This window comes from Eretmochelys imbricata, chromosome 4, assembly GCF_965152235.1.
Source record: "Eretmochelys imbricata isolate rEreImb1 chromosome 4, rEreImb1.hap1, whole genome shotgun sequence".
NCBI classification, from domain to species: Eukaryota; Metazoa; Chordata; order Testudines; family Cheloniidae; genus Eretmochelys; species Eretmochelys imbricata.
In genome coordinates, this window is record NC_135575.1 from 145,466,751 (window position 1) to 145,534,855 (window position 68,105).

A 68,105-nucleotide genomic window follows, 5' to 3' on the forward strand; every position below is an offset into this window, starting at 1 on the left:
ACCCTGTGCAGAAAGAGAGGGTTGAGCATTGGAAAGTTCACCAAAGCACAGTTCATCGTGCAGCTGGAGGAGGATGACCGCTCTAAGGAACAGATTCCTGACCCCAAATGGGGCTATAGCAGGATCTGGGAGCAGCTGGAGTGGTAGCCAGGCATCCCCAAGACTCCTGTCCCCGACCAGACGGGGGTCTTCACGATCGGGTTCCCCATCGGGGGATCGGAGACGGACGGGATTGGAGCTGAGTGCGAGAGAGCAAGAGGACTGTGAGAGACAGCGAGAGCCCGAGAAAGAGCTGCAGAAGCAGCAGCAGCATGAACTGGCGGTGGTGGGGCGGAGAGGCCTAGGGGACCTCCCCGGGGTGAGTGGGGATAGACCCCAGGGGGCCAGTTCCGCAGGGAACCTCGAGACTAAATTGCTGCCCCTGGTTAAGGAGGGGGGGGATGTGGACGCCACCTCACTGCCTTTGAGCAGGCTGGCGATTTGAACCAGGGGGACCCTGCGGAAAAGCCCCGGTGTCTAGCTCCCTTGCTGGGTCCCAAGGCCACAGACTCCGTCAGCCAGATGGGGGTGAGGTGGACAGGCTCCCACTCCTGACCCCAACCTATATGTCTGCGTGGAGTCTCCTGGGCTCAGACCCCACAGTGGGTGGAAGGTGATGGTCAATGGGGAGACATTCCTGGGATGGCGAGATCCTGGGACAGAGAGAACTGTTGTCAGGCCCTGGGTGGTGCAGCCTCAGATGCTGAGGGGCTGTGTGAGCTGGGTGAGGGTCCCAGGGACAAAGCCCCTTGCCCTGCCTATGGCCCAGATCCCTGTGCAGACCCAGGAGGGGTGGGGCTGGCTGGTTGTTGGGGTTCTCCAGGACACCAGCTGCGAGACCCTGTTGTGGGGTGACTGTGTCTCTTTGAGACAGGATCCAGGCCCTGGTCCGGTAACTGCCAGGGGTTTGAATTTGAATCCAGGGAAGCAATTGGTGGAGAGGGAAATGGTCAGTGAAAATGCAGATGACCTGGCTGGCAGCAGGGAGGAGCGGCTAGGCTCAGGATACCTGCCTGCCTGTAACCAGACCCCTGGGGCTGGGTGAGACAGAGAGATGCTCCCTACCCCCTTGGACACCGGAGAAGGGGCTCCCGCTGGCTCTGATGCAGTGAGGAAAGCAGGGAGCTCGTTGCCTACCCACACTGGGACAGCAAGGGCAGCGCTGAGCACAGTGGGAGCTGAGACCCCAGCTGAGTGGGGGGAGACACAGGCAAGGGAGGGGATCTGTTGGGAGTGGCAAGGTGCTGGGTAAGGAAAGTCTGGATGAGCCTAGGCAGCCTTGTGATCTGATGGCTGTGTCTAGTCAGCAGGGTGGGAAGGCGAGGAGAGTGGAAGATGAGTGTCCCTGGACCTCACCTGTTAGCTGGGTGGAGAATTGAGACAATGAAGGAAACGTGCCTGTGTCTGCCAGGGGTATTGACTTGCCTATGGAGGGAACTACCAACCCCGTCTCCAAGCAGTTGTCTGTGACCAGCCTTGTGTGCTGGGACAAGGGGAATGAGCTCCCAAGCTGTGTGTCTGGGAAAGGAGAAAGTGTGTCTGGCTCTTCTTTGTCTGTGGAGCAGACAGAAGGGGCCTTTCAGCCTGTGATGGTTGAGGGTCGTGCAGTTGTCTCAGAGCTGGTTCTGGATTCAGCTAAAGCCCAGGAAGGGAAGGGTCCTAAGTTTGTGTCTGCTCGGGAGAATGGCGCTGTAACTAGATCGCATCCAGTTAGTGTCTATGTAAAATCCCAGAGCCCAGACAGTTCTGGTGCTTGTATTTGCCTGTTGCTAGTGTGTTGTTGGGAAAGGGTGTAGCAACTCTGTCTAATCAGGGTGAGATCCTAGCCAGGGTACAAGAAGAGCATGAAGGAGATTTGATTGTGTTACCTGCTGAGGGTGTGGAAACCTGTCGCAAGAAGGAAAAGATTCCTGAACATGTGTGTGGCAAAGGGAAGGAGAATGCTTCTGACCTTTTATCTAGGAAGTCTGTCAGTTTGCCTGAAAGGGGATTGTGTAGGAATCCGCCGGATGGGCCAGAGGTAATTCTGGATGTAAGGGAGATGCAGAAAGAGTCTGTTGTTGCTCAGGAAAGTGTTCCTCTAGAGCAAGCCCTTGGTGAAGAGGGTAAGAGCAGAATTTCTGTGCGGGGTGAATTGTTGCATAGAAAAGTCCTAGGGAAAGGAGTCTTTGCAAGCAGTTTACTGCAACTGAAGGGTGTGAAAGTGATTTAATCAAGAAAGTTTCAGTTCCTAACAGCCAGAAATTTTCTGTTGTGAATGGATCCACTGACTTTCCTGTTGAAGGGTCCAGTGTGGATAGCTTTGAGAAGGTCTCAGATGAAGTGAAAGCTGTTAAGAAAGTTAAACAGACCTCTGACCAAGTGGCTGTGTTTGGTCAGCTTGTTGGGGAGACAAGGTTGTTGAGAAAGGGGTGTCTCCATGCTAGTTCTGTAAGTGAACAGTATGTGACCCAGGTCAAGATGGGGGCCCTTAACCAAGAGAGCCCGAATTGCAGGCCTCCAGACTGGAGCGCTGGGAGAAGACCCGATCCCAGTTTGACCCCGGGAGGTTTTGGGATGGCAAAAGGGCGTGGGCTGCATAAACCTTCCCACATTTGGCATGCGAGTGCTGTCGACCACCCCTGACCTAAGGGAGGGTGTGAAACTGGAAAGGCATAAAACTGGAAGGGCCTGGTGTAACTCCCACCAAGGAACGGGAGAGATGCTGGGGCATCCATGGGAACGTTGGTGGGTTCAAACTTCCCCAGGTCACTGGCTAAAGTGACCCCACTCAGTTCGGTCTCAAAGGGGGGAGAGATGTGACGAAGCGGGACTGTTCTTAATGTTTCCTCTGAATAGTGTGGGGGTGCCTCAGTTTCTCTTATGCAGATCTTAAGTCTCTAGGGGATGGGGTAAGGGTGTATGATCCTTGTAGAGCCCTAGAGGGCAGGTGTGTGCAGGGGTCTGGACACAGAGAATGGCCGACACCCTGTTTCCTGGCAACTGATGGCCTGGGCCCTTCCCCCCTGCAAGGTGAGAGCTAAAGGGTTGAAGAACAAAGGAATCCTGTGACTTCCTGGCCCAGGAAAGGGACAAAGTCCAGAGGAGGAGGGGCTGGAGGGGGAGTCAGTTTGGGGCTGGCTGGGGACATGGAATGAGGGGCAGACGGGGTTGTCTGGCTCACTGCCCCCGAAAATGGACCCAGCTGAGGGGTCCTGTTCTCTGCACCTGCAAGCTCTGTTTCAGACCATGTTCCTGTTGTCTAATAAACCTCTGTTTTACTGGCTTGCTGATAGTCCCGTCTGACTGCGGAGTTGTGGGGCAGGGCCCTCTGCCTTCCCCAGGACCCCGCCTGGGCGGACTCGCTGTGGGAAGCGCACGGAGGGACAGAGGATGCTGAATGGAAGGTGGAAGCTGTGTGAGCTGTGTGTCGTGAAGACAGGCTGCTCCCAGAGAGGAGACTTCCCCAGAGTCCTGCCTGGCTTCATAGGGAGCAGTTCCAGAGCATCGCCCGGGAACCCCGTGACACATACCACAGTTAGTCGTTCTGTAATTTCATCTATGAGTTCCTTGAGAACTCTTAATTGAATACCATCTGGTCCTGGTGACTTATTGCTGTTTAATTGATCAGTTTGTTGTATAACCTCCTCTACTGACAGTGCAGTCTGGGTCTCTGGAAGAGTTCCTCAGATTTGTCACCAAATAAGAATGGCCCAGGTGTGGGACTCTCCCTCCCATTCTCTGCAGTGAAGATCAATGCAAACAATTCATTGAGCTTCTCTTAGCTTCATTTAGCCTTGTCTTTCCTGAGTGCTCTTTTAGCACATTGTGTGGCAGGCTTCCTGCTTCTGATGTACTTAATTTGTTTTGTTTTGCTTTGTTTTTTGCTCTTAGTTTTTCTGTCTTTTGCTAGTTGTTCTTCCAGTTCTTTTTGGCCTGCCTAATTATATTTTTACACTTGACTTGCCACAGTTTGTTCTTTTCTATTTTCCTCAGAGGCTTTTCCTTCCAGTTTTTAAAGGGTGTCCATTTGCCTCCCACCGCCTCTTTACGCTGTTGTTTCACCATTGTGGCATTTTTTGGTCCACTTACCACTTTTTTTTTTAATTTGGGATATACAATTAGCTTGCGCCTCTCTTGTGGTGTGTTTATAAAGTTTCCATGCAGCTTGCAGGCGTTTCACTCTTGTGACTATTCCTTGCAGTTTTTGTTTAACTAGTTTCCTCATTTTGTGTAGTTCCCCTTTTTGAAATGAAATGCCAATGTGGTGGGTTTCTTTGGTGTGTTTCCCCCTACAAGGATGTTAAATTTAATTACATTATGGTCGTTATTACTGAGCAGGGCAGCTACATTCACCGCTTGGAGCGGATCCTGTGCGCTCCTTGGGACTGAATCAGGAATTGCCTCTCCCCTTGTGGGTGCCAAGACTAGCTGCTCCAAGAAACGAGCATTGATGGTGTCTAGAAATTGTTTCTCTGCTCCCTGCCCTGAGGTGAGCGTATCCAGTCGCGATGGGGAGAGCTGAAATCTGCCTTTATGACTGGGTTTTCTGCCTTTGTACCCACTCTAATCTCCCTGAGCATTTCTGGTCAGGTGATTGGTAGCCTCTTCCTACTGCTAGACTCTTATTATACAGCAGGGAATTTCTAGCCAGTGAGTTTCTTAGTGATGCAGTTTGAGTCATTGACACTTTTTGCTATATTTGACTTTCTGCTTTCTCTCCTGTACTGTTCCCCTCCCCACCCGCACAACCTACTCTGTCATTCCGGCATCGTTTGTGCCCTGGTTTTACTGTGTCCCTTTGATTATCAGTGTCCCAGCAAGTTTCTCTGATGCCTGTTGTATCAATATCCTCATTCAATACCAAACACCCAAGTTCACCCATCTCAGTATTTGGACTTCTAGCTTTTGTACACAAACACTTATAAAACTTGTCAATATTTAGTTGTCTGCCTCCATGTGATGTCATCAATGGGACTCGGTTTTGTTTGACTGTTTTTCTTCAGCTCCTACCTGCACTTAGCAACTTCTATCCTCTCCTCTTTACTAGGATACAACTCCACCCCTAAGGGGTGTCTCTGTCTGAGCTGTGTGCTCCTCCACCCATTGGCTTCCCCCGGGGGGCCGCAGCCTCCAGTCTGGCCTTTTACTGCGGCGTGCCAGCAGTCTGGTTCCACTGTACGTTAGGTGGAGCCCACCCTTCCTGTGTAGGCTCCTTATTTCCCAAAAGGTTTCCCAGTTCCTAATAAATCTAAACCCTCCTCCCTACCCCATCGTCTCAGCCATGCACTGAGACCCTGCAGCTCTGCCCGTCTCCCTGGCCCTGCGTCCGGAACTGGGAGCATCTCCGAGAATGCTGCTGTCACAGCGTGAGGGGGAGTCCGGGCCCTGCACCCCCACATCCTGCAATTCCCCGTGACTCTCAGCCAGCCAGTAGAGCAGAAGGTTTATTAGAGACGACAGGAGCACAGTCCAGACCAGAGCTTGCAGGCATAAACAGGACCCTTAGTCAGGCCCTTCTTGGGGGGCAGGGAGATTAGACCCCAGCCTTGGGGCTCCCTCCTCTTCCCCAGCCAACTCCCAAAACTGGAAACCCCTCCAGCCATCTCCCCCAGTCCCTGCCAGCTCCTCCCCCAGCCTTTGTCCAGTTTCCCCCGGCAGAAGGTGTCACCTGGCCCCAGCCCGCTCCTGGCTCAGGTGATAGGCTCAGGTATCCTCCCTCCAGGGAAGTCTCACCTCCCCAGTGAAACTCCCCTGCCACATCCCCAGGTCAATCCTCCTCCTCCCTGCTGCATCACAGCTGCCATGCAGGGCCCTCCGGAGGAGGGGGGGAAAATGGGGCAATTTCCCCCGGCCCCATAGGGGCCCCCACTAGAGTTTTCAGGGGCCCCCATGAGAGTTTTTGGTGGCACTTCAGCGGCAGGTCCTTCAGTGCCGCTGAACACACCTGGAGTGAAGGACCTTCCACTCCAGGTCTTCAGTGGCAATTCGGTGTTGGGGAGTCCTTCTGCTCCATGTCTTTGGCGAAGTGCTCCGAAGACCCGGAGTGGAAGGACCTCCGCTGCTGAAGACCCCAGGCCCCCTGAATCCTCTGGGCGGCCCTGCTGCCATGAAGGTCCTGGACTTCAATCTCTTACCTGCCTAAATGTGGCCTCCAGGACCTCTCTCCTATCCTTCCCAATGTCCCCAGGACCTACATGTACCACGGCCATTGGCTCCTCCCCAACACCACACATACATCTATCTAGATGTCTCCAGAGATCTGCAACCTTCACACCCCAGGCAGGCAAGTCACAGTGTGGTTCTCCCAATCATCACAAACCCAGCTGTCTACATTTCTAATGATCGAATCCCCCATCACTATTACCCGTCTCTTCCTAATAACTGGGGTTCCCTCCCTTGGAGGGGTCTCCTCCGTGCGAGGGGACACCATGACATCATCTGGAAGGAGGGTCCCAACTATGGGATCATTTCCCTCTGCTCCAGTTGGATGTTCTCCTTCCTGGAGATTTTCATCCTCCTCAACAGCACTGATGCTCTCAGACCGGGGGTGGGACTGCTCTGCTGTGCCCCGGAAAGTCTCCTCCGTGTACCCCTCTGTCTCCCTTCGCTCCTCCAGTTCAGCCACTCTGGGCTTCAGAGCTCGTACTCCGTCTCTGAGGACCAGGAGCTGCTTGCACCAAATGCACCCATAGGCCAGCTGCCCAAGGACCCGTAACTCTCCATGCTGCATTCAGGGCAGTACACTGGGCTGCTGCCAGAGCTAGTTTGACTCTGGCAGGGGGGTTGTTTGTTTGTTCTTTGGGGTCTTTTGGGGGGCTGTTTTTGGCCTAAGTATAAGGTAAGGCCTGGCTCTCATCCCCCCTCTCTAAACTCCCCCACACAACTCTCCCGTTTGCTAGCTCCTCCGTGGCTTGGGAGCGGGCTTTTAATCACTGTTCTCTCGGAGTCAGCACCCCGAGAGGGATTGGGGATCCAAGACTGGCCGGCTAGGGCTCCTCGGGAAGCAGCTCCGCATGCAGCCCCCACTGTTCACGTCAGTCACTCACCCCAGGGCTGGAGCTCACTCCCCTGCCAAGCAGTGAGTGCCGCTCCTGCAGAGCGGGACACTGGACACCTCTGGCAGTGACCCCAGGCAGCTTGCACCCCAGAGCGGCGGGACTGGTCCCCTGGCAGGCAGCGTGGGGAAGTTCTCAGGCTCACATGGAGATACCAGGCTTGGTTTTACACCCATCCTGCCCGGGGAGACGGCCAAGCAGCGGGGAATGGGGGAAGCGGGGCAGGGGCTGGCGGAGCCATGGCCCAGAGCGTGTTCTGGGGGCCTGGCTGCACGGGCTGAGTGTGAACTTGGGCATTCTGCAGCCGCATGCCACTGCACCACGGCCACCCCCAGTGTCGGGGGGAGGCCAGGCAGGGACTGGGGAGCAGCACTGGCCACAGCCCCCCTAGGAAAGGGCCTGCCTCCTGTAAGGACACAGACCCCTTCCCATCACCCTGAAACCCACCAGCTGCCCCACCGGAGAGCCAGAGACTCCTCAAACCCCAGGCATCTTCCCCATGACTGTCGACCTGAGCCCAGACACTGCGGTGATGGACGGGCTGAACTCCTGGCTGGGGGGCAAGATCCTGGCTGGGAACCAGGCACTCAGGGTGGGTCTCAGCCCGAAGCGCGCCCTGGGCTGTGTGCTGGTGAAGGAGAGTTCCTGGGGCCCTTGGCCATGGAAAGCAACAGCAGACCCGACTCCCGCAGCCTGGGGCACAGCCAGGGCCTCGAGCCAAGCCAGACGGGCGGCGCTGCCCTCTGCACGGAGCATTGGCTGAGTGGCTCTGGGGCAGTGCACATGGGGTGGGGGTGGAGGGATGGAGAGGCTGCTGTTGGGGGGGAAGGTGGGGTGAGGTGGGTGGGGATGAAGTTGGGTGGTGGGTGGTGGGAAGGTTGGTATGAGGTTGGGGATGAGGTTGGTCTGTGGGGGGGGGACGTGTGAAGTGGGATGAAGAGGTGGGGTCTGTGGGGGAGGTTTCATAGAATCTCAGGGTTGGAAGGGACCTCAGGAGGTATCTAGTCCAACCCCCTTCTCAAAGCAGGACCAGTCCCCAGTTTTTGCCCCAGATCCTTAAATGGCCCCCTCAAGGATTGAACTCCCAACCCTGGGTTTAGCAGGCCAATGCTCAAACCACTGAGCTAGGTTTGATGGGGATGGGGAGCAGGAGGTGTTGGGGGAGGGGGAGATGGGATGTGGGGGAGGTTTGATGGGGGATGGGGAGGTGGGGTCTGTGGGGGAGGTGGACTGTGGGGGAGGTTTGATGGGGGATGGGGTGGGGGAGGTGTTGGGAGAGGGGGAAATGGGATGTGGGGGAGGTTTGATGGGGGATGAGGAGGTGGGGTCTGTGGGGGAGGTGGACTGTGGGGGAGGTTTGATGGGGGATGAGGAGGTGGGGTCTGTGGGGGAGGTGGAGTGTGGGGGAGGTTTGAGGGAGGCTGAGGAGGGGGAGGTTTTGGGGGAGGGGGAGATGGGATGTGGAGGAGGTTTGATAGGGGATGGGGAGGTGGGGTCTGTGGGGGAGGTGGAGTGTGGGGGAGGTTTGATGGGGTATGGGGAGCGGGAGGTGTTGGGGGATGGGGAGATGGGATGTGGGGGAGGTTTGATAGGAGAGGGGGAGATGGGATGTGGGGGAGGTTTGATGTGGGATGAGGAGGTGGGGTCTGTGGGGGAGGTGGAGTGTGGGGGAGGTTTGAGGGGGGCTGAGGAGGGGGAGCTTTGATGGGGAGGGGGAGATGGGATGTGGGGGAGGTTTGATGGGGAGGGGGAGCGGGAGGTGTTGGGGGAGGGGGAGATGGGATGTGGAGAAGGTTTGATGGGGGATGAGGACGGGGAGGTGTCACGGAGTCCCCGGGCGATGCTCTGGAACTGCTCCCCACGAAGCCAGGCAGGACTCTGGGGAAGTCTCCTTTCTGTGAGCAGCCTGTCTGCAGGACACACAGCTCACCCGGCTTCCACCTTCCTGGGTCTGACCTCGGAGCCTTTGGCGTCCTCTGCCCCTCCGTGCGCTTCCCACAGCGAGTCCGCCAAGGCGGGCTCCTGGGGAAGCCAGAGGGTCCTGCCCCCCAACTCCGCAGTCAGACCTGACTCTCAGCCAGCCAGGAAAACAGAAGGTTTATTAGACAACAGGGACATGGTCTAAAACAGAGCTTGTAGGTGCAGAGAACCGGACCCCTCAACCGGGTCCCTTTTGGGGGGCAGTGAGCCAGACAACCACGTCTGCACTTCACTCCATGTCCCAGCCAGCCCCAAACTGAAACTCCCTCCAGCCCCTCCTCCTCTGGGCTCTGTCCCTTTCCCAGGCCAGGAGGTCACCGGATTCCTTTGTTCTCCAACCCTTTAGCTCTCACCTTGCAGGGGGGAAGGGCCCAGGCCATCAGTGGCCAGGAAACAGGGTGTCGGCCATTCTCTGTGTCCAGACTCCTGCACACACATGCCCTCTAAGGCTCTGCAAGGATCATACACCCTTACCCCACCATCTAGACACTTAAGAATTGCCTAGGGGAAATTGAGGCACCCCCACACTATTCAGAGGAAACATTAAGAACAGTCCCACTTCGTCACATCTCTCCGCCCTTCGAGATCGAACTGAGCGGGGTCACTTTAGCCAGTGACCGGGGGAAGTTCGAAGCCACCAACGTTCCCATGGATGCTCCAGCATCTCTCCCATTCCTTGGTAGGAGTTACACCAGGCCCTTCCAGTTTCACGCCCTCCCTTAGGTCGGGGGCGGTCGATAGCACTTGCAGGTGCTATCCGATGAAGTGAGCTGTAGCTCACAAAACCTTATGCTCAAATAAATTGGTTAGTCTCTAAGGTGCCACAAGTACTCCTTTTCTTTTTGATTAAATCACTTTCACACCCTTCCAGTTGCAGTAAACTGCTTGCAAAGACTCCATGAGGATTCCTTTCCCGAGGCCTTTTCTATGCAACAATTCACCCCACACAGAAATTCTGCTCTTCACCTAGGGCTTGCTCTAGAGGAACACTTTCCTGAGCAACAACAGACTCTTTCTGGGTCTCCCTTACATCCAGAATTACCTCTGGCCCATCCGGCGGATTCCTACACAATCCCCTTTCAGGCAAACTTACAGACTTCCTAGATAAAAGGTCAGAAGCATTCTCCTTCGCTTTGCCACACACAAGTTCAGGAATCTTTTCCTTCTTGCGACAGGTTTCCACACCCTCAGTAGGTAACACAATCAAATCACCTTCATTCTCTCCTTGTGCCCTGGCTAGGATCTCACCCTGATTAGACAGAGTTGCTCCACCCTTTCCAACAACACACTAGCAACAGGCAAAATACAAGCACCAGAATTGTCTGGGCTCTGGGATTTTACATAGACACTAACTGGATGCGACCTAGTAACAGGGCCATTCTCCGGAGCAGACACAAACTTAGGACCCTTCCCTTCCTGGGCTTTAGCTGAATCCAGAACCAGCTCTGAGACAACTGCACGACCCTCAACCATCACAGGCTGAAAGGCCCCTTCTGTCTGCTCCACAGACAAAGAAGAGCCGGACACACTTTCTCCTTTCCCAGACACACAGCTTGGGATCTCATTCCCTTTGTCCCAGCACACAAGGCTGGTCACAGACAACTGCTTGGAGATCAGGGTAGCTCCCTCCATGGGCAAGTCAATACCCCTGGCAGACACAGGCATGTTTCCTTCACTGTCCCAATTCTCCACCCAGCTAACAGGTAAGGTCCAGGGACTCTCATCTTCCACTCTCCTCGCCTTCCCACCCTGCTGACTAGACACAGCCATCAGCTCACAAGGCTGCCTAGGCTCATCCAAACTTTCCTTACCAAGCACCTTGCCACTCCCCACAGATCCCCTGCCCTGCCTGTGTCTCCCCCCCTCAGCTGGGGTCTCAGCTCCCCCTGTGCTCAGCGCTGCCCTTGCTGTCCCAGTGGGGGTAGGCAGCGAGCTCCCTGCTTTCCTCCCTGCATCAGAGCCAGCGTGAGCCCCCTCTCCACCGACTGGTTCCCTGGATTCAAATTCAAACCCTTGGCAGTTACCGGAGCAGGGCCTGGATCCTGTCCCAAAGAGACACAGTCACCCCACAACAGGGTCTCGCAGCTGGTATCCTGGAGCACCCCAACGACCAGCCGGCCCCACCCCTCCTGGGTCTGCACAGGGATCTGGGCCATAGGCAGGGCGAGGGGCTTTGTCCCTGGGACCCTCACCCGGCTCACACAGCCCCTCAGCATCTGAGGCTGCACCACCCAGGGCCTGACACCAGTTCTCTCTGTCCCAGGATCTCGCCACCCCAGGAATGTCTCCCCATTGACCATCACCTCCCGCTCCCACTGGGGGTCCGAGGGGCCTGACCCCAGGAGACTCCACACAGACATATAGGTTGCGGTCAGGAGTGGGAGCCTGTCCACCACCCCAGCCATCTGGCTGACGGAGTCTATGGCCTTGGGAACCAGCAAGGGAGCTAGACACCGGGGCTTTTCCGCAGGGTCCCCCTGGTTCAAATCTCCAGCCTGCTCAAAGGCAGTGAGGTGGCATCCACATCCCCCCCCTCCTTAACCAGGGGCAGCAATTTAGTCTCGAGGTTCCCTGCGGAACTGGCCCCGCAGGGTCTGTCCCCACTCACCTCTGGGGGGTCCCCTAGGCCTCTCCGCCCCACCACCGCCAGTTCATGCTGCTGCTGCTTCTGCAGCCCTTTCTCGGGCTCTCGCTGTCTCTCACAGTCCTCTCGCTCTCTCGGACTCAGCTCCAATCCCGTCCGTCTCCGATCCCCCGATGGGGAACCCGATCGTGAAGGTCGGGGACAGGAATCTTGGGAATGCCTGGCTACCACTCCAGCTGCTCCCAGATCCTGCTATAGCCCCATTTGGGGTCAGGAATCTGTTCCTTAGAGCGGTCATCCTCCTCCAGCTGCACGATTAACTGTGCCTTGATGAACTTTCCAGCGCTCAACCCTCTCTTTCTGCACAGGGTTACAATGTCCTTCTTCAGGAGACGGTGACAGGCCATCACTCCGCTCCTCCCCAGTTGTTGTGGACTCACAGGCCTGTGTGCTCTCAGCTCCCCACGGTTTCCAGGGAGAACCCCTCGTGTGCCAGCCCTTCTCGAGGTCACCCCCTCTTTGCCAGGGTCGAGCTGCAGACTCCTCCACCCCTGGGACCGCTCGCTGCAATCCCCCGAGGAACCCTGTTACTGCAAAAGTCCTTCTCTCTGGTCACACACTCCCAGGGGTTAACCGCCCCCTGAAACGGTCTCTCTCTGAGCCTTCAGCACGCCTGGTCCCCGTCAATCCCCCTTCATTTTACTGCTCCCCAGTCACTTACTGCAGGAAGCGCCGTCCACAGGGTGCAGTATATCCCACCACTACCACCAGCTGCCACGGAGTCCCTGGGTGATGCTCTGGAACTGCTCCCCATGAAGCCAGTCAGGACTCTGGGGCAGTCGCTTTTCTGTGAGCAGCCTGTTTTCAGGACACACAGCTCACACAGCTTCCACCTTCCTGGGCCTGACCTTGGAGCATTCAGCCTCCTCTGCCCCTCCGTGCGCTTCCCACAGCGAGTCCGCTCAGGCAGGGATCCTGGGGAAGCCAGAGGGTCCTGCCCCCCAACTTCGCAGTCTGATGTGACTCTCAGCCAGCCAGTAAAACAGAAGGTTTATTAGACGACAGGAACATGGTCTAACACAGAGCTTGTAAGTGCAGAGAACCGGACCCCTCAGCTGGGTCCAGTTTGGGGGGCAGTGAGCCAGACAACCATGTCTGCACTTCACTCCATGTCCCAGCCAGCCCCAAACTGAAACTCCCTTCAGCCCCTCCTCCTCTGGGCTTTGTCCCTTTCCTGGGCCAGGAGGTCACCGGATTCCTTTGTTCTCCAACCCTTTAGCTCTCACCTTGCAGGGGGGAAGGGCCCAGGCCATCAGTGGCCAGGAAACAGGGTGTTGGCCATTCTCTGTGTCCAGACCCCTGCATACACCTGCCCTCTAGGGCTCTGCAATGATCATACACCCTTACCCCACCCCCTAGAGACTTAAGAACTGCCTAGGGGAAACTGAGGCACCCCCACACTATTCAGAGGAAACATTAAGAACAGTCCCAGATGGGATGTGGGGGAGGTTTGAGGCGGGATGAGAAATGGGAGGTGTTGGGGGGGGGGAAGATGGGATGTGGGGGAGGTTTGAGCGGGGATGAGGACAGGGCGTGGGCACCAGGGCTGACCGCGGTCTGCGGGGGCAGCAGCTGGGCCGACACGGCGAATGGGTGCCAGGCAGCTGGAGCTCTCCCTTGCATGGGCTGGCTCTGACAGTGACCCCTTGAGGATCCCCCCACACAGCCGGGGCAGCCGCCCAGCAGGGCCGGGCCCAGTTCCGGCCTCCGCCAGTCGTCCGGCCCCTCCACGTGGGGCCTGGACTGCCCTGGGCTGGCCTGGGGTGGGGGAGCCAGGCGCTGGATCATGCCACAGCGGAGGGCGGCTCTGAGGGGCAACGCAACAGCGCCCCCGGCTGGCAGCTGCTTCCCATTGTGCCTGTGGGCCTGAGCCTGGGTCATGACAGGCAGCAGGCGACCCACACCGCACCCGAGCACGCTGGGACAGGGCACGCCCACCCCAGCACAGCCCCACAACCTGGCTCAGGCCCGGCCTGTAGAGGGGAGCAGTTTGTGGGGCTGGCAAGGAAAAGTGCTATGGCGGAGTTGTGGGGGGGGGGGCAGGTTTGGGGTGAGAAAGATTAGAAAAATTGGGTGTGTTTGGGATTAGGGATTGCGGGACAGGTGCAGGGGGTTGGGGTGTGCTGGGGGCTAGGGGTTGGGGGACAGTGAGGTTTGGGGGTAGGAGAGGTGCAGGAGGTTGGGGTGTGCTGGGGGTTAGGGGTTCAGGGACAGTGAGGTTTGGGGGTATGAGAGGTGCAGGAGGTTGGGGTGTGCTGGGGGTTAGGGGTTGGGGGACAGTGAGGATTGGGGGTAGGAGAGGTGCAGAGGGTTGGGGTGTGCCTGGCATGGCCTCACTGGGCTCCTGCCCCACTCCCTGCAACTCCCACCCCCACAGCGCCCCCTGCTGGGACAGGCCGGGACTGGGGTAGCTGGGAGCTCCCCCCCACACCAGCCAGGGCTCCTGCCTCGCCCGCCAGCGCCCCCTGCTGGGACAGGCCGGGACTGGGGTAGCTGGGAGCTCCCCCCCACACCAGCCAGGGCTCCTGCCTCGCCCGCCAGCGCCCCCTGCTGGGACAGGCCGGGACTGGGGTAGCTGGGAGCTCCCCCCGGTCCTGCTCGCTCCCCGGCGCAGATTGCGCTGCCCGTGTCCCACTCCGAGCAGGAGTCCCAGGGTAACAACTGCAGAGAGACGGGCCAGTCTGGGGGGACCCCTGGGACCCCACATGGGGCCGGACTTTGCACCCGAGCCCTGCTGGGCGTGGTGGGTGCCGGGGGCACCCAGAGTGGGGAGGGCAGGGCCCCAGCCTCCAGCCCGTTCACTGCTGGCTGCACCCTCCCGCTTCTCTTCCTGGCTCCTGGGCTCCGAGAACCAGCGAACTGCTCCTGCTGCTCGCCGCAGCGCCCTCTGATTGGCCCCCCACGCTGGGGGGAGGGGGAGGGGCGGGCAGGCAGGCCCTATATAAAGGCAAGGGCACTGCAGCATTTTGGCATTGGTGCAGAGCCCTGGCTGGTGCTCTGGCTGCTGGCTGTGCCCCCCCTCCCCTCCCACCCCCCCACCCCCCGCTGCAACTGCTGGCTCTGCTCACCCCCCAACCCCGCTCCAGGCCCAGCCCTGCGCTCCCCCCACACCCCCTTGCAGCTGCCCTGGCAGCCAGGCTCCCTGGCCAAGATGAGCTACGACCCCTATGGCTTCCGCAAGCCCTGGCAGGAGTACCGGAGCGTCCGCTCCACCAAGTCCACCGTCTCCTCCTCCCTGTACGCCCTGCACCGGCCGGCGCTGGCCCCCGCCCCGCACTCGGGCTGCGTCGCCTCCCTGGAGCAGTTGGACCTGTCCCAGGTGAGTAGCCTGAACACGGAGCTGCTGGGGCTGCGGGCCCAGGAGAAGGAGCAGCTGGTCGGCCTCAACGACCGCTTCGCCGCCTACGTCGAGAAGGTGCGCCGGCTGGAGCGGGAGAACGAGGTGCTGCGGGTGGAGCTGGAGGCGTTGCGGCAGGAGCAGCGGGGCCCCTCGCGCCGGCAGCTGCTGTACCGGCAGGAGCTGCGTGGCCTGCGTGGCCTGCTGGAGGCAGAGGCGGGCGAGAAGATGCGCGTGGAGGCCAGCCGGGACCAGCTGCGCGACGCCTGCAGCCAGCTGAAGGAGCGGTACGAGGAGGAGGCCCGGCTGCGGCTGCAGGCCGAGGAGACGCTGCAGAAGGTGCGGGAGGAGGCCAGCCAGGCCGCACTGGCTCACAGCGACGTGGAGGGCAGCATCGGCTCCCTGCTGGGGGAGATCGCCTTCCTCCACAAGGTCTTTGGGCAGGAGCGTGCCGAGCTGTCGGCCCAGGTGGAGGCGGCCAGCCTGCCGGTGGATGTGAGCCTGGCGGGAGCCAAGCCCGACCTGGCGGCCGCGCTGCGGGAGATCCGCGCGCAGTACGAGACGCTGGCCGGCAGGAACAGGCAGGCGGCCGAAGACTGGTACCGCACCAGGTTCGCCTCGGTGGCTGAGCTGGCCAGCAAGAACAACCAGGCGGTGAGGTCCATGCGGGAGGAGACGGCCGAATACCGGCTCCAGCTGCAGTCCCGCTCGGCCGAGGTCGAGGCCCTGCGCAGCGTCATCGACTCCCTCAACAAGCAGCTGGAGAGCGCGGAGGACAGGCAGAGCAGCGAGGTGGCCACGTACCAGGTGAGGCCAGGGCCGGCCTGGCATGGGGCAGGAGGCGCTGGGCAAGCCAGCTCCCTCGCCTGTGTAGGACAGGCGCACGGGCCTGGAGCCAGGACTCCTGGGTTCTCAGCTTCATTTAGCCCCCTGTGGCACGGACAGAAAGCTGGGCCCAGGACTGCCAGGGTCTCCTGCCAGGGTCCGACGCCCTCCCCACAAACAGCCCCTGGCAGGGCTCGCCACCACAGCCTGCACAACCCTGGGGCGGGCTGGCACCAGGCACAAGGAGGGAGCCTGGGACGTGTCCTCGATCCTTGGGAGAGAGCAGCTCTGGGCCGGGGGAGTGGGGCCATCGGCCGGGTCGTTTGAGGGGCAGTGGGAGCAAACCGCATCCTGGGGACGGCAAGGAGTGGGGAAGGGAGGGGCGCACACTCTTTGGAGCAGAGTTTCTCTCTCAATGAGCAGCGACCCTGGCGGGTCGGTCCCGCTCCCCAGCTCAGAGGGATGGTGCTCCCATGGCCCGGAGCTGCCAGGGGCCAGGAGAGAGAAGAAGTGCCACCTTGGCTCAGACGCCCTGAGGGCATGAATGCCATGGAGGTGACCGGGCCATAACCCAATGGCGGCCGGATGGGCCGGGGGTCATGGGAGGCGTTGGCAGGTCAATGGGTCTGTCTGGAGCCAGCTCCCTGGGCAGGGCTGGGAGCCCCAGGGTGGGGGCATTCAGAGCCTGGGGAAGGCTCTGCCCCTCAGCCCTGGAGACTTTGCCATCCCTAGCACCTCTGGCCGTGGGGCTGGAGGTTGGGAACTCTACCCAGTGGGGGGCTGGGGTACCCTGGCCAGCCAGTGGCTGAATGGGGGAGCAGTGGTGATGGTGCAGGGGGTGAAGGCGCAGGGACCTGGCTGGCCAGCGGGGCTGGGTCGTGACCCCCGGGCTTGGATACGGCAGGCCCAGGGCTGAGACCGGGGCCCAGGCGGCACTGACCGGCCAGGCCTCTCTCCCTGCCAGGAGCGTGTGGCCGACCTGGAGCAGAAGATCAGGGAGGCCAAGCAGGAGATGGCGCGATACCTGCGTGAGTACCAGGACCTGCTCAATGTCAAGATGGCGCTGGACATCGAGATTGCTGCCTACAGGTACTGGCCCCCAGCCCTGCCTGGCCCCCGCCTGGCCCCCCAGCTCCCCCAGGCTTCCAGAGGAAGTGGCTGTCCCCAGGAGGCGGGCTGCAGGGCGGGCTGTGTCAGAACTCCTGGGTTTGGTTCCCAGCCCTGCACTGCGGCCCCCTCTCGCCTCCGTTTCTTCCCCTGCCGGTGCTATGGGGAGAAGGATCCTGACCCCCCCCTCTGAGGGGGAAGAGCCAAGGGTTGCATGCTTCTGGCTGCCCTCGGGCCGTCTTGCTACGGTGCCACCAATGCTCAGCCACAGACTGGGGGACACGCCAGCCCCACGTTGCCCCAGTGCGAGGTCAGCGAGCTCTGCCCCTACAGATCTCCCTGCTATGGACAGGGCCCCCGAGCACCAGCCCCCAGAATGGCTCTGTGCCCAGGTCGCTCCCTGGGTCACAGGGTGATGCCTGCCCCCTGCTGGATGGACCTAGAGCTGCTCCACCATGTCCCGGGCCGCCTGGTCGGGGCCAGGAGTCCCCCTTTGTTTATCTTGTTGGGACAGGGGCTCCGAGCTCGGCCTGTCGTGCAGTGGGGCTGTGGTTGGGCCTGGCAGGGGGCTCCTGCGTGGGCTGGGGGGCTGAGCTGCGCTATCCCCTTTGGGTGTCTTACAGGAAACTGCTGGAGGGGGAAGAGATCCGCCTGAGCTACTCATCTCCCCTGTGATCAGCGGGGGCCCCTGCAGCAGGAGCAAAGCCCCCAGTCACCCCCACGTTCTCTGCACCCCCTGCTGCCTTGTCCCCTTCACACCCCTCCAGTCACTCCCCTTTCCCCCCAGTGCTGAGGGAGCCGAGCAGCTGCCCCCCCAGGGCCATTCACCAGCGGCCAGGGCCGTGCTGCCAGGCGCCTGTGAGAGCCCCGTCTCGTGGGGCAACGAGGCCAAGGGGCTGCAGCCAATCTCCGCCATGGCCCAGCAAGGGCAGGCTCCAGACCCCCCGTCAGCAGTGCAGGGAGAGGCCAGGAGCGTCCTGGACTCCAGCCACGCCCTTCCCCTCCCAGCGCTGTGCTGAACACGGGCCAGGCCCCGCTGGACAAGGCCTCTTGGGTGTGTCCTCAGGAGCCCAGCACCCGCCCCGGGTACCGCTTGGCCCCAGCAGGGCTCCCGGGGCTGATGCCCTCTTGCTGCTGCCTGCAGCTGAGCTGCCTCCGACCCAAGTGACGTCCCCCGGGCACCGGGCCTTCAACCACAAGTGGCACGTGCCCTCTCCGGATCCCGCAGGGCGAAACCACAAGTGACGTCCCCCTCAGAGCTGCCCCCCGGCCGTGCCGAGGGAGAACCGCAGCGGGGCGCAGGCAGCACTGCCATGCCAACAGGGAGGGCTGCCCCCAGGCCCTGGGCTGCCCCAGGCTGCCCCCCCAGCAGTGGGCAGGGCTGACCAGCATGCACCCCCTGCTGTAAAGGGGCAAACAGCGCAGGGAGGCACAGCAGTGGGCAAGCAGGGAGAGCTGTACCCCATTCCCCTGGCCCTGCTGTGCCCCCCAGAGCTGCCTCCCACCATTGGGTGTCCCCCACACAGAGGGGGGATCCCACAGAGCTGGGAGCCAGCCCAGCCTCTCCTGAAGGGGGCGCTCACAGCCACCACAGGGCCCAGTCCAGCTCTCCCAGAAACTTCCCCCAGGGAGCCCCCATGCAGGCGGAGGTGGGGGGGGCTAATCAGCACAGCGCCCCCCGTAGGCAGCGTTGCTGCATCAGTCAGCGTGGGGCCAGCACAGACCCTTCGTCTCTCCCAATCATTGCACCAGCCACCCTTTCGGCGCAGCGGCTGGGCCAGCCTGGCACTGCCCCGCTGCCAGTGCCTGCGAGGGAAGCACCTCAATAAAAGCCCCGTGGCATTAACCTGAGCCGGAGACTCTTGCTGTGGGCTGGTGAGAACGGGGCGGGAACAAACACAGCCCTGTAATGCAGCAGCTCCGGGTCAAGACCTCCGCAGTGCCCCCTGCTGGGAGAGGTCAGGGCTGGAGTAGCTGGGCGCTTGCCCCACACCCAGGGCACCTGCCCCGCTCCCTGCAGTGCCCCCTAGGAGAATCCTGCAGAAAGGCGTGCTCTAGCCTGTCTGCTGTCAGTGAGGTCTCTGCTCTAGTGCCCAGCCGGGGCCAAGGGCTGGGCCCAGCCCCAGAGACAGGCTAGAGGGAAGCGCTCTTGCCCCAGGCTGCGGCTAGTTCAGTGCGAGAAGGCCACCCGCTCCCACCAGCTCTAGGGGTCTCTTCATGGCCAGCAGCCCCTCCTTCTTGGCTGGGGATAGGGCCCTCCAGGTGGGGCAGGTCCATGCCCCATGGAAGCTGCACGCTCCCCCTTCCTGAGCTCTCACCTCAAGTCTGCAGCACCAGGGCATGGTGCCCTCACCCAGGTCGGGGCAGGGTCCCTGCTGGGGCACCCCAGGCTGGGGCGAGCCGAGCGTCCCCCAGTGATGCTGAGCATGGAGGCATTCGCATGGCACAGCCGTGCCAGGGCTGGCTGAAGGGCCGGCGGGCAGCAGGCTGGTGTAGCGCAGAGTGGGCTGGGCCTGGGGCTCCGTCTTACCCACCAGCGCCCAGAAGCACTTGTGCTGGGAGACAACGAGGCGCTGGTGGGTGCAGAGGACGACACGGCAGCCAGCTGGCCCCTGGGGTGGATACTGCCAGGCTGCATCGGCAGGAAGAGCATGGTGAGCGTAGGGGGAGGCCCTGCACCACCTGCTATGCAGCCATGCTGAATGCCACCACCTGGGGGGAGAGGGGCAATATGGGGTGTGACCTGCCCCTGCTGGGACATACCACATGGGGATGTGACTTGGCCCTGCTGGGATATAGCTTGGGGGGGGGGGGTGATAGAATGAGAATTTTTTGTAATATTTTGTATGAATGTGCGTGCCTCGGTTTCCCCATATGGTGCATGGTTAACGAGGTGGTGGGAAAAGGTTGTTACCAGCAATCCAGATGTGACTGACATCTAGCCCCGTGCCCATGGAGAATCCAAGAAGATAATGGCCACTTCAACTGCCCAGACATTTGGTACCTGGCAACAAACGACCCTGGATGACTCCCATTCCTTAGGAGGCCAGCCAGGTGTGAGCAGCTGGAGGACAAAGGGCTGAGGAAGGGCCCGGTGTGGTGGTTCCACGGGGGCGGCTGCAGGCAAGAGAGACGTTTCTGCACGGGGACTAAAGGGGTCGGGGGCTCGGGGCTGACCCCGCGGGCCCAGGCTGTAACTTGCTGCTCTCTGTGGTGGCCAAGGCCTGGCTCCGCCGTGTTCCAGACACCTGCTAACCCCCGGCTGAGAGTCCCGGCCGATCAGGGGAGGTGGGGGTTTAGTGTTCCCTTTGGGGTACACGTCTCCCCACAAGGGGCCTGGGGGCATTCCTCGGCAGGCTGTAGGGACTGCACACAGAACCAGGCTGGCCATGGCCCCTTGGGGAAGCGGGACACCCGCCTGGCTGGAGGGACATTCTCTGGAGCACAGGGTCTGGTCTGGGGCAGACCCAGGAACTGCCTCTGGAGGGAACAGCCAGTTTCCATGGGGCCATTCCCATTCCATCCCCACACGAGACAAAGACCTCCCACCATAAGCTGCCCCCCCTCCCCTCCCAGCCTGGCCCATCCCTCCACCCTTGAGCCATGAGACAACACCAAGTCCAGGGCACCAGCTGCCGTTTATTGTAGGCACTCCAGAGAGCAGATCCCAGCCGTGGGAGCTGGTTGGAGGGCGATCAAGATGGGACAGGGCTCTGGGGTCGGCAGCCCCGAACCCTAGATGCCTTTTGGGGGTCTGTCAGACTAGTGTTAGGCCTCCCAGCAATGGGGTTGGATGGGGGCAGCATAGGTTGGGTTAAATAGAGCAGATGGGGGGATGGGTTGAGGGTAAGGGGGCTGCAGGCCCAGCTCTGACAGGCCCCATCACACGTTCTGCCAGGTGGTCCAGGGGCTCCAGGTGGAGTTGACCAAGGGGTCCTGGCAGCGGATCTGCACCCACCGTACATCCCCCTCGATGCTCATCTCCGTCACCCCCTCCAGCTGGAGGGAACCCTGAAATACAGAGAAACGGTGAGGGGGGGGGGGCTTGCCGTGACCTCAGCAGGGCAGAGGGGAGATGTGACACAGGCAGGGAGAAAGGAACCCTGGGGGAGGGGAGAGGAGATCTGTGATTCTTAGCATTTGGGCCTGAAGCCAGGCTGCCCTCGGAGAAGGTGGCTGCTGATCTGGGCTGGCGTTTGGACAGGGAGCCATGAGTGACGCTGGCAGGGGGGTGAGGAGCACATCTGAAAGTGACAGAAGTCAACTTCCTGACTCAAACAGCATTGTAGCAACATGGGAGACCTTGTGCTGACAGGACTAGAGTGGGTGGTTGCTTCGTTTCAAGTGACCATGACTTCATCGCATTTGTGATGCAAATGCAAAATAAAGTCCAAACAGTAATATATATACTTGGCTCTTTAAAAGGGCCAAGCTGAAAACAATCATAAGCCAAATCAGTTGGGAGTCAATTTAAAACAGAAAATGTGAATGATAATTGGGAACTGTTCAAGAACATGTTAGTAGATGCCCAAAAAGCCAGGAAGAAGGCTACATTGGTTAAAAAGAGGGGAAATAAAAGCAGCTCTTAAAAATAAAATAAATAATACACGGAAGAAAGGGTAAGCTGATAGTAATGAATATAAATCAGATCAATGGCTCCTTGTCGAGTTGGCAGCCGGTATCAAGCGGAGTGCCCCAAGGGTCGGTTTTGTTCAATATCTTCATTAATGATCTGGAGGATGGTGTGGATTGCACCCTCAGCAAGTTTGCAGATGACACTAAACTGGGAGGAGTGATAGACACGCTGGAGGGGAGGGATAGGATACAGAAGGACCTAGACAAATTGGAGGATTGGGCCAAAAGAAATCTGATGAGGTTCAACAAGGACAAATGCAGAGTCCTGCACTTAGGACGGAAGAATCCCATGCACAGCTACAGACTAGGGACTGAATGGCTAGGCAGCAGTTCTGCAGTAAAGGACCTAATGGTTACAGTGGACGAGAAGCTGGATATGAGTCAACAGTGTGCCCTTGTGGCCAAGAAGGCCAATGGCATTTTGGGCTGTATAAGTAGGGGCATTGCCAGCAGATCGAGGGACGTGATCGTTCCCCTCTATTTGACATTGGTGAGGCCTCATCTGGAGTACTGTGTCGTTTTGGGCCCCACACTACAAGAAGGATGTGAAAAAATTGGAAAATGTCCAGCGGAGGGCAACAAAAATGATTAGGGGACTGGAACCCATGACTTATGAGGAGAGGCTGAGGGAACTGGGATTGTTTAGTCTGCAGAAGAGAAGAATGAGAGGGGATTTGATAGCTGCTTTCAACTATCTGAAAGGGGGTTCCAAAGAGGATGGCTCTAGACTGTTCTCAGAGGTAGCAGATGACAGAAGGAGGAGTAATGGTCTCAAGTTGCAGTGGGGGAGGTTTAGGTTGGATATTAGGAAAAACTTTTTCACTAGGAGGGTGGTGAAACACTGGAATGCGTTACCTAGGGAGGTGGTGGAATCTCCTTCCTTTGAGGTTTTTAAGGCCCAGCTTGACAAAGACCTGGCTAGGATGATTTAGTTGGGGATCGGTCCTGCTTTGAGCAGGGGGTTGGACTAGATGACCTCCTGAGGTCCCTTCCAACCCTGATATTCTATGATTCTATGACAATAGCCAGTATCAGATGCTTCAGAGGGAATGAAGAGAACAGGGTAATTATCAGATGATGAATCCCCTGTCATCCAGGCCCAGCTTCTGGCAGTCAGAGGTTTAGGGACATCCAGAGCATGGGGTTGTGTCACTGACCATCTTGGCTAACGGCCACTGATGGACCTATCCTGTATGAACTTATCAAATTCTTTTTTGAACCCAGTTATACTTTTGGCCTTCACAACATCTCCTGGCAGCAAGTTCCACAGGTTAACAGTGTGCTGTGTGAAGATGTACTTACTTATACAGTATTTGTTTTAAAGCTGCTGCTTATTAATTTCATTGGGTGACCCCTGGTTCTTGTGATATGTGAAGGGGTAAATGACACTTTCATATTCACTATTTTCTAGACCTCCATCATACACCCCCAAGCCTTGGTCATCCCTTTTCCAAGCTGAACAGTCCCAGTCTTCTTCATCTCTCCTCCTATGGAAGCCGTTCCAGACCCCTCAGCATTTTGATTGCCCCTCTCTGTACTTTTTCCAATTCTAATGTATCTTTTTTGAGAGGAGCAACCAGAACTGCACGCAGTATTCAAGGTGTGGGAGCACCATGGATTTATGTTATTACATATTATGATATTTTCTGTCTCATTATCTAGCCCTTTCCTAATGATTCTATTCTGTTATGTTTCTTGGCTGCCGCTGCACATTGAGTGGATGTTTTCAGAGAACTATCCACAGTGACTCCAAGATCTCTTTCTTGAGTGGTAACAGCTAATTTAGAGCCCATCATTTTGTATGGGTAGTTGGGATTATGTTTTCCAATGTGCATTACTTTGCACTTATCAACACTGAATTTCACTGGCCACTTTGTTGCCCAGTCACCCAGTTTAGTGAGATCCCTTGGTAACAATTCGCAGTCAGCTTTGGTCTTAACTATCTTGAGTAGTTTTGTAACCTCTGCAAATTTTGCCACCTCATTGTTTACCCCTTTTTCCAGATCATTTAGGAATAGGTTGAATAGGCAAGGGCCCAGTACAGACCCCTGGGGACACCACTATTTATCTCTCTCCATTCTGAAAACTGACCATTTATTCCTACCCTTTGTTTCCTATCTTTTAACCAATCACAGACCCATGAGAGGACCATCCCTCTTATCATCAAGTGGGTGTGCTTCTCGTGGGTCCCACAGGGATCAGCTCTTGGCCCTATGCTATTTAACATTTTTATCAGTGACCTAGAAGAAAACATAAAATCGTCGCTGATAAAGTTTGCAGATGGCACAAAGATGGGGGAGTGGGCAATAATGAAGAGGACAGAGCACTGACACAGAGCGATCTGGATTGCTTGGTAAGCTGGGCACAAGCAAAACAATGTGCGTTTCAATACGACCGAATGTGCAGTCCTATGATCTGGGAACGAAGAGTGAAGGCCACACTCACAGGGTGGGGAAACGACTGTGACAGGCACTAGGGGTTGTGGTGGATAATCAGCTGACCAAGAGCGCCCAGTGCAATGCCGTGTTCCAAAGAGCTACTGCCATCCTGGGATGCATCAACAGGGGAACACTGAGCAGCCAAGAGGCGATTTTCCCTCTGGATTTGGCACTGGGGTGGTTGCAGCTGGAATGCTGCGCCCAGGTCTGGTGCCCACAATTCAAGAAGGATGTTGATATATTGGAGAGGGGTCAGAGAAGAGCCAGGAGAACGATTAAAGATTAGAAATCTGGCCTGACAGTGACAGACTCCAGGAGCTCAGTCTGTTTAGCAGAACAAAGAGAAGGTTCAGGGGTGACTTGATCCTTGTCTACCGGTGCTTGGGCAGCAAGTATTTAATAAGGGGCTCGACGCGTCAATCCTGCAGAGAAAGGTCTAATCCAATTCAGCGGCTGGAAGTTGAACCTAGACACGTTCAGAGTGTTGAAAGTTTGTGCCTGATGTCCAGGACATGAACCATGGGAACCTCTTCCCAAGGGCTGTGGTGGAGTCTGGGTCACTGATGATTTTTAAAAGGAAACTGAATGGTTTCCTAACCCATCTGCCCTCGCTCAGGCAGAAGTGAACTCAGGGACGTGCTCCGGCCTGTGTGGCGCAGGAGGTCAGACGGGCGATGACAGTGGTTTCTTCTAGCTGCAGACTCTGTGCATTGCGTGGGGGACAGGTGGGGGCGGCGGGGGGGATACAAGCAGGGGGAGTGACAGGTGGGAGATGGGTAGGGGCGTGGTGATAGGCAGAGAAGGGGTGACCCAAGCCCAGGCAGGATGAGTGACAGGTGGGGGGACAGTTACCTTCGTGCCGTCCCAGTGCTCGTATTCCAGCTGGTAGCGCAGGAGGAAGTAGGAGTGTGGGCTGGACCAGGAGGCTGGGGGGGCCCAGGACAGGTGCAGGAGCCCACCCTTGCTCTGCGCAGTCACGTCTTGCGGGGGGCCCGGCCTCACTGTGGGCACAGAGAGTCGTTAGTCATGGGGGAGGGTGGGATCAGACAGATGGGTACTCCCTCCCCTTGGCCTTTTGGGAAGGGCCCCATCACCCCAAGGCTGCCTAACCCCAGCTCCGGACACACTGAGCTGGAACAGACCCAAGGCAGGAACCGCAGGGCCCAGGCCCTTTGGATGATTCCTCTACCATGGGAGAGGGGCGCTATGGGGCAGGGCGGGGGGGGGCACAATCTCTGTACCTATGGGAAGGATCTGTGGGGCATGGCTGGGGACAGAGAGAGTCCATACGCCAATGAATGGGGTGTGGGGGGCTGACAATCCATGGGAGACCCTCTAGGGCAGGGTGGGGGAGACCGTCCCGATAGCCATGGGGGGGCATGACTGTCCTGGTAACTATGGATGGGGCTATGAGGTGGGGGGAGACGGCTCCAGTAGCCATGGGGGGGCCTATGGGGCGAGGAGGGAATGGTCCCTGAAGCCATGCAGGGGTCTATGGAAGGGGAGGATGTGGGTCCTGGTACCCATGCGGTGGCAGGGGCTCTGGGGCAGTAGGGGGCCAAGTACCCACACAGGGGGCTCTCGGGCAGTGAGGGGCCTGATACCCATGCGGGGGACTCTGGGGTTGTGGGGGCCCAGGTACCACACGGGAGGCTCTGGGGCGGGGGCCGGTACCATGCGGGACCCACCGATGTCCCGGAGGAAGAGGCGGTGGGTGATGTTCACGAAGCTCTCAGCCGAGATTCCCTCCAGCACCAGCTCCAGCGGCCTCGGCTCCTCCGCGAAGGGGCAGAAGGTCCCGTCCGCCAGGGTCACCGTGAAGGGCTGGGGCTGGTCCGGGCCCTGCAGCGCGGAGCCTCCGCCCACGTAGAGCCAGGCCCCGGGGGCACCGTCGGGGCTGCGGCAGAGCAGGGGCAGGTCAGGCGGGGCGGGATGGGGGGGCACAGCGGGGCCAGGGGATGAGGGGGGTGGGGTCCAGCCAGAGGGCGGGGTGGCGGACTGGGGGTAGGACGGGGGGGGCAGTAGGGTGGGGGGAGGAGTGGGGTCCAGCCAGGGGACAGGGAGCGCAGTGGGGCAGGGGGCACGGCGGAGGGCAGTGGGGCGGGGTCTGGAGTGGGGGCAGTGGGGCGGCAGGGGAGGGGCGCAGTGGGGCGGGGGGCACGGCGGGGGGCAGTGGGGCGGGGCCCAGCCCGAGGACTGGGGGCAGTGGGGCGGCAGGGGAGGGGCGCAGTGGGGCGGGGGGCACGGCAGGGGGCAGTGGGGCGGGGCCCAGCCTGAGGACTGGGGGCAGTGGGGCGGCACAGCAAGGGGAGGGGCGCAGTGGGGCGGGCGGCATGGCGGGGGAGGGGGCACTGGGGTGGCAGGGGCGGGGCGCAGTGGGGCAGGCAGCACGGCGTGAGTCAGTGGGGCGGGTCCTTGGGACTGGGGGCAGAGGAGCGGCATGGCGGGGGGGCAGTGGAGCGAGGGGCACGGCGGGGGCGGGGAGCGGCACGGCGGGCGGGGCGCTCACCTGCGGGAGAGGCGGGCGCGGAAGGCGGCGGGGGTGGGGGCAGTGGGGCGGCGCAGTGGGGCGAGGGGCACGGCGGGGGCGGGGCGCAGTGGGGCGGGGGAGGGGGCGCGGTGGGGCGGCACGGCGGGCGGGGCGCTCACCTGCGGGAGAGGCGGGCGCGGAAGGCGGCGGGGGAGGGGGCAGTGGGGCGGCTCAGTGGGGCGAGGGCACGGCGGGGGCGGGGCGCAGTGGGGCGGGGGAGGGGGCGCGGTGGGGCGGCACGGCGGGCGGGGCGCTCACCTGCGGGAGAGGCGGGCGCGGAAGGCGGCGGGGGAGGGGGCAGTGGGGCGGCGCAGTGGGGCGAGGGGCACGGCGGGGGCGGGGCGCAGTGGGGCGCGGTGGGGCGGCACGGCGGGCGGGGCGCTCACCTGCGGGAGAGGCGGGCGCGGAAGGCGGCGGGGGAGGGGGCGCGGGGGGGCGGCACGGCGGGGGAGGGGGGGCGGGGGGGCGGCACGGCGGGCGGGGCGCTCACCTGCGGGAGAGGCGGGCGCGGAAGGCGGCGGGTGGAGGGGGCAGTGGGGCGGCGCAGTGGGGCGAGGGGCACGGCGGGGGCGGGGGCGCAGTGGGGCGGGGGCGGGGGCGCAGTGGGGCGGCACGGCGGGCGGGGCGCTCACCTGCGGGAGAGGCGGGCGCGGAAGGCGGCGGGGGAGGGGGCAGTGGGGCGGCGCAGTGGGGCGAGGGCACGGCGGGGGCGGGGCGCAGTGGGGCGGGGGAGGGGGCGCGGTGGGGCGGCACGGCGGGCGGGGCGCTCACCTGCGGGAGAGGCGGGCGCGGAAGGCGGCGGGGGAGGGGGCAGTGGGGCGAGGGGCACGACGGGGGCGGGGCGCAGTGGGGAGGGGGCGCGGTGGGGCGGCACGGCGGGCGGGGCGCTCACCTGCGGGAGAGGCGGGCGCGGAAGGCGGCGGGGCGCAGCGCGGTCCAGGAGCAGCTCAGCTCGCCGCCGTAGGACTCCGCCCGGCAGGTCACGGCGCTGCCTGGGGGCAGGAGGGGTCAACATCGCCCGGCCCCCCCAGCGACCCGCCATAGCCCGGCCCCCCGCCCCTGGGAGTCGGCCCCCCGCGCTCCCCGATGGTCACCCCCGCCCCTGACAGCGTGACCCCCCGGGTGGTCCCCCCGCGCTCGCGGTCCCCCCACGACCGGTGACCCCCCGGGAGCCCGCCCCCCGCGCTCTGTGCCCTGGGAGCAGCCAGCCGTGGTCTGTGCCCCCTGCCCGCCCTGTTGGCGCAGAGCCCCGGGGGAGCTGGAGTTCCTGGCTCTCCCCCCCTTGCGCCCCTTCCCTCGCCCCCCGCGAGTTCCAGCCTCTGCCCCCCACGTGGCAGGCACCTGGGGCGCCCTGCAGCAGGGGGTAGTCCGGGTCGCTGACCACCACGTAGGTGGAGTCCAGCAGGCGAGGGCCATGCCAGCAGGTGTAGTTGCCGGCGGCCGGCTGGTCCAGGCCCTCGAGCGTGAGGGTGCGGCCGGCGATGTGGTGCTCGGCCATGATCTCCTGGTGCTCGTTCTGCTTCCAGGACACCTGCTCCTGGGCGGTGTCGCAGGTCACCACCACCTGGCCGTTCACGTCCCCGACCAGAACTGGGGAGAAGGGAACCCGCCGTCAGCGCCCAGCCTGGGGGGCTGGGGCAGGCCAGGCCCAAGGGCTGCAACACCCGCCCACCCCGCCTGGGCAGGGTGTACCCGGTGCCCCCCCACCCCAAGGGGCCAGATGTACCCCTCCCCCCTCCCTCCCCAAAGGGGCTAGGCATGCCCTGTGTCCCCCTCCCCTACTCCCAGGGGGACAGATGTACCCCTACCCCATCTAGGGCCCTGCGTGACCTGTGCCTTCCCCCCCAATGGGGCCGGGCATGCCCTGTGTCCCCCTCCCCTACTCCCAGGGGCACAGATGTACCCCTCCCCCCTACCTCCCCAAAGGGGCTAGGCATGCCCTGTGTCCCCCTCCCCTACTCCCAGGGGGACAGATGTACCCCTCCCCCCTACCTCCCCAAAGGGGCTAGGCATGCCCTGTGTCCCCCTCCCCTACTCCCAGGGGGACAGATGTACCCCTACCCCATCTAGGGCCCTGTGTGACCTGTGCCTCCCCCCTTCCCCCCAAGGGGGCCGGGCATGCCCTGTGTCCCCCTCCCCTACTCCCAGGGGGACAGATGTACCCCTCCCCCCTACCTCCCCAAAGGGGCTAGGCATGCCCTGTGTCCCCCTCCCCTACTCCCAGGGGGACAGATGCACCCCTACCCCTCTCCAGGGCCCTGTGCTCCCCCCCCCCGCCCCTGCCGCAGGGGCCAGGTGTGTTGCATGCCCACACACAGTCTGCTTCCCTAGCACCCCCAGGGTGTGACTCACACTTGCTGGGGAAGTCTGTCAGGGCTGCTGCAGGGATCACACACAGCACCTGCACTAGGGCCACCAGCATCAGCATCTGTGGGGCAGGAAGGGCAGAGTTAGTGCTTCGCATGGGCACCCACAGGGAGCTCCACGTCCCAAAGCCCCAGCACCCCCTGAGACTAGCCCCAAGGTCTGAGCGCTCAGCCCCTGCCTGAGGGACTCCCAGTCACAGCGTGAAGGGCCCAGCCCACAGGCCGAGCCACAGAATAAGCAGCCAGGGCCCTTCGTCTATGTAGCCGGGACTGTCTCTGTCTGTCTGTCTGTCTGTGCCACACCCAGTACAACAGGGCCCTGGTCTCGGGGCGGGGGAAGGGGGCTGTGCCATGCCTGGCATGGGGGGCCCGGGTCTCGGGGGGGCAGGGGGAGGCCCTGATCGCAGGGCGTGGGGCTGTGCCTGGCATGATGGGGGCTCCATTCTCTGGGGTGGGAGTGTGGGTCTGTGCAGCCAGGGGCTGGGGCTGGCAGAGAGGGGTCCACAAGGAAGCAGGTGCTGGAAAAGGCAGTGGGCTAAGCTGTTGAAGAGGATGAGGTGATGGGCCCGGGCAGGTAAAAGGAGGTGCATGAGGTGGGGGGGGGGCAGCACTGGGGGAAGGGTAGAGAGCCCCATGGATCAGGGAGCATGAAAGGGTCAGGCCAGACTCTACCCCCAGAGCCTGCAGTGGGCCAAGGTAGCTGTTTCCTCTGCAGCCCCCTCCCCAGCCCCAAACTCTACAGACCCCAGCACCAGAGAAGGCAGCGCACTCCCTGGGGCCGCCCTAGCTCTAACCCCCTGGCCATGGGGCTCCCAGCCCTTCCCCCGGAGGGGAGTCCATAGCTGGCTCCCCAGCTCCCTGGGTCAGACAGCTGAGCCCTATCCTGCCCTCAGGAGTGCTGGGCCCCTGGCCAGGCTGCCGGCTGGCTCCCCCCGCACATCGTGTCCAGCCCTACCTCGGAGGGTCAGTGGTCTCTGCTGCTCGCAGGGCTCAGGAGTCTGGTGCTGAAGCAGGGCTGGGGTGTGCTGTGTGTGACCCGTATATATTCACCCCGGCCCGGCAGGGGAGACCCCAAAGGCACAGAAAGGAGAAGCAGAGAAACCACATAGCTGGAAACATCAATTCTCAGAAGAGAGAAAGCTGGAGAAGCCACGCTGGGCTGGGGCCAAAACCAGAGAGAGATACAGGGCCCCGCATCTCCTGAGACGAGGGGCCCAGCCCCACAGCAGTTGCTACAGGGTCCCCCCATTGCTCCTGCAGAGTGAGGGGCCTGGCCCCATAGCAAGTCCTGGTTATCACCCCCCATCAGTCACACTCACCTGGAGCCCTGGCATGGCTTGATTTGTGTCCATGCAGCTGCCCAGACCCCCACCGAGATCGGGGCGCCGCCATGCTGGGCAATTTGCAAGCATGTAACGGGGACAGTCCCTGCCCCTGGAGCTCACTGGCCACGTGTGAGATGAGAGAGCAGGGGTACGACAGACGGATGGCAGAGCACGAGGCGGCGGGGAGACAGAAATGGTCTCGGTGAAGCTGGGGGGTTATTGTAGGCCTGGCGGCAGAGGGAGCTGGATGGAGCCAAGGAGGTGGCCTTGCAGAGCTTAAGGGGAGCTCGCCCTGCGTGTAAGGGCAGCCAGGCAGAAAGTGCAAAGGTGTGAACTGCTGCAAGTGCCCAGTGTCTGCTGTCCCATTGGCAGGGCGAAGGCGGAGTTGGCCCAGTGGTGTCTGGGAGATGATCGGGTGGCGGGATGGGACAGGCCGTGGACGTGGAGATGGGGGGGTTGTGTCTGATGGGAGTCTGACACCAAGGCCACTGGTACCAACTGCTCTATAACAGCGCCTCCTCCTGGTGCACAGCTTGCAGGGCTTTTATCCACCGGGCATGTCGGGAAAGCCAGGCTCAGGCTGCTCCCCATGCTCCCGGGGTGAGGCTGCAGGCGGCTGGTGAAGAGGGAAACATGTGTCACCATCTGAATCCAGGCAGGCTGACAAACAGGTTTGAGGCAGACCAGGGAAGTCAATTCACCCACCTTGCTGTCAGCTAGTCATGGGGCATTGTAAGCCAATACAGCAAAGCCAAACCTGCGCACAGAGCAAAGAGAGGGAGGGGGGACACCAGCAACTAAGCCCCACAGGGCTCTCCTGTCTCCGGGGGGTGGGGGGGATATACAGAGAAATGTGGGGCTGGGAGGTCCTCCAGTTCCCTCCCTGCGCTGTGGTAGCACCAAGTGACCCTAGACCAGCCCTGACAGGGGTTTGTCCAACCTGGTCTTAAAACCTCCAATGACAGGAACCCACCACCTCCCTTGGACGCCTGGTCCGGAGCTTAGCTACTCTGAGAGTTCGACAGCTTTCCCCAATGTTTCCCTTGAGCTCCCCTGCAGCAGAGCAGGCCCGTTCCCGCTTGTCCTGCCTGCAGTGGGCATGGAGAACACTCCAGCCCTGCAGACTGGGATCAGGTCCGCAGGCTCCTGTTCTCACCAGTGAACAGGCCCTTGCTTAACCTTCCCTCAAAGGCCACGCTTTTGAAACCTCGGATCATTTGTGTTGCTCTCCTCTGGACTCCCTCCAATTTATCCACATCTTCCCTGAAGTGCGGCACCCAGACCTGGACAAGGTGCTGCAGCTGGGGCCTCCCCAGTGCTGTGTAGCACAGGGCAATTACCTCCCCTGTCTTACATGCAACACCCCTCTTAATAAACCCCAGAATTACATTAGCCTTTTCTTTTACAACTGCATCACATTGTTGACTTGTATTGGATTTGTGATGCCCAGCTCCTGTCCCGCAGTCCTACCGGCTAGCCAGGTAGTCCCATCTGAAGTTGTGCATTTGAGTTTTCCTTCCTGACTGAAATACGTTGTACTTGTCTTTACTGAATTTCAACTTGTTGAATTCAGACCAGTTCTCCCATTTGTCAAGGCCATTTTGAATTCTCATTCTGTCTTCCAAAGTGTTTGCAACCCCTCCCAGCTTGGTGTCGTCTGCAAATTCTATACGTACACTCTCTCCTCCATTATCCAAGTCATTAAGGAAAATACTGACTACCATGACTACAGAATGAGCCATGCTCCCCCAGGGTTTGGCTTTGGGGGACTCGCTGACTGGGGCTCATGGGGTGGAGCAGGGGGCTGCAGGCCTTTGGGGACTGGTCTAAGGGGTCAGTGAAGCCATATGGCCTGCCCTGGAGAAAGGGTGTGAGCCCTGGGGGTCTGGCCCACTCCAGGGGGCCTTCCAGGGACTGCTCCAAAGGTCGGGGTGTGATAACAACTGTCACAGGGCATAGGGAGGCCTTAGGGTAGCCCAGAGAGCTGCAGGCTACAGCACGGTCCATCCTGGTCAGCCCAGAGCCCAGCCAGGCTGCAGTCACCCCTTGGTGCAAGATTTGTCTGTCCCTCGTCTGACCTGCTTCATCAGACTCCAGGTGAGAGCCCCGACTCCTGCCAGCAGCAGCCTTGTCCCCGCCTCACACCTCCCCTGTCCAGGTGGGGAGATCCAAATCCCTCTGCGGTGTCAATATCTGAGCAACTGGATTTATGGTTGTCTTTTCAAGGCCATGGAGACCAACACCCAGATGGCGAGGTGACACCCACACCCCTGTGTCTTACCCTGCCCTGAGAGCAAACAGGCCTTTCCCACCCACTGAGTAACAATGCATCTTAGGGGAAACTGAGGCACAAACAGGTTTTTTTTCCCCCCCCAAATATCACAGAATATTCCCACTTTGTCACATCTCTTCCCCCTTCCAGACCAAACTGGGCAGGGCACTTTAACCAGTGACCTGGGGAAGTTCGAACCCACAAGTGTTATTCACAGGTGCCACAGCATCTTTCGCATCCCCTTGGTAGCTTCCTGCCTGGCACTTCCAAGAGTTAGGACACAGAACCACAGGGTTACAAGGGTCATCCAGTCCAACCCCAGCCAGCAGGCAGGAGCTGTTGTGTCCTTAACAGTGTCTACAGCGCCGTTGCTATTCAATCAAACGTCCCGTACCCAGCCCGCAGCTCGGAGCCGGGTCCCGTCCGCCCTTAGGGCCGGGCTGGTCGCTCGCACTCACGGGGGGCACGAGGAGCTGGCATGAGACCTGTGCCCGTTTGCCACCCCAAAGCCCTGGGGTTTGGAACTGGGCTGGGGTCCTGCCACTGGCTCCTCCCCGTCGTCTGCCAGGGAGCGAGGGCAGCGAACTCCCCCTCCCCGTGTCGGCCACCTGGGCTGCCCTGACCCCCAGCCTGGAGCAGGGGGTGAGCCCTTGGGCATTTGGTCTTAACCCAGCCCTGTCTCTGGGGTTCTGATGTCCCAGGGGCTGGTGAGGCAGGGGGCAGGGTGCTCCTGCACCTGGGCAGGCCCCTCTGGAGCTGTCCCCCAACCCCAGGGCTGTGTGTATGCCAGGAGCCCATCCCCCCTTGGGGGTAACCTGCTGCCCTCCCCCACGATGGGCTGTGGTTCAGGCTGCCTGCTGAGTTCACCGTGCTCTAGTAACCCCTGAGCTGGTAGGAGACAGGCAGCCATCCCGTTAGCTTGCAAGGTTTAACTTGCATCCCGACAGATTCCCCTTTCTGACCTCCCGTGGCACCTTCCCTGGGGACTGCTGCCGTGAAGCAGCCACTGAGGACGTGTTTCCAGTGTGCACAGATAACACCTCCCATCGCTTCAGCACGCACGCGTCACAAGGCTCGCAATCCCCAGGGGCCCCTGCCTTTCCGCGGAGACTCACGGCGTTATGGGTGAGCCAGACTCAGGGGACAGGCCAAGCAGTTAAGGGCAGAAGGGGCCACCAGGTCAGCTAGTCTGACCTATACATCACAGGCCCCCCCTGCCAGCACCTGCCCACTAAACCGAAACTGGACTAAAAGAGCACAGCCCACAGGGGACTAGACTGTGTGTCACCAGCAGCGAGCAGGCGGCCAGAGGGGCCCGGGGCCCACGCAGTGACAGGGAAATGACAGATGAGCTACACCCAGCTAATTCTGGCTGGTGACCACCCCCATACGCTGCAGAGGAAGGTGACATACTCCTTGGGACAAAGGGGGAATTTTCTGTAATATGATGTATGGATACTGTGCATGCCTCAATTTCTCCTATGTGCTGCATGGGTAATTAGCCGGGAGGAAAAGGGTGTTTACTCTGTGCAGAGATCCAGGTGTGACTGTGCCTCGCTGGCTGGGCCCCAGGCCAAAGACAGTCCCAGAAGACAATGGCCAGTCCAACTGCCCAGACATTTGGCACCTGGCAACTGACAACCCTGGATGCCCCCCGCCCCGTTTCCCCTGCAGGAAGCCAGTCAGGTGTGAGCAGCTGGAGGACAAAGGGCCTCTGCTGCCATCCGGGCCCCACTGCTCCACCTACCCTCCTGCTCACACGCCACCCGGGCCCAGCCCCACAACACGCAGGAGCCCTGGGACCAGGGACTGGCACTGCCTGCGCGGCCTTCACCTTGGCCCCCAGGCCAGAGCTGCAGGCCAGGCAGGTGCGGCGCGGGGGCGACGGGCAGCAGCGGGTGCAGGCAGAGTGAGAGAGGCGCTGTCCCCCGCGCAGTGTCCTGGCCATGCCGACGGGTGGGGCCCCAGCTGCCATATCCCCCAGCCAGGCCATGAGGGGGGTGTGGGCATGCCCGGGGGTGGGAGCTGCCATGGGGCTGGGGGAGGTCCATGGTGTGCCAGGGCCGATGGGGCGCAACCCGGGTCTGGGCCCTGCTGTGAGCTGAGCTGCCGGGGACGTGTCTTTTCTGAGCACACAGGAAGGAGTCGGCAGCCCAGCAACATGGGCGTGGCACAAGGTGGCTCTCACCTCACCCGAGCTGTGGCCTGTGCCCCCCAGTGCGGGCATGCTGGCCACAGGCCCACCGCATGGAGCAAGGGGTTAGTGTGGGCACGGGGCCCACCCGGCTGCCCCTGAGTCTGCCACGCTAGGTGCTGCGGCTCTGAGCTGACCATGGGCTGCAGCGGGTGGGGCAGGCGAGGGTCTGGCCTGTGCCCTGCAATGGTGGGACTGGCTGCCCACAATGGCCCTTCTGGCCTTACCGGCTCTGAGGCTTGTGCAGCGGGTCAAGGCTGGGCAGGGGGGCTCCCCAACTGGGGGAGGGGTAGTGATGTGCCCTGGGGCTGGGGGGGAGGCAATGACAAGCCCTCCAGCCCAGGCCTAAGGGGCCATGCCCAGAGCAGCACCACAGCCTGGCTGTCCCAGAGGGCGTCGCACCAGGGCCCAGCCTGTAGCCAAGGGCTGGGGGGGTGCCTGGGCATGCAGTGAGGACGCAGCCTGGGTTTGAAGGGGGGATTTGGCTGCAGCCCCCTTGCTCCACAGGAGATCCCCCAGCTCTCACCTCCCCAGCATCGGGGGCTCTCTGCCAGCCTGGTGCCCAGTTCTACTTGGCCTGGCACAGGGGCCCAGCGCACGGAGCTCCCCCCAGCCTCACGGACTGTCTCGGGTTCCTGGAAAGCAAGGGGGAAGTTGGGGACTGCTGTCACTGAGCTGATAAGGGCAGTGTCATGCCGTGCCCGGCTCGCAGGGTGCAGCCCGGGCAGCCCCGGGTTCAGCCCACTCCCAGTGGGAAGGCCAGACTGGCCCAGAACCTCAGGGAGCCCAGCCGCCAGCCCGAACAGCTACAGGTAGCCCCAGTGCAGGGCTCCAGCCGCTCTGCCCGAGAGCAGCAGGGCAGTGCCCATGGGCCCAGGACCCACCCAGGCCCCCACCACCCCCATGGCTGGGCTCCCTGGGAGCAGGGCTGCTGTAGGCCCAGGCCCCCTGCCCCGTGACACTGGCCCCTTCCCAGCTTTGCAGCCGGCGGGATGGTGGGGAAATACCGCAGTGCAGTGCCCCCCGCCATCCCATCCCCGGCTCTGCCAGCTGCCTCCCCTTCTCTCCCCACGGGGGGCAGGTGTTTGCGGGGGTTCCATGTGGGGCCTGCCTCTCATGTGCTGCACGGACCTGGGAGGGGCTCCTCTGCTCAGCACCCCAAGCTGGCTACCGGACCCAGGCCCCCAGCAGCCCCTGCCCCAGGGAGCCCAGCTCCTAAGCGGCTCCATCCCCTCTGCCATGGAGCGGGACAAGCTGGGTAGGGCCCGCCTGGCCCTCTGCCCACCTCCCAGCCTGCAGGGAGAGGCCCGACAGCTCCTGCCCCTTGGCCCCTGCCCAGAGGAGAGGCTGGGCCCAGCAGAGCCGGGATATGAAGGGGCAGAAGGTTCCTACAACTGGGCTCCCCCCAGGTACTGGCTCCCCACAGCTCAGACCACAACTTCCCCTGTGAGCTGCGGGGTGGCCAGCCCGGCGCTGACTCCTCTGCTTCCCCAGCACTTCCAGGGAACGCAACCGTGCCGGGGGGAGCCCCGCTGAACTGCCAGGGCCACCCCCTCCCTTCTCGCGTCACAGGGGCCGCAGGGCGGGGCTGGCAGGGCAGGGGCTGCCTGGCTCCCAGGGGGGATTTCGCTTCAACCGCCGCCCGCCCCCAGGGGAGCACAGTGCGAGGCTCCCCCCAGCCTGAGGGCTCCGCTTTCCTGGGGTGGGAGAGGCCTGTGAGGCCAGGGCCTAGGACCGCTCAGCTGGCCAGAGCGAGGGAACAGCCCAGCACCACCGGCTGGGACTGCAGAGCCCCTGGGCTGCTGGCCTGGGGGGACCAGCCCAGGGAGCTGCCCCGCGGGGTACTGCATAAGGTATCAGGGCACCTCAGCACCAGACCGAGGGCAGCAGGGCCCATTGCGACGATCCAGTCTGACGCCCCGGTACAGCCCAGGCCAGAGCCCGGCTGCCCGCTCAGCCCTATGGCCGAGCTGCTAGACACAGCATGGATCGAACAGAGAATCCACCTCCTCCCTCAGGGATCCGGGCCCATGGTTAATTCCCCTCCCTGTCAAAGGCTGAGCGTGTCCCTCCTCGGCTAGCCTGACGGGCCTACTAGGTGTCTGTTCCCCCGTAGGTACCTGCAGCCCGGGGTCAAGTCGTCCCTGAACCTGCTCTTCAAGCTAGATGGAGCTCCCTGAGTCTCTCACTCTGAGGCAGGGTTTTCCAACCCTTCAGTCACTCTCCTGGCTCTTCTCTGCCCCCTCTCCAGTTTGTCAACACCCATCTTGGATTGTGGGCACAGGATCCCAGCAGCGGTCGCACTGGTGCTAGATTCAGAGGGGACATAACCTCTCTGCCCCTGTTTACACAGCCCAGGATGGCAAAGTCCCCTTGGCCTGCTGGCCCAGGCTTCTTGCTGAGATTTGCTCTCATGTAAGCTCCATAGGGTCGCTGGGGGGGGGGGGGGGGGGAAGGGCTCTGAACCAGCTGGGACCAAAGATGCACCGAGCAGCCCCCATGCCCAGCTCCAACCACCCCAGCATGCAGCCTGCAGATGCTGGCCCTGGGGAGGCTGCAACCACCAGGGCAGCTGGCACCCAGAGCTGGAGAAGAGGGAGGCAGGATCCCAGGAGCAGCTGACCCCATTCTGCAGCCCCAGTTCAGCTCTGCCTCCACCCCAGCCCTTGCTGGGGGCCAGCACGCCCTGGTGACCTGGGAACAATTCACAAACTGTACCCGCCCGCAGGGGAGGCAGAGGCCAGCTGGCATCTCCAGGCTTCTGGCTCCACCTTGGCCTGCAGCCCCAAGGGTTCGGGGACTGGGGCTAACGCTAGAGAGGAGCCCAGCGTGAAGCCCATGCACTGTCACGCTGCTCGCCGAGACCTGGCTGGGGGTAGACAGCCGCTCCCCTGGCCAGGCTGAGCAGGGAGCCCCGGGGCTGCGGGTTACGAAGGGCACAGGGCTGTTTCCACTCTCACGCGTCTACCCCTGTCCAGCACAGGGAGCTGCTGCAGAAGGCTGGGGAGAGGTCGCGGAAGCGGGGGCTAGTATCTGTAAGGAGCTGTGTATTTCTCAGGCCACGAAGAGCGACGTGAAGGGGGCTGGAGCAGGCCAAGGGAAAGCCACAGGCTCAGTGGGGGTGGGGGGAAAGAGTCCTGGGGGGTGGGTTCATCTACATGACAGGTCAGGCTGAGGGGCAGCAGGGGTTCTGGGAGCAGGGGAGCTGGGCCCCACAGTCCCACCTCTGAGGAGGGGGCACAGCAACCGGAGAGCGGAGCATCCCGAGCACCTGGGTGAGTGGCCAGAGGGGCCTGTGCTGGCCCTGAATGTGCAGCCCCAGGCCCACGCAGGTGGGAAAGGCTGCACCCCAGCACCCTGGGGACGAGACCCAGGGCCTGCAGAGCTGGCTGACTAGTTACAGTGCCAGGAAGGGGACGCAGCCCAGGGGCGGGCACTGATCCCCCGGCTCAGAGCAACGGACACCAGGCTGGGAAAAAAGGTCACAGAAAAGCTTTATACAATCAGGACATGGGCCCCTGCGCCCCGGCCCACATGTGGCGCCTGGCCCCGTGCCATGGAGTGTGTGGGGCAGGACAGTTTGTTCCAGCCCCGGGGGGAGGCTGTGCCCCATGGCAGAGAAGGCCCCAAGTAACACACCAGCAGGCAGGAGGGGGCCCTGAGAGCAGCCAGTGGTGCCTGGGGCGAGGTGGCTCAGAGAGAAGATGGGGGGCAGCCCTCCTGCACCATGAGCTGAGAGGGCCGGTAGCCCCGCAGGAGCCGACTCGAGCGCACGGCAGAGCACCCTGCAGGTACAGCAGCACGGGGCGACTGGGGGGGCAGCACGGCCAAGGGGAAGGACCCTGCACCCCCTCCTGGGGCTCCCTGTACCCCCCATTGTCACAACAGCGGAGCCCAGCCAGCCCCTGGCGCCCACTCACTGGAGTGCGCACACATCCTTGCCCTCGCCCTCCCCGGCCCCTGCCCCGTCCAGCGCTGGCTCCAGCTGGCCCAGGGGCTCCGCGGCACCAAGCAGCTTCTCCCTCAGCTCCATGAGCAGGTCGCGGCTCTCGCTGGGCGGCAGGTTACTCAGGTAGTACTGGGGCGCCAGCTCTACCAGCCTGCGGGGAGAGAGCAGATCAGCGCCGGCCTGGCCCGGCCCTTGCCCCAGGGCCCTTGCCCCAGGGCCCGGGCAGCACCATGGGGCATGAGGCTGGAGAGGCCCAGAGAAGGTGCCAGGCCCTGCCCCAGGCGGGGTGTTACCCTGCCAGCACCGCCAGGGCCTGCCCTGCAGCCGGCCACAGATGAGGCTGCGGGCTCCTCCCGCCCCGTCCCGTCCCCGCCCAGGCTGCCTTCCCCCCCCACAGAGGCACTCCCCTCCCCTCTCCCCCACAGCAGCCCCCCGCCCACCCTTACATCTGGGGCTGGATCTCAGACACCACGCTGAGACAGTTGTCCTGCGAGATGGTGAACTCGTGGTACAGGACCCAGGGGGGTGGGCGGGGCAGGGGCCTCCGCACCACGTAGCAGCAGTGCGGGGGCAGGTGGGCCACATGCTTGTGTGTCAGCATCAGGTAGTTCCCGGAGCCGTCGATGTCCCGGGCCACCTGCAGGGAACAGAGGGGTCAGCGGGGCCGGACAAAGCGGAGCCTACGGCAGCCGGGGCAGTGCCCCCACCCCCTTCCTCCCCCACGTAGGGCTCCCCACCCCCTGCAGAGGCCCGGGGCAGCCTGGGCAGGGGCCCCCACCCGGCACACATGCAGGGCCCCCCCTTCCCCGCAGGGACCCTGGCAGCCACCTCCCGCACAGGGCCCCTTGCTCTGGGGGCCCCCCCACCTTGAGGAAGTAGCCAGAGATGAGCGCCCTCTTGAGGTTGAGCACGTTGTCATCCGTGCCGAAGGCTGGGGGAGAGACGGGCAGCTCGATTCGCTGCATCACCTCCAGCAGCTCGGCCCGCACGACGCCCGCCAGCCGCAGCCCCGAGCTGCTCACCCCGTGCTGACGGCACCAGCCCTCATCCAGCTCATCTGTGGGAAAGGGGCGTGAGCTGGGGGCCTGCCCCTTCCCTCCGCCAGGCTCTTGCCCCTGCCCTCTCCCAGCGGCCACGCCACCTCCATCGCCCACGTCTGTCACACCCAGCCCCGCAGCGACGCCCGGCACCACTCGCGGCTTGGGACCAGGGAGACAGGCCTGCCGAGTGCCCGTGGTCTCTGGAACCGCGACCTGCCCCCAGTGCACCTCGTCGGCCTGCCCGGGCAGGGCCCTGCCCATCTGTGCAGCCCCAGCACAGCAGGACCTGGGCATGGGATATGGCCAGCCGTGCAAGTGGTGGGCGATGGCAGGACGCGGCGGCAGCAGCAGACGCTGGGGAGACCCCCTCTGCATGCAGAGCGGCACTCACGCTGCTGGAAGGCATTGAAGACATTGATGAGGGTGAAGTGGTCCCCGTCGGGGTGCAGCAGGGCTCGCCGGCGCACGGCCGCAGCCTCCTCGGAGCGCGCCACTGGGGTCACGAAGCAGGGTGAGGCTGGGGAGAAGCAGGCGGGAAAGGGTTACCCGAGTGCCCGGCAGGGCTCTCCCTGCGGCTGCCCCCACAGTCCCCAGCATGGCTCTGGATGGCCCAGGAGGCTGTGTGGCCTGCAGCCCGCGGCTCCCCGCAGTGCTGAGGGGAGCTGGTTGGGGACTAGGCCTTTTGGAGAGAGAACCTCTCTCAGCCATAGAAAGGAAGGAGACAGACAGACAGCACGGCCAGGCCTGACTCGGAGCGCAAACCCCAGCTGGGGGCCTGGGGCTGCTCCCTCTCATGGGGCACACCGCCGCCGGCTGGAGCCGCAGGGGGGCTCGGCGCCCGCACGTGGCCCCCTACCCGTGAGCATGGCGGCCATGGTGAGCATCTCGTGGACACAGTCGAACTCGCAGGAGGCAATGAGCGCCTTGGCCAGCTGGGGGTCCAGGGGGAACTCCGACATGATGATCCCCACCTCCGAGAGGTTCCCATCGTCATCCAGCGCGGCCAGGTAATCCAGATCCTCCAGGGCCTGCATCAGCGACTCAGGGGCTGGTTGGGGGCAGGGAGTCAGCTGGGAGGCAGGGGAGGTGCCGATGCCGCAGCCCCAATGCCAAAGCCACCCTGGGGCCCCCCCCAACATGCCAAATACGCTTCCCGCAGGGCTCACCCCTCCGCAGCACCAGCAGCTATCCACCCCCACGCCAGGCCTGCCAGCTCCGTCCCCCTCCCCTCCAGGATGAGACCATTCTTCTGGGACGGAGGGGTGGCGGAGGGGTGGGGTTCCCCCAGCAACTCTGGCCCCCCCTGCGTGCATGCCATCTCTCCTGGTGCCAGATCCCCCCAGGCCCAGCCCGCCAACTGCCCCTGCCCACGGCGGAGCTGGGGGTCCCTAGGCCAAGTCTCCTGTTGCAGTTTCCAGCCCCTCCAAACTCAGTCGCTGTCCGTGCTGGGGCAGCAGCTCCTCCTGGCACAGAGCCAGCTGGGAACCCCGTTAACAGCCCATTTACCCTTCTCCTCAATTGTTAATGGGTCACAGAGAGCAGCCCCAGCAGCCCCAGGTTTTCCCCTGCATCTCCCACCCCTTCAGTTCCAGCCCCAGTCCTGCAGACACCCTTCACTCCCGACCCACAGCCCCTGGGCTGTACCTGGCCGGTCAAGGAAGTCGCACTGGCCCATGTCAGCGATGTCGAGTCTCTTGAGCAGCAGCACCAGACGGCTCAGGTTGGCCTCGCTCACGTGGGGGGCGGGGGCGGCCGGAAGGAACTGCTCATAGAAGGCTTCGGAGTAGAGGCGCACGCAGATGCCTGCCAGACAATAGGGGAGCTGCCATGGGGTGGGGTGCAGGGGGCGAGCTGGACTGAATGCGGGGTTGGCATTGGGGAAGAGGCGCGGGGCCGGGGGGAGGGCAGCAAACTGGAGCCAAAGCTGCATGGATTTGACAGTTCCCAGAGCGTCCATAACACATGCTGCCTTGGGCCCGGGCGCTCACCTGGGGGGACAGCCTGCGGGCCCGGGCCCGGGCGCTCACCTGGGGGGACAGCCTGCGGGCCCGGGCCCGGGCGCTCACCTGGGGGGACAGCCTGCGGGCCCGGGCCCGGGCGCTCACCTGGGGGGACAGCCTGCGGGCCCGGGCCCGGGCGCTCACCTGGGGGGACAGCCTGCGGGCTCGGGCCCGGGCTCGGGCGCTCACCTGGGGGGCTGCCTGCGGCCCGCTGCCTCCGTGACTCCGCCTGGCTCTTGCTGATGGGCCGCAGCACCTGGGACTCTGCGCGGATCCGGGGATTGTAAACCTGCAGGGACAAGGGCTGTGAGGGGCAGGCCGGCCTGATACTCCCTGGCCAGCAGTGGGCTCTGCTCACCACCCGGCGCTGGGCTTGTGTCCCCCATTCGCCAACCGGAGGCAGACATCAGCCCCCGCCCCAGCGAGTCCTCCTGGCTGCTTGGCGGGGTTTGCTCCGCGGAGCTGCCATGCCACATCTCACCAGCAGCGGTCCACGTCAGCCCAGCCACCCCGGGGAGATTTCCGGGGCTGCAGCCAGGCCCCCGGCTGGGCAGGGCAGGAGCAAGCGGGACTCGGGCCCTTCCCCTCTCGGGGGCTCTGCCTCTGGCCCTAGGGTTACCAGCTCTGACGGAAGCTATTCCGGGAGAGTTTCCCCCCCAACATGACATCATTTTCTTAAAACAGCCTATTCAGATCTCCTGGATTGGTTTCAGTGGTCACCGGGAGGTAGAGGCTGATTCTGGGAGAGTCCAGGCCAAACCTGGAGGGTTGGCAACCCTATCCGACCCAGCCCCAGGGCGGGGACTGGCTGGCTCAGAGGACTGGGGTGTGGAGCCTTTCCTCTCTAGGGAGCGCCAGCTCCAACCTGGCCCCGGGGCAGGGGACTGGGATGTGGGGCCTTTCCTCTCTAGGGAGCACCAGCTCCAACCTGGCCCCAGGGCAGGGGACTGGGATGTGGGGCCTTTCCTCTCTAGGTGCAAAGGCTGCAGTTCAGAGGAGACATCTGGACAGATGTCTGTGTAGTGCTGGGGAGGAGCTAGTGGTCGTGGTACATATATGTGTCAGTAACATTGGGAAGGATAAGAGAGAGGTCCTGGAGGCCAAATTTAGGCTGCTAGGTAAGAGACTGAAATCCAGGACCTCCGTGGTAGCATTCTCTGAGATGGCTCTTGTTCCACACGCAGGGCCAGGCAGACAGGCAGAGCCGCATGGATTAGACAATGGGGTTCAGGTTCATTTGGGAAAGGAGGGGCTGATACAGGAGGGATGGCCAAACTGGCCCTAGACTTCTGGCACGTCACATTAAAAAGGTCGTAGGGAATTTTTTTCAACTAACAGCTGGGGAAAGGCAACAGGTGCAGAGGACACGGCTCGGACAGAGGCATCTTGTAGGGGTGAATTCATTAGAGGGGGAACTTTAGATCCTAGAACATAGGATAGGAAAGAAATTGGTAAAATACAGGCCTGAGCTCGCGAGGACCAATCAAATGGAAGAGTCCCATTTAGCAACACACATGAGGGAATGCAGCTGAATACTGACAAACTGTGCCGGGGCTTCGACAGAAATGCCAGAGACGTGAAAGCTGAGCTGGTGAAGCTGAGGGCCCAGCCTTACACGAGAACGCTGATGTAACATGCAGCGCAGACAGTTGGAAAATGGGGATAATCAGTGGGGCAGGTAATGCCGGAGTACCAGTGAGACGTGGGGGAGAGGCACTCTACGTGACAGAAAGCAGAGAGTCAAATAGAGTAAAAGTCTTAAATGGATCAAACTGTCCCACAGAATCTCTGTGAGTAGAAATTCCTGGCTTGAATAATAAGAATGTAGCCGTAGGGATGTACTACCGGCTGCCTGACCAGGTGACTGCGAAATGCTCGGGGTGATGAGAGAGGTTACCCAAAAGGTAGAAAACACAACAAAGGTGGATTTCAACTCTCCCCATATTAACTGGATACGTGTTACCTCAGGACGCAGAGATAAAGTTTTTAGACACAAATGACTGTTTCTTGGAGCAGCTAGTCCTGGAACCCTCAAGTGGAGAGGAAATTCCTGATTTAGTCCTAAGCAGTGTACAGGATCTGGTCCAAGAAGTGAATATAGCTGAACTGCTCACTAATAGTGACCATAACAAAATCAATTTAGCAACCGTGTAGGGGGAAAATACCAAAGAAACTCACCACACTGACATTTAATTTCAAAAAGGGGAACAGCACAAACATGAGGAAGCTAGTTAAATGGAAATAAAAAGCAACAGTCACAAGAGTGAAATGCCCGCAAGCTGCATGGAAACTCTTTTAAACTCTGTAATAGAGGGTCAAATCAAAATGTATAAACAACAACGAACAGTAAGAGGATCAAAAAAAAGCCACAGAGTAAGAGGTGGCTCGAGGCAAACGGGCATCCTTTCACAACTGGAGGTTAAAGCCCACTGAGGAAAACAAAAAAGGAGCATGAACTCTGGCAAGTCAAGCGTACGGCTCCGGCTCCGGCTCTGGCTCCAGCTCCACTGGAGCATTTTCAGCCGCTCGTGGCGGTAAGCTCTCTAACGTAGCCGCTCTAAGCAGAAAGGAGGGAGCTCTCCTGTCAGGGTAACTACTCCAGCCCCGCGAGCAGCGGTAGCTACATGGGCAGGAGAAGCTCACCCACTGACATAAGCACCGGTGTGGACAGCACTAGGTAGATGTAACTTATGTCACTCAGGGGTGCCTTATTCACACCCTGAGCAACAAAAGTTATACTGCGGTAAGCGCTAGTGTAGACAGCCTAAAAGTATCATTAGGCAGCCAAAAAAAAATAATAATAATAATGTGAAAAGCAACTAGCAAGAGACACAAAAACTAACAGCAAAGATTTTTTTAAGAATGTCAGAAGCAGGAAGCTGCCAAACAACCACTGGGGCCACGGGACGATGGAGGTGCTAAAGGAGCACTCAGGGATGATAAGGCCATTGTGGAGAAACTACATAAATTCTTTCCTTCAGCCTTCATGGCTGAGGACGTGAGGGAGGTTCCCAAACCTGAGCCATTCGTTTTAGATGACAAATCTGAGGAACTGTCCCAGACTGAGGTGTCATTCGAGGAGGTTCTGGAACAAATAGATGAATTAAACAGTAATAAGTCACCAGGGCCAGATGGTATCACTCAAGAGGTCGGATTTCACCACTCAAAGATGAAATTGCAGAACTGTAGATTGTAAGCTAGTGCTTAAATCAGCTTCTGTACCAGATGACTGGAGGATAGCTAATGTGACACAAATTTTTGAAAAAGGCAGCAGAAGTGATTCTGGCAATTATAGGACGGTAAGCCCAAATTCAGTACTGGGCAAACTGGTTGAAATTATAGTAAAGAACAGAATTATCAGACACATAGATGAACACAGTATGTTGTGGAAGAGTCAACATGGCTTTTGTAAGGGGAAATCATACCTCACCAATCTACTAGAATTCTTTGAGGGGTCAACAAGCATGTGCACGAAACGGATCCAGTGGATATAGTGTACTTGAACTTTCAGAAAGCCTTTGACAAGGTGTGACGAAGTGGGGATTTTCCCTTGTTATGTTCTATGGGAGTCTTACTGTTTTACATGAATGCTGTGTGTGCCTCAGTTTCTCTGTGTATTGCACCAGTGTCTAGGTGATGGGAATAAGGGTATGTGACTTTTGTGGGGGCTGCTCCAGCTGCCTGCATGGATGCTATGGCCGCCCTTTCATAACCTGAGACCCAGGAGGGGGATGCGACCAAGTGCCTCTTGGCCCAGGATGCAAGACAAAGACAGGAGGAGGAGCAACAGACAGGGCAGGGGTCAGGCAGCTGGAAGGGGGTCAGTCTCAGCTGGCTTGGGGCACAGGGGGAGGACAAGAGCCCTGGCTCTGGGATCCCCGCCCCACAAGATGGACTTGGCTGAAAGTTACTGATTTCTGTGCTAACAAGTTCTTCCCTACATTGTGTTCCTGTCGCCAAATAAACCTTCTGTTTTCCCGGCTGACTGAGAGTCACGTCTGACTGCGGAGTTGGGGGGCAGGACCCTCAGGCTTCCCCAAGACCCCGCCTGGGCGGACTCGCTGTGGGAAGTGCATGGTGTGGACGGAGATGCTGAATGCTCCCAGGTCAGACCCAGGAAGGGCAAAGCTGTGTAAGCGTCTGCTCAGAGAGAGGAGGCTCCCCCAGAGTCCTGGGTGGCTTTGTATGGAGTAGTTCCAGAGCATCGCCCCAGTGACTCCGTGACACAAGGTCCCTCACCAAAGGCTCTTAAACAAAGTAAGCTGTCACGGGATAAGAGGGAAGGTCCTCTCATGGATTGGTAACCAGTTAAAAGATAAGAAACAAACGCTAGGAATAAATGGTGTTCAGCATATTCACAAATGATCTGGAAAAAGGGGTAAACAGTGAAGTGGCAAAATTTTCAGATGATACAAAACTACTCAAGATAGTTAAGTCCAAAGCAGACTGTGAAGAGCTACAAAAGGATCTCACTAAACTGGGTGACTGGGCAACAAAATGGCAGATGAAATTCAATGTTGATAAATGCAAAGTAAGGCACACTGGAAAACATAATCCTAACTATACATACAAAATGATGGGGGCTAAATTTGGTGTTGCCACTCAAGAAAGATCTTGGGAGTCACTGTGGATAGTTCCATGAAACATGCACTCGATGTGCAGCGGCCATCAGAAAAGCGAACAGAGCGTTGGAAATCATTAGATAAGACAAGAGAAAATGTCAGTGCCTCTATATAAATCATAGTACGTCCAGATCTTGAATACTGCATGCAGTTCTCATTACCCCATCTCTAAAAAGATCTTTAGGAATAGGAAGAAGTTCAGAGAAGGGCAACAAAAATGCTGAGGGGGATGGAACAGCTTCTGTAAGAGGAGAGTAAAAAGACTGGAACTGTTCAGACTTGGAAAAGAAGCGACGAAGCGGGGCTATGATGGAGGGCTATACAGTCGTGACGGGTAGGGAGAAAGTGACTAGGAGTGGTATTTACTCCTTCGCAGAACAGAAGCACTATGGGTCACCCAATTAAATTAATGGCAACAGGTTTAAAACAAACAAAAGGAAGTATTTCTTCACACAGTGCACAGTCAACCTGTGGAACTCCTTGCCAGGGGATGTTGAAGGCCAAAACTGTAACTGTGTTCTAAAAGAATGAGAGAAGTTCATGAAGCACAGGTCCATCAATGGCTATTAGACAAGATGGTCAGCGACACAACCCCAGGCTCTGGGAACGGGCGATGGGATGGATCACTTGATGATTACCTGTTCTGTTCATTCCCTTTGGGGCACCTGGCACTGGCCACTGTCGGAAGACAGGACACTGGGCTGGATGGACCTTTGGTCTGACCAGTCTGGCCGTCGTTGTGAGTCTGTCGACAGCTGCTGCGCAGGCTGCTCTCCTATGCAACAGGCAGGGGTCCGGCCCTGCCCATCCCACCATTAATACAAGCTCCCAGCCCTATACTACACAGATTTCAGAGAGGGAGACCAGCGTTTCTCAAAATGGGGGTCCTGACCCAAAAGGGAGTTGCAGGGGGGTCACAAGGTTATTTTGGGGTGGGGGGGTCACGGTACTGCCACCCTCACTTCTGCAATGCTGCCTTCGGAGCTGGGCGGCTGGAGCAGCTGGACGGCTGCTTATTGAGGCAGCAGAGCAGAAGTGAGGGTAGCAAGTACCACCCCCCCACACACAATAACCTTGCGACCCCCCCCATACACACACACACCCCTCCTTTATGGGTCAGGACCCCTACAATTACAACACCATGATTTCAATAGCTGAAATCTTGAAATCTAACTTTTAAAAAATCCTATGGCCATGAAATTGACAAAAATGGACCCTGAATTTGGTAGGGCCCTACTTATTTTCATGTGGAAATTGGCAGGAGGGGCAGTCCTGCCCAAGAAGTTGTGCAGAGCTGGCTCTGAGCAGGGCCACGCCTGCCCTGGAAAAGCGGCTGGGCTGGGCCAGGCAGAGCCACGCACCCCGCTCCGTACTCACACTGCGCAGCTCCAGACCCGTGTCGATGACGTAGCGCACAGTCCCCAGGGAGAAGGACGAATCTGCAAGCCAGTGGGTGATGATCACGCGCCGGCCCTGGGGCCTGCTGCCCTGCTCCAGCACCTCATAGACCTTCTGGGCTGCCCGCCCCACCCCTGGGTGCAAGGGTAGGGCCAGCAGCGGGCCCAGCCCAGGGTTCAGGGCCACAGCCTCGGTGCGGATGGCCTCGCAGCACTCGCTGATCTCCTGCAGGGTGGGGAGCAGGCGCCGTTAGTGACAGGACACCCCCTTTGCTGCAAGGCTGGGGAGCAGCCCCCTGCTCCTCATGTCCCCAGGACAACGCCCCAAAGTGAGTCCCAACACCCCCTTCCCTTCTCCCGCAAGCCCCCCTCCAGGGAGGGGTCCCAGCAGCCCCCCAGTCTCCACCTGCTCACTGGCCAGGAAGAGCAGCACATCGCCGGGTTCCTGGCGCCGGTGAATGTCCAATACCGCCTGGCACGCGGCCGAGACGTGGCCCCGAGCCGGTGGATCCCTGTACACCAGCTGGCCGGGAGGGCTGGGTCCTGGCACCCGCACCACGGGAGGGTCCCCGCAGAAGGCCCGCAGCCGCTCCTCCAGGGCTGGCACCGTCGTCACCACCACCTTGAGCTCGGGTCGCTGGCGAAGCACGTCCTTCAGCAGCCCGAGCAACACGTCTGTGGGCACCGTGCGCTCCTGCACCTCGTCCAGCACAATGACCCCGTACTGGCGCAGCAGGGGGTCCGACATCATCTCCCGCAGCAGCATCTCATCCGAGCAGAACCTGCCAGCACCAAGCACCCGGGTCAGAGGCAGCCCAAGGAAGGGGGAACCCGGCTGGGGTAGCGAGGGGCTGCAGGTTGGGAGTGAGGGGCACCGGCAGAGCTGGGGGAGCCCAGGGCTGGGCTAGCAGGGGCTGCAGGTTGGGACTGAGGGGCACCGGCAGAGCTGGGGGGGGACTTGGAGGGGATTTGGGAGGCCCCCCTTCCCCACTCTCAGCTCTCTCAGGAAAGAACCGTGTCCTCATCCCTTGAGCTGAGAGGTGCCAGGCCCAACCCAAGAGAGCGCTGGGCAGAGGCACCTGCCCTAACCCCTTCACTGCCAAAGCCCCCACCTGACGCCCACAGCCTGACCCCTGCACCGCGGCCTCCTCCTCGCCCCTCCAACCCTGGAGCCCTTCCTTAAACAGGGTCCTGGCTGGGCCCTGCCCTGCCCGGGCCCCGCCCTGCCCAAGAGGGGTGGGAGCCTGGACACACAGAGCCGGGCACAGGCCCAGCTCTGGTCTGTCTCGTCCCAGCATGGAGCACCAGGCTCCTGCTGTGGGGAACGTGGGACAGAGCTGGCCTCCACCTCTCCCCAGGAAGGAGGCTGGTGGAGTGGCCTAGCTGCCTGCTGCAGGGCCCTGCACTCCAGCTCCGCCCTCGTATGCCGTGGCTCCAGGCTGAGCACCCTGACGAGCCAGCAGGGGCTGTGACGAAGCGGGACTGTTCTTAATGTTTCCTCTGAATAGTGTGGGGGTGCCTCAGTTTCCCCTATACAGTTCTTGAGTGTCTGGGTGGTGGGGTAAGGGCGTATGATCGTTGCAGAGCCCTAGAGGGCAAGTGAGTGCAGGAGTCTGGACACAGAGAATGGCCAACACCCTGTTTCCTGGCCACTGATGGCCTGGGCCCTTCCCCCCTGCAAGGTGAGAGCTAAAGGGTTGGAGAACAAAGGAATCCGGTGACCTCCTGGCCCGGGAAAGGGACAAAGCCCAGAGGAGGAGGGGCTGGAGGGAGTTTCAGTTTGGGGCTGGCTGGGACATGGAATGAAGTACAGACGTGGTTGTCTGGCTCACTGCCCCCCAAAATGGACCCAGCTGAGGGGTCCTGTTCTCTGCACCTACAAGCTCTGTGTTAGACCATGTTCCTGTCGTTTAATAAACCTCTGTGTTACTGGCTGGCTGAGAGTCACGTCTGACTGCGAAGTTGGGGGGCAGGACCCTCCGGCTTCCCCAGGACGCTGCCTGAGCGGACTCGCTGTGGGAAGCGCACGGAGGGGCAGAGGATGCTGAATGCTCCAAGGTCAGACCCAGGAAGGTGGAAGCTGTGTGTCCTGCAGACAGTCTGCTCACAGAAAGGAGACTTCCCCGGGGTCCTGACTGGCTTCGTAGGGAGCAGTTCCAGAGCATCGCCCAGGGACTCCGTGACAACTGGTGGCAAAGGTGGGATGTACTGCACCCCATGGACAGCGATTCCTGCAGTAAGTGACTGGGGAGCAGTAAAATGAAGGGGGATTGACGGGGACCAGGCGTGCTGAAGATTCAGAGAGAGACGGTTTCAGGGGGCGGTTAACCCCTGGAAGTGTGTGACCAGAGAGAAGGACTTGTGCAGTAACAGGGTCCCCCTGGGGATTGCAGCGAGCGGTCCCAGGGGCGGAGGAGTCTGCAGCTCGACCCTGGCAAAGAGATAGTGACCTCGAGAAGGGCTGGCACACTAGGGGTTCTCCCTGGAAACTGTGGGGAGCTGAGAGCACACAGGCCTGTGAGTCCGTAACAACTTGGGAGGAGCGGAGTGATGGCCTGTCACCGTCTCCTTAAGAAGGACATTGTAACCCTGTGCAGAAAGAGAGGGTTGAGCATTGGAAAGTTCACCAAAGCACAGTTCATCGTGCAGCTGGAGGAGGATGACCGCTCTAAGGAACAGATTCCTGACCCCCAATGGGGCTATAGCAGGATCTGGGAGCAGCTGGAGTGGTAGCCAGGCATCCCCAAGACTCCTGTCCCCAACCAGACGGGGGTCTTCACGATCGGGTTCTCCATCCGGGGATCGGAGACGGACGGGATTGGAGCTGAGTCCGAGAGAGCCAGAGGACTGAGAGATAGCGAGAGCCCGAGAAAGAGCTGCAGAAGCAGCAGCTGCATGAACTGGCGGTGGTGGGGCGGAGAGGCCTAGGGGATCTCCCAGGGGTGACTGGGGATAGACCCCGGGGGTCCAGTTCAGCAGGGAACCTCGAGACTAAATTGCTGCCCCTGGTTAAGGAGCGGGGGATGTGGACGCCACCTCACTGCCTTTGAGCAGGCTAGCGATTTGAACCAGGAGGACCCTGCGGAAAAACCCCGATGTCTAGCTCCCTTGCTGGGTCCCAAGGCCATAGACTCCGTCAGCCAGATGGGTGGGGAGGTGGACAGGCTCCCACTCCTGACCCCAACCTATATGTCTGTGTGGAGTCTCCTGGGGTCAGGCCCCTTGGACCCCCAGTGGGAGCAGAAGGTGATGGTCAATGGGGAGACATTCCTGGGGTGGCGAGATCCTGGGACAGAGAGAACTGTTGTCAGGCCCTGGGTGCTGCAGCCTCAGATGCTGAGGGGCTCTGTGAGCTGGGTGAGGGTCCCAGGGACGAAGCCCCTCGCCCTGCCTATGGCCCAGATCCCTGTGCAGACCCAGGAGGGGTTGGACTGGCTGGTTGTTGGGGTTCTCCAGGAAACCGGCTTCGAGACCCTGTTGTGGGGTGACTGTCTCTCTTTGGGACAGGATCCAGGCCCTGCTCCTGTAACTCCCAAGGGTTTGAATTTGAATCCAGGGAACCAATCAGCGGAGAGGGAAATGGCCAGTGAAAATGCAGATGACCTGGCTGGCAGCAGGGAGGAGGTGCTAGGCTCAAGCTACCTGCCTGCAACCAGAACCCTGGGGCTCCCCACCCCCTTGCACACCAGAGCAGGGGCTCACGCTGACTCTGATGCAGTGAGGAAAGCAGCGAGCTCGCTGCCTACCCCCACTGGGACAGCAAGGGCAGCGCTGAGCACAGGGGGAGCTGAGACCCCAGCTGAGTGGGGGGGAGACACAGGCAGGGCAGGGGATCTGTGGGGAGTGGCAAGGTGCTTGGTAAGGAAAGTCTGGATGAGCCTAGGCAGCCTTGTGAGCTGATGGCTTTGTCTAGTCAGCAGGGTGGGAAGGCGAGGAGAGTGGAAGCTGAGTGTCCCTGGACCTTACCTGTTAGCTGGGTGGAGAAGTGTGACAGGGAAGGAATGTGTCTGTGTTTGTCAGGGGTATTGACTTGCCTATGGAGGGCGCTACCCTGATCTCCGAGCATTTGTCTGTTACCAGCCTTGTGTGCTGGGACCAGGGGAATGAGCTCCTAAGCTGTGTGTCTGGGAAAGGAGAAAGTGTGTCCGGCTCTTCTTTGTCTGTGGAGCAGACAGAAGGGGCCTTTCAGCCTGTGATGGTTGAGGGTCGTGCAGTTGTCTCAGAGCTGGTTCTGGATTCAGCTAAAGCCCAGGAAGGGAAGGGTCCTAAGTTTGTGTCTGCTCGGGAGAATGGCGCCGTAACTAGGTCGCATCCAGTTAGCGTCTATGTAAAATCCCAGAGACCAGACAATTCTGGTGCTTGTATTTTGCCTGTTGCTAGTGTGTTGTTTTAAAGGGTGGAGCAACTCTGTCTAATCAGGGTGAGATCCTAGCCAGGGCACAAGGAGAGCATGAAGGTGTGTGATTGTGTTACCTACTGAGGGTTTGGAAACCTGTCGCAAGAAGGAAAAGATTCCTGAACTTGTGTGTGGCAAAGGGAAGGAGAATGCTTCTGACCTTTTATCTAGGAAGTCTGTAAGTTTGCCTGAAAAGGGATTGTGTAGGAATCCGCCGGATGGGCCAGAGGTGATTCTGGATGTAAGGGAGACCCAGAAAGAGTCCGTTGTTGCTCAGAAAAGTGTTCCTCTAGAGCAAGCCCTAGGTAAAGAGGGTAAGAGCAGAATTTCTGTGACAGGTGAATTGTTGCATAGAAAAGCCCTAGGGAAAGAAATCCTCATGGAGTCTTTGCAAGCAGTTTACTGCAACTGAAGGGTGTGAAAGTGATTTAATCAAGAAAGTTTCAGTTCCTAACGGCCAGAAATTTTCTGTTGTGAATGGATCCACCGACTTTCCTGTTGAAAGATCCAGTGCGGATAGCTCTGAGATGGTCTCAGATGGAATGAAAGCTGTTAAGAAAGTTAAACAGTCCTCTAACCAAGTGGCTGTGTTTGGCCAGCTTGTTGGGGAGAAGACCCAATCCCAGTTTGAGCCCCTGGGGTTTTGGGGTGGCCAAAGGGCATGGGCAGCATAAACCTTCCCACATGCGGCCTGCGAGTGCTATCGACTCCCCCTGACCTAAGAGAGGGCGTGAAACTGGAAGGGCCTGGTGTAACTCCTACCAAGGAATGGGAGAGATGCTGGAGCATCCATGGGAACGTTGGTGGCTTTGAACTTCCCCAGGTCACCGGCTAAAGTAACCCCGCTCAATTCGATCTCGAAGGGGGGAGAGATGTGACGAAGTGGGACTGTTCTTAATGTTTTGTCTGAATAGTGTGGGGGTGCCTCAGTTTCCCCTATACAGTTCTTGAGTGTCTGGTGGTGGGGTAAGGGGATATGACTGTTGCAGAGCCCTAGAGGGCAGGTGTGTGCAGGGGTCTGGACACAGAGAATGGCCAACACCCTGTTTCCTGGCAACTGGCAGCCTGGGCCCTTCCCCCCTGCAAGGTGAGATCTAAAGGGTTGGAGAACAAAGGAATCCGGTGACCTCCTGGCCCGGGAAAGGGACAAAGCCCAGAGGAGGTGGGGCTGGAGGGAGTTTCAGTTTGGGGCTGGCTGGGGACATGGAGTGAAGTGCAGACGTGGTTGTCTGGCTCACTGCCCCCCAAAATGGACCCAGCTGAGGGGTCTTGTTCTTTACACCTGCAAGCTCTGCGTTAGACCATGTTCCTGTCGTCTAATAAACCTTCTGTTTTACTGGCTGGCTGAGAGTCACGTCTGACTGCGGAGTTGGGGGGCAGGACCCTCTGGCTTCCCCAGAAGCCCCACCTGAGTGGACTCGCTGTGGGAAGCGCACGGAGGGGCAGAGGATGCTGAATGCTCCGAGGTCAGACCCAGGAAGGTGGAAGCTGTGTGAGCTGTGTGTTCTGAAGACAGGCTGCTCACAGGAAGGCGACTGCCCCAGAGTCCTGCCCGGCTCCATGGGGAGCAGTTCCAGAGCATCGCCCAGGGACTCCGTGACAGGGGCGGATGAGGTTACCAGGCGGCCGGCAGGCGAGAGGGAGCCTGGATTGGGGAGGGAGGGGCAGCCCCAGTCCCACGACCAGGTCCCAGTGCCCTATGGGCGCAGCGCCCAGCCTCACCTGAGCAGGGTCTCTGGAGTGCAGCAGTCCTCATGGGGGACGCAGTAGCCAACCTCGTGGCCCAGGTTCAGATCCATCTCGTCAGCCACACACAGCGAGAGGCTGAGGGCGGCAAGGCCGTGGGGCTGGCTACAGGCCACCAGGCCATGCGTGAACTGCTGGGAGAGGGCGTATTCCGCACACCACTGAGGGATCTGCAAGGAGGAGAGCGGGCAAGGGGCCCCAGGCAGCCACTGTTGTGAGCACAGGTCACCCCAAGGGAGCCAGAACCCCCCCAACACTGGGTAGAGTGGCGCCCCCCCACCCGAAGACTCGCACATTCACTCTGCAGCTCAGCCAGGTGGGTGGGGCCAAGCTGCGTTCCCTGTGGACACAACGGCCTCGCCCCCCAGCCTAGAGCCACGCGCGTGGCTGCGGGTGCCCACACGGCTCGCCAGGGGTGGAACCAATCTGTCCCACTGGCAGGGGGTCAGGAGATCCCAGCAGAGCTGCCTCACCCAGACACTGAGTCAGGCACAGATGCTCCTGGGCACAGAGGTTGGCAGCAGGCACCCAGCTATGCCATCCATGGGGAGTTGAGCCAAGCCCCATGGCTCCCTTCCTGACAGCTCAGCCAGGGGCTAGTCCCCTCCAACCTGCCACACCCAAACACGTGTGGGCCGCACAGCCAAGGGGCAAAGTCTTCAGAGATTCAGGGCAGCTGATTGCGAACCTGGAGAAGCCCCTGCTCCCTGCAGCATCCCATGGACCCCCCAGGGGCAGCCTGGGCAAAGCACGGGGGCAGAAATCTAGTGTACAGATGGAGAGGGCAGCCCACCGGTTCTGGCACAAGGCTGCGACCTGGATTCAATTCCCAGAGAGACCTTGAGTGAGAGTCTCCGCAGTGCAGCAGGGCTGCCCTGCCCCATGGGGTGCTTCACTGGCTGCGCAGAGCTGAGATCGCAGTCGTGGGGCCAGATACCAATCACAGAGATAAGGGAAGCACCCAGCCCCCTCCAAACGCCTCTCACGCCCCCCTTCGGCCCGATTCGCTTGCAGGCACAGCTCCCAGGCAGAGACACCCCTTGCCCATCCTCCACACCAGCCAGGCTCCAGCTTCATGCTGGGAAGCCTGGACATCCCCTGGGTGCGCACCAGGAGAGGTCGCTGGCAATTAACAGCGTCCTGGGAGATTCCATGGGAACGCAAACATCTCCTGCCTCCGTCTCCAGGCCCATGGCCTGGCTGGGGCCTACAGAGCTCCACAGACACACGCTGCTTGAAAACCAACCCTCCCCCAGGTCAAAGTCCTGACTGTAGCGTCTCTAGCTTCCCTGCTGGGGCGGAAGAGACACGCACAAGGGGCAGAGGGCCAAGGAACCCAGCTGCCTGCAGGCCCTGCAGCTTGGAGGTTTGGCACCAAGACGGCTGATTGTCAGGTACTGGCAGCCTGGGATCCACAGACAAGCGAGCCCCGTCAGTCTGTCTGCCCTGCTGCGTGTGAGAGCTGCCTGGGGCAGGGGCTGTGTGTGTTTAATGCCAGGACAGCAGCCAGAGAACTGGGTCCCGACGGGGGCGCTCAGTGCGCCAGCATCACAGACCAACAAGTCCGGGTGTCTGGGGCCCTCAGTACCACTCTTCCAGGCTCACCCACCCCCCTCAGAAGTCCCTGGCAACCCTGCAGCTCCCAGCGCAGACCCAGCTGACTCCCGGCCAGCGCTGTGCATGACTGAAAGCCAAATCCCAGGGCATCCAACAGGGAGAGCCCAGCCTCCCATCACCCTGACCTCCCCACGTGCTGCCCCAAGGGGGCTTTGCAAACAGACAGGAGCCGCAGTCAGGAGTACAATGGACCCTGCCTCAGAGGTTAAATGAGGAGTCACTGGTCCCCCTCCCGTGGCACTTGTAGCCACAGCACCCTAGACTATGGGACGCAGCCAGGGCCGGCTCCAGGCACCAGCGAACCAAGCAGGTGCCTGGGGCGGCCAATGTAAAGGGGCGGCAGGAGGTCGGGCTCTGGGGCGGCAATCCGCCCGCGGCGGCAATCCAGCAGCCGCTCCGTCAGAGTGCGTTTCGCGCTCGGGGGCCATTCGGCGGCGGGGACGCGACTCTTCTTCGGTCGCCGGCAGCAGTTCAGTGGCCGCTCCATCACTCTGCCTCCGTGTTCGGTGGCGAGGTTTTTTGGTTTGCTTTTTTTTTGCCGCTTGGGGCGGCAAAAACGCTGGAGCCAGCCCTGGACGCAGCCACGGCCAGCAGCAGCTGCCAAGCCATTTAGCTCTGTAATCCTGCCCCCAGGAGAGCCTCCGGACACCAGGGCAGCGCACTCCAAGGAGCCCAGGCCGTGTCTCACCGGCAAGCCAGCAGCACAGGCCCCCTAGCACTGCCCTGACTGCGAGGCGGCAGCCCCCCACCCTCTCCCTGCAGCACCGGCTGCTCCCCGAGCCAGCCCAAGCCCACCACACGCAAGGGGATTATTGCGTAGGTGCTTTTCCCAGCGAGGGCACTCCAGCCCTGGCCTTGCCCTCCCCATGCCCCCCTCGCACCTGGGTGCTCTTGCCGGTCCCGGGCCCCCCGGACACCAAGACGATGCCGCTGCTGCTCTCCAGGTGCTCCATGAAGCTGTACTTGGCGGCCCAAACAGGCAGGTCTCGCCGCCGCTGCAGCAGCTCATAGTAGCGGGAGGAGAAAGGCAGCCCGTCGTATGGGTTCACCTCCAGGTCCCCCTCGCAGTCCAGGGCCAAGCCTTCGCCCTCCTCCTCTTCCTCCAGCGGGGAGTCAAGGCCATTCGGCCGCAGCGGGGAGGTGAAGCCATCGCTGGTCTCCATGGCGGCGTTACTGTGGGGCAGATGGAGCCAGGGACCTGCAAGGGAAAAGGGCAGGAGTCAGAGCAGCCACTGGGCCCTAGGGGAGAAACTGGTTAGCAGGGTGGGGAGACAACCCATCCCCACTGCCCCAGCTCCACTCCCACCGGCTGGGGGGCAGTCAGAAATCCTGAGGCCAGCAGGGCCCATCGGGACCATCTAGTCTGGCCTCCTATGTAACACGGCCAGGGGCTGCCCCACAGTAACACCTGGAGTGGATCTGCTAGCAAAGCAGCCAGTCTGGACTGAAAACTGTCAGGGATAGAGAATCCACCTCGGCCCTTGGGTACGGTTCCCGTGGTTAATTCCTGTCACCATTAACAACGTACCCCTAATTGCCAGTCTGAATTCGTCCTATTTCAACTTCTAGCCACTGCCCCGTGTTTGATCCATCTCTGCTGGACTGAGCAGCCCATCACGAAATATCTGTTCCCCACGCAGGTACCTACAGACCGGGATCAAGTCACCTGTGAGCCTTCTCTGTGTTATGCTGAACAGCTCAAGCTCCCTGAGTCTCTCACTACAAGGCAGGTTTTCTATTCCCAGCTCTTCTCGGACCCTCTCCAGTTTATCAACAGCCTGAACTGTGCGCACCAGACCTGGGCACAGGATTCCAGCAGCGGCCGCCCCAGTCCAGATAGAGGGAAAGTCGCCTCTCCGCGGCGACGCCCGTTTGTCTCTCCGAGGCTCACATGAGTCCTTTTGGTCAAAGCTCAAGTGGCTCGCGGAGTGCGTCACGGCTTCCCCGGCCAGCCCCCCGCAGCCTGGCGGGGCCTGCTCGCTGCGCCCAGATGCCGCGCCCGGCTTCCCAGGAGATCCAGGTGAGGCTGAATCGCCCCGGGGAACCACCTGCTCCAGCTCGTCTGTGGCCAGCCCCCCAGCAGGCTCTGGGGGCAGGGGCCTGGGACTCCCGCCGGGCCCCAGGGAGCAGGGCTCGTGTCCTGGAGACCGGCCCGGAGCGCCAGGTGGTGGGAGAGCCACAAACAGCCCCGCTCCCCTGGGCGTGCGCGGCGCTGGAGGGCGGCCAAGGCAGCAGGCACCGCCCCGGGCCGCGGCACCAACCCCCGGGGCAGGACACGCCGCACCCCAGGGCGGGGCCCGGGGTATCCGGCACCGCGCCCGGACCCGGACCCCGACCCCGACCCCGACCCAGCCGGGGGGCGGGACCCGGCCGGCGGCCTAGCGCAGGGCGGGGCTGCAGGAGACGCCCCCACTCAGCCCCCGGCGCCCCCCGCAGCCTGGCCCCCGCCCCGCGGAACCCAGGCGTCCGGGGAACCGGTCCGGCGGGATGCGGCACCCCCAACCTCGCCCGCCGTGAGCGCCACCCCGCCGTGCCGTGCCGCGGGGACGGGGGCGGAGCCCGGCGGGGGGCGGCTGGTTGTGGCGCCCCGGCCCCGCCCCCCCAGCGGCCCCCGGCCCCGCCGCGTACCCCGGGCGCTGCCGCCCCCGCTCACCTGTAGCCGGCTCCAGGCCCCGCCCCGGAGGCTGTCACGCGGCGCCAAGCACGAGTCACGTGCTACGCCGTGGCAGCCAATCAGATGGGGCCCGAGTGGCTTCGGCCCCGCCCCCTGTGCCGTCTTCCCCCATGGCCCCGCCCCGGGCCCTGCTGTCCCCCGAGCCCCGCCCCGCAGCGCCAGGCCCCGCCCCCGCAGCGCCTGTCGCCCCGGCCACGGCTCTGCGCGGCACGGCGCTGGGGGCGGGGCCAGGGTGCCCGCGGGGCGGGGCGGGGCCTCCCGAGGGGGCGGGGCACGGACACCGCAGCCGGGAGTTCCGCCGGCCGGACTAGCTCCCAGCACGCCAGCCTCCCTCTGTCCGCGGCAGTGATCAGCCTGTCGGTCCCCCCCAGCCCTGCCCAGTGCCCCCCAGCCAGCCAGCCCTGTAACTCCCCCAGCCAGTCCCACCCTGCCCTGTAACCCCCCCAGCCAGCCCGCCCTGCCCAGTGCCCCCCAGCCAGCCAGCCCTGTAACTCCCCCAGCCAGTCCCACCCTGCCCTGTAACCCCCCAGCCAGCCCGCCCTGTAACTCCCCCAGCCAGTCCCGCCCTATAACCCCCCGAGCCAGCCCTGCCCTGTGACCCCCCAGCCCACCCTGCCCAGTGCCCCCCCAGCCAGCCGGCCCTGCCCAGTGCCCCCCAGCCAGCCAGCCCTGTAACCTCCCCAGCCCGCCCTGCCCAGTGTCCCCCCAGCCAGCCCGCCCTGCCCAGTGCCCCCCCAGCCAGCCTGCTCTGTAACTCCCCCAGCCAGTCCCGCCCTGCCCAGTGCCCCCACAGCCAGCCAGCCCTGTAACCCCCCCAGCCAGCCTTGCCCAGTGCCCCCCCCAGACAGCCCGCCCTGTAACTCCCCCAGCCAGTCCCGCCCTATAACCCCCCGAGCCAGCCCTGCCCTGTGACCCCCCAGCCCGCCCTGCCCAGTGCCCCCCCCAGCCAGCCCGCCCTGCCCAGTGTCCCCGCAGCCAGCCAGCCCTGTAACCCCCCCAGCCAGCCCTGCCCAGTGCCCCCCCAGCCAGTCCCGCCCTGCCCTGTAACTCCCCCAGCCAGCCCGCCCTGCCCAGTGCCCCCGCAGCCAGCCAGCCCTGCCCAGTGCCCCCCCCAGCCAGCCCGCCCTGTAACTCCCCCAGCCAGTCCCGCCCTGCCCAGTGCCCCCGCAGCCAGCCAGCCCTGTAACCCCCCGAGCCAGCCCTGCCCTGTGACCCCCCAGCCAGCCAGCCCTGTAACCCCCCGAGCCAGCCCTGCCCTGTGACCCCCCAGCCAGCCCTGCCCTGTAACCCCCCGAGCCAGCCCTGTAACCCCCCGAGCCAGCCCTGCCCTGTGACCCCCCCAGCCAGCCCTGCCCTGTAACCCCTGAGCCAGCCCTGCCCAGTGCCCCCCCAGCCAGCCAGCCCTGTAACCCCCACAGCCAGCCCGCCCTGCCCAGTGCCCCCCCAGCCAGCCAGCCCTGTAACCCCCCGAGCCAGCCCTGCCCTGTGACCCCCCCAGCCCGCCCTGCCCAGTGCCCCCCCAGCCAGCCAGCCCTGTAACCCCCCCCAGCCAGCCCTGCCCTGTGACCACCCCAGCCCGCCCTGCCCTGTGACCCCCCCCAGCCAGCCCTGTGACCCCCCCAGCCAGCCCGCCCTGCCCTGTGACCCCCCAGCCAGCCAGCCCTGCCCAGTGCCCCCCCAGCCCGCCCGGCCCTGTGACCCCCCGCCAGCCCTGCCCTGCCCTGCCCTGTGACCCCCCCAGCCAGCCCGCCAGCCCAGCACGCCTTGCTCAGCTGGGCCAGCATGTTCCTGTCCCAGCCCAGCCCCCGCTTCATGCCCTGCTCTGTGGCTGGGGAAGCAGGAGTCCTGTTGGCTGGAATGAGACATTCGATGCAGCCTCCAGCATCCCCAGGCAGAGTCACTTAGGGCTCTGCCAGGCGTCACCTCCAGGTCCCCCTCACAGTCCAGGGCCAAGCCTTCGCCCTCCTCCTCCTCCTCCTCCTCCACGTGGGCCCACTGGGACAGCCGCAGCCACCGGGCCCATCCAGGCCTGCTCATCACCTTGCCCACCCGGTGGCCCTGCAGTAGTGGAGGAAGGCAGGCTCGGGCTGCAGGGCAGGGCCTGGGAGAGCATGCTTAGGCTGGGATAGACTGTCACTGCTTTGCACAGTCCTGAACTGTAGGGGCCCTCGCCAGGTTGTCTAGTCCAGCCCCCTGCACTGAGGCAGGACTCCTGGACCATCCCTGACGGGTTTGTCTGACCTGCTCTGAAACACCTCCAGGGCCGGAGATTCCACCACCTCCCTGGGCCGCTTGTTCCAGGCATAACCACCTTGAGAGCGAGGAGGGAGTTTTTCCTAATCTCCAACCTAAACCGCCCCTGCTGCAGTTTCAGCCCATTGCTTCTTGTCCTGTCCTCCGAGGTTAAGGAGAACAAATTTTCTTCCTCCTCCTTTTACATACTTGAAAACTGGTATCAGGTCCCCTCTCAGTCTTCTCTTCTCCAGACTAAACAACGCCAATGTTTTCAATCTTCCGTCACAGCTCATGTTCTCTGGACCTTTAGTCATTTTGTTGCTCTTCTCTGGACTTTCTCCAGTTTGTCCCCATCTTTCCTGAAATGTGGCGCCCAGAACTGGACACAATACTCCAGATGAGGCCTAATCAGTGCTGAGTAGAGCGGAAGAATTACTGCTTGTGTGTTGCTTACAACAGCCCTGCTAATACAGCCCAGAATGCCAGAATGATGTTCACTTTTTTTTTTTGCAACTACATTACATTGTTGACTCATATTTAGTTTGTGATCTACTGTAACCCCAGATGCTTTTTGGCAGTACTGCTTCCTAGGCAGCCATTGTCCATTTTATATTTGTGCAGTTGATTGTTCCTGCGTAAGTGCAGTGCTTTGTCCTTATTGAATTTCATCCTATTTATTTCAGACCATTTCTCCAGTTTGCCCAGATTATTTTGAATTGCAATCCTTTCCTCCAAAGCGTTTGCAACCCCTCCCAGCTTGGTATAGTCCACAAACTTTATAAATGTGCTCACCATGCCATTATCTAGATCTGCGCTTCTCAAACTTCATTGCACTGCGACCTCCTTCTGAAAACAAAAATTACTGCACAACCCCAGGAGGGGGGAACAAAGCCTGAGTCTGCCTGATTCCCACTGCCCCAGGTGGGGAGCTGGAGCCAAAGCAAAAGCCTAAGCCCCACTGCCCTGGGCAGGGTAGGGGTCAAAGCCGAAGCCCAAGGGCTTCAGCTGTGGCCAGAGGGCCTGTAACCTGAGCCCCACTGCCCAGGGCTGAATCCCTCGGGCTTTGGCTTCAGCCCCAGCAGTGGGGGCTCAGGCTTTAGCCCCGAGCCCCAGCAAGTCTAAGCCAGCTCTGGTAACCCAAACCCACTTTGAGAAATCCCGACCCACAGTTTGAGAACCGCTGATCTAAATAATTGATGAAGATATGGACCAGAACTGGGCCTAGGGCAGATCCCTGCAGGTGTTTACTCAATATGCCCTTTCAGCTTGATTGTGAACCATTAATGACTACCCCGAGTACGTTTTTCCGAACAGTGACGCACCCATCTTATAGTAGGTTTGCCTAGGCTACGTTTCCCTAGTTTGTTTATGAGAAGATCCTGTGAGACATTTGATGAATATGCATTACCTTATTTGCATACCAATTTCTCCTCTTTTTCTCTGGTTCCCCATGTCCCCTCTCCCTGCCCTCTACAATGGGCTCCCTGACCCCAGGTCACTGGAATGCTCTCCGCAGCTTAGCCAGGCTGCTGGTTCCACCCGCGGCTCCCAGAACCAGTCACGTGCACTTGGGCCTTTTCACACCCGTAGCACTAGTGCTTGTGGTCAGCTCCTCAGACCTGTCTGTGCCACTTCTCACACAAAGAACGGCTCCTTCCTCAGCGGGTGCTGCCCTGGAGTGTCCTCCTTGGAGCACGGCATCTCCCTTGTGATAAGTATGAATTTTCCCTGGGTGTGAGTGTGACGAAGTGGGGATTTTCCCTTGTTATGTTGTATGTGAGTGTTACTGTTGAGCCTATGTGACTTTTACATGAATACTGTGTGTGCCTCAGTTTCCCTGTGTGCTGCACCAATACCTCGGGGGTGGGAACAGGGGTGTGTGGCTTTGGCTGAGACCTCAGGGGCAGGTGAAGCTTCTCCAACTCCCTGCACCTATGCTGTGACTGGTCCACCTCGTAACCTGAGACCCAGGAAGGGGATTTAACCAGGTGACGACCAAGTGACTCTGCCTGGGAAGGCGAGACAAAGACAAGGAGGAGGAGCAACGGGGGTGACTGAGGTTTGGTTGCAGGAAGTCGGCAGTCTGCTTGGGGGAACTGGAAGAGGGGGAGGCCAGGGCTTCCGGGCCAGGACTCCCCAAGATGGATTTGGCTGAAAGTCACTGATTTTTGTGCTAATAAGTTCCGTTTTACACGGGCTGAGAGTCACGTCTAACTGCAGAGCTGGGATGCAGGGCCCTCTAAACAGAAGGTTTATTAGTCGACAGGAACACAGCGTAGAACAGAACTGGTCTAGGGAGCAGGCCCGTCTCTGATCGCCCCCACCTTGGCCAGCTCTGACTTTAGGCAGCCGCTCCCCACCTTGCAGCCCAGGTACGACACCTCTGCCATCCCCACCTTGCACGTCCCAGTTTTAACTGTCAGCCCTGCATCCCGGAGGCGACCCAGCCCCCTCTTCACCTGGGACACGTGGTCCTCCCAGGTCTGGCTAATGACACAAATATCATCAATGGCCGCTAGGGTACAATTCTCCGTCCCCCTCCTGTAAGTGATCCACGTGGCACTGGCAGGTGACTGGCACCTCCTTGAGTCTGAAAGGTAGGACCAGGGATTTGTACAGCCCCAAAAGGGTGACAAAAGCAGGTTTAAACCTGACATCTGGATCCAAAGACACCTGCCAGTAGCCTTTGGTGAGATCGCTGGTCATGGGGTAACAAGTCCCCCTGCAACTTGTCTAGGATCTCATCAGGCCTAGGTATGGGCAGGAATCAGACATGGTGATGGCATTGAGCTTCTGATAGGCCACATAGAAATGGATTAACCCGTCTTTCCTGGGGACCAGCACCATGGGGCTGGTGGGTGGCTGGATCGCCCCTAAAGCCAGCATGTCTCTGACCTGTCCCTCCAGGACCTGTGCTGTGTTTCCCGTTACTCTGAGTGGAGAACACCTGATGGGAGGCTGGCTTCTGGCTCCACCCAGTGGACAGCTCGGTTAGTGAGCTGAGGCTGGTTGGAAAACAGCCGTTGGTACAAAGAAAAGGAGTACTTGGGGCACCTTAGAGACTAACCAATTTATTTGAGCATAAGCTTTCGTGAGCTACAGCTCACTTCATCGGATGCATATTGTGGAAAGTGTAGAAGATCTTTTTATACACACAAAGCATGAAAAAATACCTCCCCCCACCCCACTCTCCTGCTGGTAATAGCTTATCTAAAGTGATCACTCTCCTTACAATGTGTATGGTAATCAAGGTGGGCCATTTCCAGCACAAATCCAGGGTTTAACTGTTGGTACGAATGCAGCATCTCTCTGATCCCTGCCTCCTGGGCAGGGGTTAGCTGGTCACAGGCCCTCTCAGAGGTCCAGAGAGGCCCGGGCCCCTTCCAGCTTTTGAGGCCCCTAGCTATAATAAAAACTAAAAATGACAACACATGAAAACAAAATAAGTGTGAGACATAATTTGAATATTTTTTTATTTAACAAATGCTTTTCTAGCCTTTTTCTGTGCAAATGCACTAATTATTGAGGAAAAATCTAATCGTGGTTTGTTTATATAATCAGCTGATCTGAGAGGATACGTTCATTACCGTCTAATCTTGTGCCATCAGAACCGATATATTTTTATTAATATTTATGAACATTTTTAACTCTTTAATATGATAAAATCTATATCAGTTAACAAAAAAATTATGTCTTTTACCAAATCACATCTCTTCTTTGCTTAAATCTGCAGCTCTAAGCTGAGAGTGTGTGTCACATTGTTATGCTTATAAACAGCACACAGGATCTTTTTCAGGGGAAAAGACAATACACCACGTTTACTGAAAATACAAGTTAGCATATACATTCAATCACACATGCACACACACAAACACAAAAAGAACAGGAGGACTTGTGGCACCTTAGAGACTAACAAATTTATTTGAGCATAAGCTTTCGTGAGCTACAGCTCACTTCATCGGACGCATAGAATGGAACATATAGTAAGAAGATATATATACACATACAGAGAAGGTGGAAGTTGCCATACAAACTGTAAGAGGCTAATGAATTAAGATGAGCTGTTATCAGCAGGAGAAAAAAACTTTTGTAGTGACAATCAAAATGGCCTATGTAGACAGTTGACAAGAAGGTGTGAGGATACGTAACTTAGGGAAATAGATTCAATAAGTGTAATGACCCAGCCACTCCCAGTCTCTATTCAAACCCAAGTTAATGGTATCTAGTTTGCATATTAATTCAAGCTCAACAGTTTCTCGTTGGAGTCTGTTTTTGAAGCTTTTCTGTTGCAAAATTGCCACCCTTAAGTCTTTTACTGAGTGGCCAGAGAGGTTGAAGTGTTTTTGAATGTTATGATTCCTGATGTCAGATTTGTGTCCATTTATTCTTTTGCATAGAGACTGTCCGGTTTGGCCAATGTACATGGCAGAGGGGCATTGCTGGCACAGGATGGCATATATCACATTGGTAGATGTGTAGGTAACCAAGCCCCTGATGGGCGTGGCTGATGTGATTAGGTTCTATGATGGTGTCTCTTGAATAAATATGTGGACACAGTTGACATCAGGCTTTGTTTCAAGGATAGGTTCCTGGGTTAGTGTTTTTGTTGTGTGGTGTGTGGTTGCTGGAGAGTATTTGCTTCAGGTTGGGGGGCTGTCTGTATGCGAGGACTGGTCTGTCTCCCAAGATCTGTGGGAGTGAGGGATCACACACACAGAGGTCCTGCAGATGGTCTTATAGTTACCAGTCTGTCGTAGCTCGAGTCAATCTAATGGCCAGTTAGACTGAGCACGGGTGAGAAGATGGGCTCCGTCGGTCGCGATCCGATGCTCTGAGGCTTTGCAGGACTGAACCCAGAGTCTTATGGCAAAACACCCCAGCTTTATATTTGTAAATTCCCACTTTAGTGTATGGATTTTGCAATGTCATTCTGTAATTGTTAGTCCTTAAGTGGTATTAATCTTGGGGTTTTCCACTGTTCTCTCTTATTTGTTGTCTCGCCTTCAGGGGTGTTTGCCTCACCTCTGAAGTTGTCAGTGCTGCTAACTTGTTTAGCATCAGCTACAGTGGAAGTTTTCTGATTATTTCCTGCTGTCTCTCCGAGTCTCTCACTTCTTCTTGACCATCTGGACATTTGTGATGGCTTTCACACTCATCCTTACCCATGCACACATCCTTTATTCACACCAAACAATTTTACAGAGAATTTCAGACAGGATAACATTTTAGAAAGGGTGATATGGTTACTAAAGGGACTACAAAAGAACCCTACACGACTTCGTTTGCAATGCAGATAAGAAACAAGACCTTATAGTAAATACTATAATGAAAACTTCTCCTAAAACAAAAGGTGACGGTAATCAGCCACGAGGACTGCTCTGGTCTGTTCCTGCCTTAACGTCAGTTCAGACACAGGCCGCCTGTCCGATGCGTTTCTGCCAATGGCCCCTTAGGCCATTCCTTTCTGCTGTTCAAAAGGGTGGCTGGCAGGATATGGTCAAACCCTACATCAATACATTTAATACATGCTACATTATTATATCCTTCATTCTAAATTATACAAAATACAAACATAAAATCCTCCTACTACAACATTTTGGCCCGACAGGGATGCGCATAAAAACAAGTTGCAAAACTTATCAAATGCCAAAAAATTAACAAGTGTCTAAATTTGAGGCCCTCTTTGAGCTTGAGGCCCAGGCCAAATGGCCCTCCTCCCACTTGACCTTGGCCGGACAGAGAGGGGAATTGATTCCAGCAAGAGCCAGGCTCCTGTCTCAGGGAAGAGACCCACCAGGGTATCTTCCCCCTTCTCCCCCTGGCCACACACGGCCAGGACCAGCCTCTCCCTGTCTCAGTACGGCTCCATCACGTTGACCTGGTCCCCCTGGTGGCTGTGAGCCCGGTTGGGCAGTTCCACCACATTGTTCTCATTCAGCTGCTGGATGACCTTGAAGGGCCCGTCCCAGGCAGCTTGCAGCTTATTCTTCCTCACCGGGAGGAGACCCCTCACCTGGTCCCCGGTGCCATAGGCTGAGCGGTTGTACCAGACCTTCTGCCTCCCTTGGGCCCTGGCTAGGTTCTCCCTGGCCGGACCCAGGAGCTCAGCGAGCTGTTCCCGGAAAGTCAGTCCATGCTCCAGCACTGATTCTCCATCGGGGGAGGCCTTCCCCTCCCATCCATCCCCCACCAAGTCCAGGGCCACCTTCTGAAAAGGCTCCTCTATGGCAGGCAGGTGCCCCAAGGCTGCTTTACCCTTGTCCCAGGCCTTTTGCACTCTGGACAAGGCAGCCCTGGTTGGCAGCTGTCCTGCCCTGGCTGTGGTTCTCCACACTCAGCTGGGGTCTCCGATCCCCCTGGGCTCAGCTTTGCCCCAATGTCCCAGTGAGGGCAGACAAGGAGCCCGCTGCTTTGCTCACAGCATCAGAGCCAGTGTGAACCCCCTCCCTCATGTGCAGGGGGGCAGGGAGCATCTCTCTGTCCCACTCAGCCCCAGGGGGCTGGTTACAGGCAGGCAGATAGCCTGAGCCTAGCAGCTCCTCCCCCCTGCCAGCCAGGTCATCTGCATTTTCACTGACCATTTCCCTCTCCACTGATTGGTTCCCTGGATTCAAATTCAAACCCTTGGCCGTTACAGGAGCAGGGCCTGGATCCTGTCCCAAAGAGACACAGTCACCCCACAACAGGGTCTCACAGCCGATATCCTGGAGAACCCCAACTACCAGCCAGCCCCACCCCTCCCCATTGACCATCACCTTCTGCTCCCCCTGGGGGTCCGAGGGGCCTGAGCCCAGGAGAGTCCATGCCAACACATATGCTGGGGCCGGGAGTGAGAGCCAGTCTGCCCCCCCCCCAACCCCCCGATCTGGCTAAACAGCTCTATGTCCTTGGGACCCAGAAGGGGGGCTAGACACGGAGCCTTTCCGCAGGGCCAGCCTGGTTCCAATTGCCAGCCTTCCCAAAGGCCATGAGACAGGCCTCTATATCTCCCGCTCCTGAACCCGGGACAACAATTTAGTGTTGAGGTTCCCTGCAGAATTGGCACCCCGGGGTCCATCCCCACTCACCCCTGGGCGGATCCTTCTGCCTCTCAGCTCAGCCATCGCCAGTTCCTGCTGCTGCTATCTCTCCTGCTGTTCTGCCTCATGCCTTCCCTGTCTCTCATGGTCCTCCGACCCCTTCGATCTCAGCTCCAATTCCATCTGTATCAGATCCACCGAAGGGGACACGGGTCTCTGGGATACCTGGCTGCTCCTAGCCTCTCTTCTGGCCCCAGCTGGGTCAGGTATCGATGGGAGCCCTAGGGCTGCCTGGCTGCTCCCAGCCTCTCTCGCCCCCAGCTGGGTCAGGAACCAGCTCCTTAGAGCGATCCTCCTCTTCCAACTGAGCAATCAGCTGTGCCTTAGGGAGCTTTCCAATGCCCAGCCCTCTCTCTGCACAGCTCTACAATGTCCTTCTTAAGGGGATGGTGATAGGCCATCTCCACGCTGTTCCCAAGTGATCACGGCCTCACAGACCTGTGCTCTCTCAGCTCCCCACGATCCCTGGGAGGAACCGCTTCCTTCCCGGGGGTCCACTCTCTCTCGGGGTTAAGCCGTAGACTCCTCCGCCTCCTGGAACCGCACCTCTCGGAGACTTCAGCTCGCCTGCTAATCCCCCTTCGTTCTGCTGCTCCCCAGTCATTTACTGCAGGATGCTCA

General features: G+C 60.2%; 2 protein-coding genes across 7 annotated transcripts; one reads left to right on the forward strand and one right to left on the reverse strand.

Moving 5' to 3' along the window:
- The first annotated feature begins 14,851 nt into the window (after window positions 1–14,851).
- LOC144264437 (neurofilament light polypeptide-like) lies at window positions 14,852–17,966 on the forward strand. Its single transcript, XM_077816198.1, has 3 exons — window positions 14,852–15,844; window positions 16,827–16,951; window positions 17,593–17,966. Exons 1-3 carry the CDS (start codon window positions 14,852–14,854, stop codon window positions 17,642–17,644), a joined length of 1,170 nt encoding a protein of 389 aa, XP_077672324.1. The 3' UTR covers window positions 17,645–17,966.
- A 20,256-nt stretch (window positions 17,967–38,222) lies between these two features.
- DQX1 (DEAQ-box RNA dependent ATPase 1) lies at window positions 38,223–58,223 on the reverse strand. 6 transcript variants are annotated; one of them, XM_077816129.1, is made up of 13 exons: window positions 57,295–57,313; window positions 57,025–57,140; window positions 56,378–56,694; window positions 53,856–54,049; window positions 48,144–48,519; window positions 47,718–47,963; window positions 41,908–42,007; window positions 41,363–41,521; window positions 40,575–40,766; window positions 40,110–40,235; window positions 39,545–39,735; window positions 39,125–39,315; window positions 38,223–38,829 (listed from the first exon to the last, which is right to left on the reverse strand). In XM_077816129.1, the coding sequence occupies exons 3-13, from the start codon at window positions 56,657–56,659 to the stop codon at window positions 38,646–38,648; spliced, it is 2,241 nt and encodes a 746-aa protein (XP_077672255.1). In that variant the 5' UTR covers window positions 56,660–56,694; window positions 57,025–57,140; window positions 57,295–57,313; the 3' UTR covers window positions 38,223–38,645. The 6 variants fall into 6 exon arrangements, with proteins under 6 accessions (XP_077672255.1, XP_077672256.1, XP_077672258.1 ...); XM_077816130.1 differs by lacking the exons at window positions 57,025–57,140; window positions 57,295–57,313 and adding an exon at window positions 58,150–58,223; XM_077816132.1 differs by lacking the exons at window positions 57,025–57,140; window positions 57,295–57,313 and adding an exon at window positions 58,125–58,137.
- Between the last annotated feature and the right edge of the window lie 9,882 nt (window positions 58,224–68,105).

Bases quoted from the DNA above. Each gene is read 5' to 3' on its own strand.
- LOC144264437 (XM_077816198.1), top strand. From the start codon at position 14,852: ATGAGCTACGACCCCTATGGCTTCCGCAAGCCCTGGCAGGAGTACCGG. The intron at 15,845-16,826 runs GTGAGGCCAGGG...TCTCCCTGCCAG, and splicing joins GCGAGGTGGCCACGTACCAG to GAGCGTGTGGCCGACCTGGA. The intron at 16,952-17,592 runs GTACTGGCCCCC...GGTGTCTTACAG, and splicing joins ATCGAGATTGCTGCCTACAG to GAAACTGCTGGAGGGGGAAG.
- DQX1 (XM_077816130.1), bottom strand. From the start codon at position 56,659: ATGGAGACCAGCGATGGCTTCACCTCCCCGCTGCGGCCGAATGGCCTT. The intron at 40,767-41,362 runs GTACAGCCCAGG...GCCCCCAACCAG, and splicing joins CGACTTCCTTGACCGGCCAG to CCCCTGAGTCGCTGATGCAG. The intron at 40,236-40,574 runs GTAGGGGGCCAC...GCTTCTCCCCAG, and splicing joins CATGGCCGCCATGCTCACGG to CCTCACCCTGCTTCGTGACC.